The sequence below is a fragment of the Benincasa hispida genome, chromosome 12 (assembly GCF_027475165.1).
Source record: "Benincasa hispida cultivar pf3 chromosome 12, pf3_genome.v1.1, whole genome shotgun sequence".
NCBI lineage: Eukaryota > Viridiplantae > Streptophyta > Magnoliopsida > Cucurbitales > Cucurbitaceae > Benincasa > Benincasa hispida.
In genome coordinates, this window is record NC_143489.1 from 84,596,582 (window position 1) to 84,668,670 (window position 72,089).

At 33.9% G+C, this 72,089-nt stretch overlaps 4 protein-coding genes across 6 annotated transcripts; 2 read left to right on the forward strand and 2 right to left on the reverse strand.

The window, feature by feature from the left end:
• The first annotated feature begins 15,917 nt into the window (after positions 1 to 15,917).
• SIG2 (RNApolymerase sigma subunit 2) lies at positions 15,918 to 21,167 on the forward strand. 2 transcript variants are annotated; one of them, XM_039019652.2, is made up of 6 exons: positions 15,918 to 16,484; positions 18,314 to 19,083; positions 19,709 to 19,939; positions 20,045 to 20,185; positions 20,367 to 20,567; positions 20,657 to 21,167. In XM_039019652.2, the coding sequence occupies exons 1-6, from the start codon at positions 16,364 to 16,366 to the stop codon at positions 20,939 to 20,941; spliced, it is 1,749 nt and encodes a 582-aa protein (XP_038875580.1). In that variant the 5' UTR covers positions 15,918 to 16,363; the 3' UTR covers positions 20,942 to 21,167. The 2 variants fall into 2 exon arrangements, with proteins under 2 accessions (XP_038875580.1, XP_038875581.1); XM_039019653.2 differs by having other exon boundaries at positions 15,956 to 16,484; positions 20,367 to 20,563.
• Positions 21,168 to 25,671: 4,504 nt separating this feature from the next.
• Positions 25,672 to 39,145, forward strand: LOC120067068 (chromo domain protein LHP1). Of its 2 annotated transcripts, none has more exons than XM_039018450.2 (7): positions 25,672 to 26,364; positions 26,534 to 26,559; positions 26,652 to 26,738; positions 26,856 to 27,650; positions 37,996 to 38,056; positions 38,158 to 38,223; positions 38,364 to 39,145. In XM_039018450.2, the coding sequence occupies exons 1-6, from the start codon at positions 26,023 to 26,025 to the stop codon at positions 38,203 to 38,205; spliced, it is 1,359 nt and encodes a 452-aa protein (XP_038874378.1). In that variant the 5' UTR covers positions 25,672 to 26,022; the 3' UTR covers positions 38,206 to 38,223; positions 38,364 to 39,145. The 2 variants fall into 2 exon arrangements, with proteins under 2 accessions (XP_038874378.1, XP_038874379.1); XM_039018451.2 differs by having other exon boundaries at positions 38,647 to 39,145.
• A 2,020-nt stretch (positions 39,146 to 41,165) lies between these two features.
• On the reverse strand, positions 41,166 to 43,554 carry LOC120068504 (Ribosomal protein L3 family protein). The gene is made up of 2 exons (XM_039020294.2): positions 42,784 to 43,554; positions 41,166 to 41,600 (listed from the first exon to the last, which is right to left on the reverse strand). Exons 1-2 carry the CDS (start codon positions 43,382 to 43,384, stop codon positions 41,311 to 41,313), a joined length of 891 nt encoding a protein of 296 aa, XP_038876222.1. The 5' UTR covers positions 43,385 to 43,554; the 3' UTR covers positions 41,166 to 41,310.
• An 11,158-nt stretch (positions 43,555 to 54,712) lies between these two features.
• Positions 54,713 to 61,230, reverse strand: MLO1 (Seven transmembrane MLO family protein). The gene is made up of 13 exons (XM_039018993.2): positions 61,050 to 61,230; positions 60,586 to 60,854; positions 58,926 to 59,042; positions 58,774 to 58,834; positions 58,448 to 58,542; positions 57,727 to 57,801; positions 57,560 to 57,648; positions 57,367 to 57,416; positions 56,771 to 56,811; positions 56,154 to 56,363; positions 55,990 to 56,057; positions 55,836 to 55,896; positions 54,713 to 55,263 (listed from the first exon to the last, which is right to left on the reverse strand). Exons 1-13 carry the CDS (start codon positions 61,228 to 61,230, stop codon positions 55,030 to 55,032), a joined length of 1,551 nt encoding a protein of 516 aa, XP_038874921.1. The 3' UTR covers positions 54,713 to 55,029.
• Between the last annotated feature and the right edge of the window lie 10,859 nt (positions 61,231 to 72,089).

Consider the following 72,089-nt stretch of genomic DNA (forward strand, 5'->3'; position numbering starts at 1 on the left):
CAAATTCGGGTGAAATTATCAAAATATACTCGCGTGCGCAAGGAAAAGCATCCCGCTCTCGTTTTCTCACATGGCATCGCTCTTGCTCTCTCTCTCTTCTTTTTCTCGAGCACAAATCACTATTCTCTCTATATATCTCTTACTCTCTCTCAGTCTCAGTCACTCTCATTCTCTCTCGGTCTTTGCCTCTCTCATTCTCTCTCTTCCTTTCCTCACTCACAAAATCATTCTTCTCTCTCGCTCTTGCTCACTGGAGTTGGTCGCATCTGAACTGCTCGTGTGGACTCGTTGTGCCAAAGAAAAAGAATACGCGCAAAGGAAGAAAAAAAGACAGGGAGAGACAAGGAACATAACATTGGAGAAGAAGAGAAAAAGAAAAAATATCAAGAAATGAATGGCAATATCGTAACTTCATATGGTCATGACATTAGTAAATGGTCGTTTGACCTTTTTTTGAAAAATTGGATCATTTGCCATTTTGAACCTTTAAAATAGGTTTTTTGTGCAACTCTTCCCAAAAGAAAAAAAAACATATCTATGTACATAGGATTATTATGAACAAACTTCTATTAACCTACTTCAACTCAAGAGAAACCCAACTAAATTCTAAAATCCATAATAATAGTTTCATAATTCTTCAAATCTAGACTACAAAAGAAAGTGATTTTTAAAAGTAAAATTTAGACAGAAGCTCCCTTAGTTAATTATAGAATACTGATGAACAACAATATCTTAGTAAGAAACACCCTCTTTATTTAAATTAGAGAGTAAAACAAAAGAGTAAAGGTGAAGTCATAGGATTAGCCAAACACAAACATAAGAAAACATCATCAAGGATTTGGAAGACAGATTGAGAAAGAACAGTTAGAACAACTAAGCCAGTGCATGCACTAGAAGTTTAAGGTTAACTAGATTTCACAAAATGAGAGGTTAGCAATTTTCCAATCTCTAAGAATCCCACCTTCTCTCTTCCATCAAATATAGCCTTCAACTTTTCATCACAATTGATCTACCTCTTGTTAGTTGGGCTATGCACACTAAAATGTGTATGTATATATGTATCAATCAGCAAAATCTTCCAAACTCCCAAAAAAAAAGAAAAAAAGTAATATTGTAAACCCCTAAACTTTTTTGCTAGTTAATCATGTTTAAGTCCCCTTAATTACATGTTTAATTATTCTAATATGTGTTTTCCATCTTTGTAAGCATGTAGTTTAATGCTTGTAGAAGTTGAAACATTATGAAAGTTATGATGAGTATGCATGTGAGGTAGAAATGAGGAAAAAAAAAATTCTAAGTCTTGAAAAGGGGTACTATTGGGTAGTAAAGGGCAACCAACACTTAGACAAACTTTGAGAAAGCTAAGGCAGGTGAAGGTGGGTGTGATGCCAAGTTGAAAAGGAAGTAGGAATCTGCCTAAGTGCTTGAAGTTGTGCTCTTGGACAAGATAAGAGAGTTAACGCTTAGAAGAGAATCAGAACCGTAGAAATGAGGAACATGTGAGCATCTGTAGGCTATGCACTCGTAGGCTTAAAGAGCCTAAAGGTAGAAATTGGCTAAGTGTAACAGGAGGTATGCATCAAGGACTATATGGAGGTTAGTAAAGGCTTAAGGTGGATAACATGCGGGGAAATTGAGGTTGCCTAGGTGAACACATGGTAGACGCTGAGGCATATTAGAAGCTAAGGGAGGCGTTGGTGTGCAACAGGCCTAAGCACGGGTGACTAAGACACGTTGGCTAGCGATGCATTGAAAGAAGGGTGCGACGTTAGCGGAGTATGCGTTGGCCGAAAAGAAAGACAAGATGGAACGCAAACCTGTTGAGGAAGAACGTAAGTATTCAGCTTAACGTAGCATGTTTAGAAGCCATAATAATGGATGTGCCAACTGTCATTTTAAGAAAGCCCTATAAACATGCAACCTTAGTATAAAATGAGAGTTTGAATTGAGGTGCTTGGTTTGTGCATTCTATTTGAGCTAAGGAAGGAGAACTTCTGTCAATTTGAAACTTGAATGTTGAAAAAATTGAAACAGAGCTACTGGGAGAAGATTTCCATGAAATCAGGCTGAAAGTTGAAGAATTTCTTCAAGTGCTTAAGAATCTAAGGGCACATGGATGAGTTGTAAAGTTGGATAAATTCCAAGCTCGTAAGGAAGAATCAAAGGTTGGGATTCTAAGGTAAGTTAATTGAGATGTTTGGGAATAAGTTCTTATAAGGAAATTTCATGTGATTGATTCTGAAATTTAAGATATTCAAGTGGAGAGTGAAATTTGGAATTTTGTTCGGATGAATAAGCAGGCAACTGCAACCCATGCATAAGCAAGCAACTAACCAGTAGACGCTAAGTGCGGGAAAGCATTCGTCGCATAGGCGAAGCCATCACATTCTGATGTCTAAGAGTATCCTATGCGCGCTGCCCGCATCAGTTAGTCGTAAGGTAAAAATTTGGCTAAGTGTAGTAATGCGTTAAGTACTAATGTACTGAGGATGTATTGAGTAGAAATGTTTTAAGACAATGCGTCAAACTAGATTTTAGGCTTAGCATGTGTTACCTTAAATAATAAGTTAAGCTCGAGAGGAAGCTAAGGCATAAATCAAATACTCTTGTTATTTTTATAGGGCGGATGCATATAAGGGAAGCTTACAATCCTTTAAGGAATTAATCCAAAGACAGTGAGTAACTAGTTTTCTAAATATTTGCCAAGTGTTTTACTTATGAATTTCCAACGCATAGTTACTTTTACCTTGATGTTTCAACGCATGTTTTTAGTAATGGGAGTTGAGTATGAATGCATGATTGATGTTTTAAAGACAATTTTTACATGTAATTTTCATGTGTTCCACTTGAGTTTTATGTCATGACTTAGTGTTCAAAAGAGCTAATTATTGATTCCCATAAACTTAATAAGTATGTTGTTTTATGATGTTAACATGTATGTTTGATATGTAAAACTTACTCCTAAGCCTTGGTACTGAAGGTATGATAAGGTATCCAATTATATGACGATCCTGGCTACCGGAGGTATGGTAAGGTAAGCAAGATCCTACTCAGTTCTACGTGCACGTAAGATTTGTATTATTGACATTGATGACATCGAGCAAAAGGGCTCTCTCTCAACCAAGGTTATTAGGGATTGAACAAAAAGGCTCTCCCATATGTTCAAGCAAAGGAGTAGACAACATATGTTGGTGAGCTTTAAACCATGGTTTTCCTTGCTATGATTTTCTTATTTTCTAATCTTTATTTCTGAACCCTAGTTTGTGAATGTAAATGTTTTATTATAAACATATTTATACCATGAGTTTATGAAAGCATGTTTTCTTTAAAGAAGTCACTCACTGGGCATTTTTAGCTCACCTTTTTTAATGTTTTTCTCCCCAGGTAGCGGTCGATGTTCTGAGGCCTAGCAGTTCTGCCAGTCAGTTACTTCTCAAAAACTTCAAAGAATTTAAAGCTTAGGTGGCACATCATGTCTTGTTAAACTTGGATCTTATGTTCATGTCATGGGAGTCAGGATAGAATTTTTAATGGTTGTTGTAAATAAAGTATTCTACTATGTGGAAGTCTATATGCTAAATTGTATAGACCTTTTGATAACTATCTGTTGTGAGTTATTAAACTGCTTATCAGGTACTAGGAGTATAGGTTCATGGGAATAGGTTGGCAGTAGCTGTTATAAGAGGATTGGCAATTACTGTCTTCACACTTGTTCTCAGATTATGAGGGTAATTTGGGAAGAGGTATGACAAGTTGGTATCAGAGCATGAGATTCTAGGAAAGAAAGTCGTGCATTAGACTAAGGGCATGTGAATAATGTTATGAACCTAATAATGTATATGTTATATACCTCGAGATAAGTGGCGGACTGATTTTCAGCTCATATACAATGAAGATTAACACTTAATCTTTACAATTAACACCATTAATAGGATATGAGCATGACATACCCCATTAGATAAATTCTGACTGAATTGGTTTGGGTGTGGCAGACCTTCTGTATTTTCAAATGCAAAACTTTTTTTTTTTTTTTTTAGTGAGGAGGAAGATAACTCTCTTTCCATTAACTCACACTAACTCTCAAGTTGCAAAAGGGGTTAATTTTTAATTAAACCAAATCATATTTAATTTAATTGAGTTAAATAAATATTATGAGGGTTTTCAAAAATAGAAAAATAAGGGATACTATTTACACACAATAGCAAAATTTTATCTTCTTTGATAGAGATTAGTAGAAGTCTATCTGTGTTTATAGAAACTGATGGAATTTTATCATTGATATTGTGTGATAGAAGCTGATAGAAGTCTATCAATGTCTTTTTTTTTTTTTTTTTTTTTTTTGCTATTTGTGTAAGTAGTTTGATATTTTTCTATTTGTGAAAAATTCACTAAATATTAATTAATTAAGTATCATATATTCAACTAATGTTACATTTAAATAATATTCAAATGTATTTTTCTTTCAATATTATAGTTTTAATATGAATCTCATCCATATTAAATTAACATGTAGTTTTAATATGAATCTAATTAATATTAAATTTAACTTATAATAATAATATGAATCTCATTCATATTATTTAAGTTTTGAACTTTTTTTTTTAGAAATTTTAATATTTAAATATTTTCAAATACGATATCATATTATATAGTTTAATTTTGAATCTCATTCAAAATTAATTTTATAATATAAAGTATCTATATAAGATTTAGTGTTTAGGGTTTAGTAATATAATGTATCTATATACATTGTATTATATTAATCGTATCATATACAATTAACTTAAATTCCCTTATAATCTGAACAATTATTCTAAAACTAAATATTCTTTGTTTTATCTTTAGTGAGCTAGTACGGGAACCTAATGGACCCACAAATTAGAAGCTCCAATTGGAGATTAATTAGTTAAACTCTTTAATTAAATCAATCAATGTTCATTAACTGTGGGTCACTCCACTTAAGACCCACAACTGCATTATTCGCACCGTAGAATATTTTTGTGTTCATAAATATAACTAATCATCCATAAATCAACCTTTCATGAATTGCTTGTAGCTACAGCTGAGTCAAATTACCATTTTATCCCTGTAGTAACATCTTACTTCTTAAGTCACACTGCTCCTCTAATAATAAATATGTTTATGATCCTACCATAAACAAAACCCTTTCAAGTCAATGAGAGTGAGGGACCCCATTTTTCAAGACTCGAAGTCAACACTTAAGGGAGTATTCATCTACTCACCCTAAATACGGTAAGAAGTTAGTTCCATCTTGTGAAGCTATGTTTCCAGCTCCCTACTCGGACAAATTCTCAAAATGGTAGGTTTATCGAGTCAGCGAGTCAGGCCACTTTTACCCATACAAATCAAAGAACTGCCCTCGTAGATAGGAGTACATAACTCACTCAGGATTGAGGTCGAGGTACCCATGTTCATTAAATGAAATGTTAATATCTTTAGTCAACGGTGTTATAAAGGGAAATAAATCATTTCGCGGTTTGGTTTTATACAAACTCTTTGTATAGAATACCCTCACTTGCATGTCGCCATGTGAATGATTTGAATCAAATGAATACTTACAACTCTTGTAACATTTACAAAGGGGTTGTGTCCTTAGTGTCACTAGGATAAGATGCTCAATCTTATCCATATATTACAAAAACATTTAGATTATTACTTGAACATGAATCACATGTATGTCTACCACATACTGTTCAAGTTACATAAAATAACTTTTGATTTTTTCTTAATGGATAATTGTTTATATAAAATAATCAAACACTATTTCAAATAACTTATTAACTACGAGACTTTAGGGCATACATCCCAACATGAAGGTAGTGCCCGAAGGTTGGGGGTGATGTTTACTAGAGGCTGTAACTGGTGGTGTAGGAGTTTCTCATACAAATTAAGAAGAGATTATCCATTAAACACTTGAAAATCATTTTTATAGAAGTTGGTTTCAAGTGTTTATTCCTAAACCAACTTATTTTATAAACTCATTTTTCTAAAATGCATTTTGAAGTGTCGTCAAACACTTGATTTTTTTTTCTTTTCAAAATGACTTATTAAATTAATCACTTGAAAATGTATTCCAAACACACTCTAAATATGTTAATCAAATTATTAATTTATTAACTCTTTCCATTAACAAAATTTAATAGCTTTGTTGTAAAATCACCTAATTGATAAATTTTAATACAATTAAGTGTAAAATTTTCAAAACCCAAATTAGAAGAATAAGCCCAAATCAAAAGAAAACAACAAAACCCAAGTTAAAAGAATGCAACAACATTTCTTTAATCATAAAATTTTACTAGGAAGAAGAAATAAATTTGAATAACCAAATATGAACAGAAAAAAAAATCTATTCTGTTTAACTGATTAAAACATATGTGAACGAAAATACTTAAATTCTCAAATAAATAACAAATAAAAGGTTTGAAATGTACTTTCAATTTCTAAACTTGCCTAGAAGTAATAATTTAGTTTTTATACCTTCAAATTGGTAACAATTTAATCAATAAACTTGGATAAAGAACAATTTAATATTTATATTTTGAAATTTGTAACAATTTAGTCTCTATCATGAAAAATTAATTAAAATTAAGTATCAACTTGTATAATGTAACTACTTTGTCTTTATAATTTATTAAAAAATAATTAAATTTTCATTAGTTCATTGATCTATATGGTTGTTCATTGATCTTTATGTGTAATAAACTTTATAAATCTTAATAATATTTTTCATAATAAGAACTATTATATGAACTAAATTGATATTTATTAAAGTTTAATGATTAATTGTTATAAATTTGAAGATATAGGAATTGAATTATTATAAACTAAAATTCAAGAACTAAGTTGGATTTTTTAATAAATAATGTTATTTTAATAATATTAACAAAAATAGGGTTGGATTAAAACTATTTTCAAAAATAGGTTTTTAAATCGTGTATCAGGTATACGATTACCCTTAAATCGTATATCTGGTATACAACTTCCTTCAGAGCACGTGAAGTGGCAGTGACCTAGCACATGCAGACTACCACATGGACAGTTATACAGCGTTGACCAGGTAATCGTGGACCCCTCCACGATTACCCTAAGTCGTGTATTGGGTACACGACTTAATGGTCCCATAAATCCCACGACCCCTTCTCTTTCCTCTCATCCGAAGCTTTTGAAATTTTTTCCTCTCTCACAACCACAGATCGCCAACTCCGTCGTCATCCATCGATCAGTTGCCGCCGTCTTTGATCTTTTTGTTGCTGTCATCGTGAGCCGATCTACCACCCACCATCCTTCTTCTCGTCGATCTACCATCCACCTTAGGTAAAGTTTTTTTTTTTTTTTTTTTTCCAATATATGAGTTTGTTCATAAAAAATAGAGATTTCTTTCATATATGTACCATTTTGTTTTTATTTGGGCTAATTTAAGTGTATAGTTCATAGATCTATTATTTTGTTTTTTATTTGGATTGATTTAAATATTTACTCCATAGATCTCAGATTTGGGCTGATTACTTTTTTCTGTAGTTGAATATCATAACTTGGACTGTTGATTTTTTTAGATTTTTTGGGCTAATTTTTTTAAGGCTATTTTTTGGGTTGATTTTTGGGCTGATTTAAGAAAATATTTGGAATGTATGGATTGGTCATAAAAAAATATTTAGATTGTTTGGAATATTAATTTATTTGGATTTCCTAAAAAGAAGAAACAAACTTTTTGTCGTATTAACATTTTTTTTTTGTCAACTATAACAGTTGTAAAAATTTGAGTAAATATGTCGATGCGTTTTGAAGATTTAGTCATTCTTGAACCTAGAAATGATGGAGACAGTGATATTGATGTTGAACTTAATAAATTATTTGGAAATGATAAAAGTGGGGAACATGATCTTGAGTTGGTACCTTCAGATATGTTCACACAAACTGATTGAAAAATTACTAATTCAACATGTGAACGAAGGTCAACATGGGAAGAAATGGTAAATGTGTAGATAATTCTAGTTTAATACAAAAAGGAGTGCTATTTGATACTAAAGAAGCTTTACAACTTGCTGGAAAAAATTAAATGACAGAGCATTACGAGATTGTGGTAGTATAATCAAATCAAGATATTTGGTATATGAGATGCAAACAGTAGAAGGATGGTTGTGATTGAGGTTACAGGTATGTCGGCGTAAAACTCATGGGATGATTGAAATTACTAAACTTGGAAGGGGGGCACTCATGTTTGTATTCAGAATTGATTCACAACTTGATTCAAATTTTATGAGTAGTGAAATCCAAAATATGGTTAGAGCTGATCCTGGGGTACCTGTTGTATAATGTTAATTATAGTGGGTGTGGCAAGCCAAGAGAAAAACATTGATTGTTGTTGATAACTAGCAGAAATACCAGTTATTATAAGCCTTTTATTTAGAATCATGAGGGCCAATAAGTAGAAAATGCGGTGATAATACTTAGAATTTGTGAAAAAATGAGTTTTGTGTCAATTAGCACCTAAATCCTCACTGACCCCAATATTATGCGTTACTCCATGCCAAAATATCTATTTTTGTAGCTATTGCAGGAATCAAACGCATGCGTTTGAAATAAGCAATCACAGACAAATGCATGCGCAGAAGCCAGACGATCGCAAAGACAAACGCATGCGCCCATCGTATGGAAGTTGCGGTGATCGTATGCGTCCAACGCATGGAAGTTGCGGTAATCGTATGCGTCCAACACATGGAAGTTGCGATAATCGTATGGATCCATCACATGGAAGTTGCGATGATCAAGCGAATATGGTGATCAATTGGAAATTGCGGCCACGGAATGACGACCCTAATAGAAGGACGATCGCAAGATGGGTAGAACGTGTTGATGCTTCAACTGATTCCAGCTCGGACGCATATCTTGGGAATATCAACAAGATAAGGCGATGTGACATTGCCCATACCGTGACAAAAGTAGCAGTGAGCCATACCGTCATCATTATAGCTATCGACGTCCAAACTCTATAAATAGCCCTTGGGTCTTTCATTTTAAGACATTTGAATTTCTGCCTCAAGGCAGAAGTTTGTGATCACAGATGAAAGCTTGAAAGAGATTTTCAGTTAGAATTTTTCATCTCCACAACCCAGACCGAGTGATAATTGGAGCATTCGCTGGAGATAGAGCTCGAGAGAGACATCTCCACCATTCAACCATGGCACCACCGACAATCTTGATGCAGAGTCCTTCTTTTCTCTTCTAATCTCTGTGTTGTATTACATTTTAGCTTAAGTTATTAAAATATTTTGTGATCAATGTAAATCTTAAATCCTTCATTGTCGTCTTCTTCATCATCTTCATTTCTATCATAGTTTATCTTCAGCATTTATTTATTAAAGACAATCGCATGCTTAATCGTGTAGCCTAGAGATAGGACGCATGAAGCAACCCACAGAGAGGTGTGCGTTGTGCGAGTATAGTGAGTTAATCCTCTTTGCTTGGTGAAAGGCTGTAGCAACGCCTATCCATGGGATGTTGCATTGTTTGTCTATAAGTTAAATAGCCGCGTCTAACTGCCTGAGAAGGTAAGAGATAGAATGCACCAAAGCAAGGTTTGCATTATTCCTATCTTATGCTTGATGCAACCATGCACTATAGAGATATAGTCATGCGGCTGACCACTGAGAGGTGTGCGACGCGTTAGTGCAATGAGTTGGGATTACTCAAGCGATTTAAGATAATAAACATTACTATGCGTTAATGGTTGTTGCATCTCTACTTATTCTCATTGCAAGTCTTCTATTGCTCAATTTGTTTAGTTAGGAGTAGGAATAGTCTGTACATTTATTAAACTTCTTTTTATTTTTCTTTTCATCGCCTCAAATGCATTGCTTCACAAGAATTATTGAGTGACAAGTCCCTGTGTTCGACCTCGGATTACTCGAAAAACTTGCGTTTGCATTATACTTGGCGCGAGCGTAAGAAAACTTGTGATAGGAATGTGTGGTCATTGCATATTAGTTTAACGTATCTTCATTCTAACGCATGACCTCAGACGCATGGGTGCAAACGCATAAGCCATGCCTAACGCATGAATTCATGTACAGCCTCATTCGTCCTTGATAAATAAATAAAACAAAGTCGTTCCTTAAATTATCAACAAGTTTTTGGCGCCGTTGTTGGGGACTTGACAGCTAATGTTTTGTGAAGTTTTTGTGTTTTCGTAGGCACTCTTTCAATCTTAGGCGTATTGTAGATTGTGCGACCAAGTTGCAAACAATATTTGAAGTATAGGCGATGCGTCGAAAGGCAAATATTGACCCCGAGATAGAAAGGCTATCTGTCGCATGAGCTAAAAGCAGTCTTAGACGCATGTACCATTATGCGTCCAACAATTGTTGGAAGCTCCAATGGTCAGGGCGAGCCCCTTGACCCAAGAAGTTGAGAACCATCTCCTGCATGAGAGACTCCTTGCAGTGACAACACTTCAATTTCTCCTGGGACATCTTCTACTCTATCTTTTACATTGCTTTCTTAGTTTAGTTTACTATTTTTATTTACTGTTATTTTGGATTTGCGGCTGCTTCCTTGGTTGTAGTGCATTTTCTCCTTGTAGGTGCGATAATAACTCTCCTCGGTGCGCAGTTACAACGGAAAAATCCTTCACATTCTTCAACGCATGGCTTCAATGCATGAACTCCAACGCATTGTTGCATGCGTTCTTTTGTCTAAGTTTCTTTTCTTGTTATCTATGCATTATCCTTTTGAAATTCTCCTTGTCTGACTGCGGTTCTTTGCGATGTGTCTATAATGGTACAAATAATTAACCGCGTCCTCTAACTAGTATCGCAAGACACCCCTTACTTTTAATAGCTTCTTCAAAGTGTGAAAGTCTATAGTTTTATTGTGTACAAACCCTTACTCAAACATTTGTTATCACATTCCTATTGAGTTTGATTTTAGTTTGCAGTGATAATGCTGCCACCCTCTAAGTTTGGGAGGGGGGTGGCAGCGGTCTCGGAGAATTGCGTTCATCACATAACAATCATTTTCATAAAAAAAAAAAAAAAAAAACTTTTGAAAATAACAACTCCACTGCCAACGCAATGGGGAAACCCATGTTGACAAGAGTTGAGTTGTGAAAGGCATTTACCCGTAGTTGGATGTCCACATGACACCCGTGGAGGCAAGCCAAAACGAAGGTAATTTGCCAGGATCAACACATAAACGCAATTCCTCTGTCTGGCACAAGCCAAATTAAGCAAGACATGAGTTGAGTTGAATATGGACCGCAACCGAAGTTGGATGCCCGCATGACACACGTGGGAGTAAGCCAAAACGAAGAGTGTAACCAGATTCAACGTCGCGTTAGATTAAATAAACGTATAAGCTTGAATTGTTTTGAACGAACGCATTCTCATGAGCTGAATGCAAAGTTGTGGAGAATGAATAAAAAGTATTCGAGCAAAGGCTTGCCGAATTTAACTTAGAAAAATCTTTAACTTAGAAAAAATCTCTTTGAAGAAGCAGCCAAAGTAGAGAAGAGTATTGCAGCCATGGTTAGAGGTACGAGTTAATTATATTCTGAAGAAGCTGGTCATCACAAAAGAGACGTCGAAAGGTGAGTTAAAAATTTCTTGAGTATAATGCATGCTTGAGGACAAGCATGATTCTAAGTTTTGGGGGGAGGGGGGGTGATAACTGGCAGAAATACCAGCTATTATAAGCTTTTTATTTAGAATCATGAGGGCTAATAAGTAGAAAATGCGGTGATAATACTTAGAATTTGCGAAAAATTGAGTTTTGTGTCAATTAGCACCTAAATCCTCACTGACCCCAATATTATGTGTTACTCCATGCCCAAATATCTATTTTTGTAACTATCGCAGGAATCAAACGTATGCGTTTGAAATAAGCAATCACAGATAAACGCATGCGCAGAAGCCAGGCGATCGCAAAGACAAACGCATGCGCTGAAAGTTGGATCGTATGCGCCCATCGCATGGAAGTTGTGGTGATCGTATGCGTCCAATGCATGGAAGTTGCAGTGATCATATGCGTCCAATGCATGGAAGTTGCGGTAATCGTATGTGTCCATTGCATGGAAGTTGCGATGATCAAGCGAATACGGTGATCAATTGGAAATTGCGGCCACGGAGTGATGACCATAATAGAAGGACGATCGCAAGATGGGTAGAACGCGTTGATGCTTCAACTGATTCAAGCTCGGATGTATACCTTGGGAGTATCAACAAGATAAGGCGATGTGACATTGCCTATACCACGACAAAAGTAGCAGTGAGCCATATCGTCATCATTATAGTTGTCGGCATCCAAACTCTATAAATAGCCCTTGGGACCTTCATTTTAAGACATCCGAATTTTGTCTCAAGGCAAAAGTTTGTGATCACAGATGAGAGCTTAAAAGAGATTTTCAGTGAGAATTTTTCATCTCCAAAACCCAGACCGAGTGACGATCGGAGCATTCACCGGAGATAGAGCTCGAGAGAGACATCTCCACCATTCAACCACGGCACCACCGACAGCCTTGACTTAGAGTCCTTCGTTTCTCTTCTAATCTCTGTGTTGTATTACATTTTAGCTTAAGTTATTAAGATATTTTGTGATCAATGCAAATCTTAACTTCTTCATTATCGTCTTCTTCATTATCTTCATTTCTATCATAGTTTATCTTCAGCATTTATTTATCAAAGACAATCACATGCTTAATCGTGTAGCCTAGAGATAGGACGCATGAAGCAACCCACCGAGAGGTGTACGTTATACGAGTATAGTGAATTAATCCTCTTTGCTTGGTGAAAGGTTGTAGCAACGCCTGTCCATGGGATGTTGCATTGCTTGTCTATAAGCTAAATAGTCGCGTCTAACTGCCTGAAAAGATAAGAGATGGAACACACCAAAGCAAGGTTCGCATTGTTCCTAGAAATAGGCACAATCTTATGCTCGATGCAACCATGCACTATAGAGATATAGTCATGCGGCTGACCACCGAGAGGTATGCGACGCATTAGTGCAATGAGCTGGGATTACTCGAGCGATTTAAGATAATAAACATTACTATACGTTAATGGTTGTTGCAACTCTACTTATTATCATTGCAAGTCTTCTATTGCTTAATCTGTTTAGTTAGGAGTAGAAATAGTCTGTACATCTATTAAACTTCTTTTTATTTTTCTTTTCATCACCTAAAATGCATTGCTTCACAAGAATTATTGAGTGACAAGTCCCTATGTTCGACCTCGGATTACCCGAGAAACTTGCGTTTGCGTTATACTTGGCGCAAGCGTAAGAAAACTTATGATAAGAACGCATGGTCATTGCATATTAGTTTAACGTATCTTCATTCCGACGCATGACCTCAGACGCATGGGTGCAAACGCATAAGCCATGTCTAACGCATGAATTCATATACAACCCCATTCGTCCTTGATGAATAAATAAAAGAAAGTCGTTTCCTAAATTATCAACAGTTGTGTTTGGTGATTGGGAGAAATCATATTCAGAGCTTCCATATTGGTTGAGTGTTGTTGTTCATTACAATCCAGGAACACAATCAGATTGGTATTTCCTTTACATGTCAGGTACGACTATTTTTAGTCGAGTTTTCTGGTCCTTTGGTCCGCCTTATCTCTACGGAAACTATAAGGCAAAATAATTTATGGGTTTAATTTTTTTTAAATCTAATTCTTTTTTTAAATCTAATTCTTAGGAAATAGATTTTTTTATGTAATGTAATTTGAACTTCTAAGGTAATGGAGCTCGGTCCTTCTAATCCTATGCAACTATATCAATAAAATACCCATAGTTCACAATCGATATGGGATAGTTCTTGTACCGTAGTTTTGGATTGTCGGAGATGGGAGACATTTGCACAATATACTATCCCATTTGATCCATACATTACTCCTTACGTTGAACAGACTGGTTTTCTTGAGGTGCACAGATTGGATTTATCCAACTTGATTGGCACTTCTTTATTGTTTTAGTAGAGCGTTGGAGACCAAAAACCCACACATTTCACCTGCCTTATGGGGAATGTACAATTATGTTGCAGGATGTTGCTATTCAATTTGGGTTACGAATGGACGAAGAACCTTTGACAGGTTCATTACAATTTGATTGGAAAACTATTTATGGCGAGTTCTTGAGTATTTTACCAAATGATCTAAACGGCTCAAGATTAAGTATCCCGAGGTTAGCGTCCCAATTTTCAGAATTATCTCCCGATGTTGACGACATCAACATATGTAGGTATGCATGAGCATACATTATGCAGCTTATTGGAGGATTTTTGTCTACTGACAAGTCGAACACTTTGGTACATCTTATGTTTCTCTCTCTATTGTCTGATTTCGAGCATGTTGGTACATATTCGTGGGGTGGTGCCTGTCTTGCATGGCTTTATAGAGAACTTTGTTAAGATACTAATGCACAAGCGTTGAAAATGACAGGGCCACTGCTTATGATAGATTTAAAATTATAGCACCACAAGTCCAGTTACAGGCCCTGGGTCATTGTTCACTCAATGTCAGGTATTATTTCACTTATATATTTATTTTGTTATCATTTTATGTAAGAATATAAAATTAATTATATATTTTTTTTTATAATTTTAGATTAAGTGGTGTATTAGTTGCCTCTAAACAATCAACAAATATGTTACTAGTATAGCGACAAATATATGACAGATTGATGCACAATCAGATAACAAATGTATATATAAATGAATATTTAAAACTTTTTGGGTGTATACTTATCTTTTTTTTTTTTAAAGATTAATTGGATGCCATACACGCAAGATATTTGGTCATTTGATGGACAAGACATCTGGTTGATCGTTAGCCCTCTTATATGCTTCTATATAGTAGAGTGACATCATCCATATTGTGTGTTGAGATAATTTGGTATGTAACAAACAGTACCTTTGTTGTGCTATACACTCCCGGCACTACACCAGATTGATTTAAGAGGTAAGTACGGCCAAGACTGCCGTCAAATTCACGCATAATATATATCCTACTGGCGTACACGTCATGATCATCGTGCACATGGAGAAATAACCAATGGACCCATTGTATCATATGACCATTTTTTTGTACGATTCAATCACGAGGAGATTTATCACACCTGACTGCGTTTATTATTACTGGCAAAAGATTTATAATCTTACATTTCCCAAATATATAATATGAATATTATTTAATATTAATTTTTCATCGTATAGAATAATTTATCGAAGATGTACAACAATATTCAGTACAACACAACTTACCAGAATTGAGTTCAATGTGTGACCAAACATTGGTTAACGTAGAAAGTATTATTCAACAAATAAGATAACTCAATGTTGCTGACACTGATCAAAGACATATTCGTTGTGGACGACAATGACAACAAGGCGAAGCTAATTTAAAGGCACACGAAGACAACCCTTGTGGGGAAGCGCCAGAGGGGTCATCTTTAAACTTCATGTAAACTTCTATTTTTAAATTAAAGAACTAATTTCTCTTTTTTCTAAATAAGACTCTACCATATACATCAAATCTATATTTTATTTGTAGAGATGTACTACTTAGTCAAGTAAAAATTTATTTTTAATATGAGTGCAGACTAATTATGTTTTCATTGCAGATTAAATGTATAATTAAATTTAGTAACGAAGAAATTTGTTAGTTAAAAATTAAAAAAAGGTCAAAATCGCAAAAAAAAAAAAAAAAAAAAAAGCAAATCGTGTATCAGGTTCACAATTATTCTTCCTAAAAACTATCCTATTTTTTTTCAATACTTTCCATTCCCCCTATTTTTTAAAATTCTTTCCCATCTACACAATTTTTATCATTAGTTTGAAAAACTACTATATCGTTGAACTTTATCCACTAAGAAAAATAGTGAGAAAATGATTTTCATCGAGCAAAGATGGTGTAAAATTCCCTTTTTGAATAAGGAGAGTGAGTCTCTCTCTTCTCCTTTGGGTGTGATAAATAAGTTGGAGAGAGGCGGAGTGGCACTCTCTTTGAAAGTCTTATCCATTGTTCTATCAACAAAGCCTCCAAATGCCAATTTACCAACACAAGTTTTCCTCTCCACTCCTCTTCTCTCAACCCACTCTCCATCGCTCCTCCTCCTCCTCCTTCTTCTTCTTCACCAATCAGCTCAATTCCCCATCTCTGAAACCCTTCCTCAATCTTCATTTTTCAAGCTCCCAATGAAACCCTTTTCTTATGCACCACATTTCCCCCTCTTCCCCTTCTGGGCTTCCCACGAACTTCAATTTTGAATGCCTTCATTAATGTCCGCCATAGTTGCAGAGTAGCAGAAACCCAGTTGTAGAACGAAGAAGAAGAACATCAACAGGGCGATGTCGTGTTTACTTCCTCAATTCAAGTGCCATCCTGAAACATTCTCAATCCAATTCAAGACTGCGGCTAATTATGCTCCTCACCATCATACCTTTCTTCCCACTGCCAATTCCAGTTACAGTGAGTGTTTTCCTCTCTCATTCTCTCCTTTTTGACCTTTTGTCTTATGTTGTTCAAATGGGGTTTTGGTGTTTGGATCACTTAATCGTCAAGCTGGGTAAAATGGCTTGTGACTAGTTGCTAAGTTCAACCATATGTTTAAGTTTTTGAGTTTGATTGCTTGAATTGCTGTCCTGAGATTCTTTGTTTTTGGTGGCGTAAGAATTTACAAATGTGGTTGTTAGGCATCTAAGTTATGGTTTGCAGTGAAGCATTGCCCAAATGGGGCTGATATCGAGGTTGTTATTGTGTTTGATGATGATTGAAACTTAAATTTCCCTTTTCAAATAATATTGCGTAAGTCTTAAGTGGCAGAATGTTCTTCTTGCTATTGAAATACTAGGTTGTGTTATGGTGCCCAATGGAATGATTGGGAAATATGTCCAATCCAATTTTCAGAGAAAAGAATTATAGTAAATAATAACAATAATACTATAATAACCCTAAGGCAATATAATGATGGAAGTAGTTTATTAAACCATTAACCAGTCATTCAATTATTTTATACTTTACCCAAGTTATCATTGGTTTTGAGTTCAACAACACGTGGGGTGGAGTGGTGAGATTTAAACATTTGATCTCTTGGTCGAAAGTATATGTCTTAACCAGTTCAATATAACACCCTAATTATCATTTATGATTTATATAACAGTAGTTGAACAGAATTGTTAGAAAGGTGTAGCTCTGTCAGTGACAGATCAAATATAGTCACACACAAGGTATCCAACAATGCATAACAAAAGGGGATCCAGACCAACTTTGGAACTCCTGAAGACCAATCATAGGCCTCCTTTCTTCTCTTTAAAAATTTAGGCCCTCTTTGATACCATTTCGTTTTTTGTTTTTGGTTTTTGAAAATGAAGCCTATTTCCTCCTTGCATCTTTCCTAAGTACAACAGTTGAATTCTTAACTAAATTCCAAAAACAAAAATAAGTTTTTAAAAGCTATTTTTTTTTTAGTTTTCAAAATTTGGCTTGTTTTTTAAACCAATGGTAAAAAGTAGATAACAAAGGAAGAATTTTGGTGGTGGAAGTAGTGTCTATATGCTTAATTTTAAAAAACAAAAAACCAAAAACCAAATGGTTAACAAATGGGGCCTTAGTTTCTTGTTTCTACATTAGTCTTGAGTTGGTATATATATTATTTTTAGATGACATAATATTAAATTTGCATTCATCCATAAGCTTAAGCTTTTGGGTCAATTGGTGATTTAAGATGGTATGGTGGTCCAAGGAGGTCCTGTATTCAAACTCTTGCAATGTTATTTCCTCCCTAGTTGATAATGATTTCCACTTGTTGGACCTTCTTCATATTTCAAGTCCACAAGTGAGGGAGAGTGTTAAGATGATACAATATTAAATTTGCCTTCATCTATAAACTTAATCTTTTGGGTTAATTGGTAATTTAACAATTATCTACCGTGGTAAGTAGAATGGAGAAGGAAAATCTCAAGTATATGAAATTTGGAACTATTTTTTTGCTCCAGATGGTGACAGAGCAAGAAGCGAAGTTTTCTGTGTCAATTTCTAATTTTATGCGAAACACTCTTGAAACAACTGATTTCTCATTGGGGTTTTTTGTCTGTATGGTTAATTTTCTAGTGGATGGAAGTATATTGACGATTCATTATTACCAAGGACTGTTTGGATTGTCTTTTTAGTGCTTAAAAACCCTTTTTTAATCACTTGGAAGGCAATCGAAACAGGCCCAAATGTATAACAAGACAGGGTGAATATTGCCCATAATTTTTTATTGAAAATTTTTTCTTATAAAATTTTGAATCATGCAGCTAAAGTGAGAGATCCTCATAGTTTAAGGACACAATGTATCTTGTCTGCGGCATCACCACCAACATCGACTGGAACAGCTACAACACTCAATGTGGATCGACTTATGTTACCTCCTTTTGATACTAACACCGACTCAGTCTCTGTGGAAAGACTAAGATCATATTTAGGTGCAGTTGAATCGAGTCTAGCCTCAACACTTCTTACCAGTGAGGAGGCTACAATAGCAGCTGCCGCAGCTGAAGCTGTTGCTCTTGCAAAAGCAGCTGTTAAGGTTGCAAGGGATGCAGCTCTTCTGGCTAACAATAGCAACTCTTCCAGAGCAGGAGAAAAATCTCGATCTTCTCCCAGACCTGATGCTTTACATTTCAAATGGGCTCAATTTATGGAATCAGAAAGGGCTGATATAATAGGAGAACCAGTTGGAGTTAATAATCGCCCCATGGAAACCGATGCTTTGCAACCCAGCACAACAAAATCTGATGATATGGAGCCAACATCCGAAGAACTTGAACTTTTACAGGACGAACTCTCCGAGAGTATAACTGTAAGGTCAAAGCGTCAAACGGAAAGGAAAGCCAGAAGAACTAGAGCAGCAGAGAAAACTGCTACTAGTGTAGTGTCATTGAAGTCCGGTTCTAGCAGCCGGAAGAAGCGTAATTCTTTACAAGAAGTGGACTACTCTGACCCATTGCGTTATTTAAGAGCAACTACTAGCACTTCTAGACTTCTTACTGCAGCTGAAGAACTTGAACTGTCAGAAGGAATTCAGGTTCGATTTTCAGTCATTTAACTATTTCCTACAATCATGTCTTTTTCTAACAGGATCAAAGACCACATTGCACTTAGAAAGTTAACATTAACATTGAACTCAATTGTGCAGTTGATACTAAATCTGGATTTGTTTGTTTGTAACCAAGAAACATCATTTCAAATAACTTCCATAATCCATCTCAATTGGATAAAATTTTCAAGATAAATTGGGAATAGAAAAGGTGAAGCAAGTAAAGTGGATATACTCAATCCGTAGAAAATGAATTTAGCTTTGCCCTATTTTCTGTAAAACCTAGCAGTTCTCTTCAATTTCGAGGAAGATATGCAGACAAACCTGAGTGAAAAGGCCCGGCTGTGGCAGTAATAGTTTAAGGTTACTGATCGTACTTTTATGTTCGTTAAAACTTCAAATAAATTGTCTGATCCAGATCCAGCTTCTAAATAGAATCTAATTGTAGTTTCCTTTCTTGAATTTAATTCTCTAATGGATTGCATAAAATTGATCAACGTCAATGGCGCTTTAGATGGCCATTTTGGGTTAATTTTAATATCCTGATTTATTCCTTATATTCCATGTTTTTCGTTTGATTACTGACATTTGTTCCAACTATTTCCTAATCCAGGACTTACTGAAACTGGAACGGCTCCAGGAGGAGCTTGCAGACCGGTATGGGAATGAGCCAACCTTTGCACAATGGGCAGCTGCTGCTGGAGTCAATCAGAGGACACTGAGGAAGCGTCTAAATTATGGTACTCTTTGTAAAGACAAAATGATAAAAAGCAATATTCGTCTTGTCATATCGATTGCGAAAAATTATCAGGGAGCTGGAATGAATCTCCAAGATCTAGTTCAGGTACTTTTGCATTGTTGCTCGCCAGCCAAAATACTTATGAATGGAAACTGAAATTATGTCTAGTTTTAATTTTGAATTACTCATTGCTTGTGTTGTAATGTGCAGGAAGGGTGTCGAGGTCTTGTACGGGGTGCAGAGAAGTTTGATGCTTCAAAAGGCTTCAAGTTTTCAACCTATGCTCATTGGTGGATAAAGCAGGCGGTTCGGAAGTCTCTTTCTGATCAGTCCAGGACTATTCGCTTGCCTGTATGTTTCTTTTTGCCAGCATTTTTTTAGTAAAAGGCAATAAAATGCTTTGTCAAATTCATTATAGAACAACACAAAAGAGAGAGAGAAATATAACCTATGGAAAGTACCAATGAACTTGCTAATTGAAGAGATTTCATTACTCACACTTCTCCAATAATCAACGTTGATGGATGGGCAGTTTCACATGGTGGAAGCAACTTATAGGGTGAAGGAGGCTAGAAAGCAATTATATAGTGAAAATGGAAGACATCCTGATGACGAAGAAATCGCTGAAGCAGCCGGGCTGTCGATGAAGAGGCTTGCTGCAGTACTAATGACTCCAAAAGCACCCAGATCCTTGGAGCAGAAAATTGGAATTAACCAAAATCTCAAACCGTCGGTTTGTCTTATTGCTACTCAGTTTCTTTTCCCGTTTCTCACTGCAATATCACCATCTTTGACCTATTTGATTCTGATGCTCTTTTCCAGGAAGTCATTTCCGACCCCGAAGCGGAAACTGCTGAAGATATGTTGATAAAACAATTCATGAAGCAGGATCTCGAAAAGGTACTCGACTCCCTTAACCCGAGAGAGAGACAAGTAATTAGATGGAGATTTGGGATGGAAGATGGAAGGATGAAAACATTGCAAGAAATAGGAGAAATAATGGGTGTAAGTAGGGAAAGAATTAGACAAATTGAATCATGTGCATTCAGAAAACTCAAAAACAAGAAGAGAACTAAACATTTGCAGCAGTATCTGATATCAGGATGAGTCTCCTTCAGATCCAAGAGTTAGATTCTTCCAAGAATATTTATTATCTGATATGAGGCTTAAAGAAGGCTTGTTCTTTCTTTCTTTTCTTTTCCTTTTTTCTGTAACATATATTATTATGCATCTTTCTCATTTCAGGATAGAGTAGTATCTCATTGTTTACAGAATAATAGGTACTTCTGTTCATACATATTCAATTTTAAATCAAGAAATTTATCTTAATTAATGATTCTGGCCTGTGACATATATTGTTAGTGCTGTGTTAAAATTTCTAGATTCTGTTGCCCAATTCTTGAATCCTCATTACTGGAAATCTGAAACTTATTCAAATAATTGGGTGTTTATGTGTGTATTTGCAAAGGCAGCTTTGCACTCCCTTTCTTTGGCTAAATTATCAATTAGTATTTGGTTCCATTTGATAATCATTTAGTAAAAATATTTAGCTTATAAACATTATTTCCAACAAAGTTTATTTGTTTTTTATATCTATTTTCAAGGATGTGTTTAAAACAAAAATGGAGTTTTGAAAAAAAAAAAAAAGTAATTTTAAAAAACTTATTTGTGTTGTTGAAATTTGGCAACAAATTTAAATGGTTTTTTAAGAAATATGAAAACTATTCAAAAGAAATTTAGATAAAATACACAATTTTTAAAATTAAATGATTATTGAATGGAACATTTGTACTTTCTTTGAACTTTAGATTATGATTTTGTTTAGGTCAATCCACTAAGATTATCTATAAGACATTGTTGTAGCGAGTTCATTCCTCTCCCTCTCTAATAATAATAATAATAATAATCATCATCATATATGGAGTTGATCTTCGAAAATATAATTGCCAAAGTAAGCTTATTCTATGATAATTAACATTGACCTTTCACTTTAAAAGTTAAAGGTTCGATCTCTTATCCTCACAATTTTTGTACTAAAAAAATCGAAAACATAATTGAAACCTTTAAAGTCAAAAGCAAATATATAACTACAAATACATAATAAATATTTATAGATTTCACGTCTAATTTAGTTGAATTTTGGGACTATTATAATCTGCTTCTTGAATTATTGTAAACCAACCAATTGGATTCATATTTTACCCGATCTTCACTTTTTAACCTGAAACCAATAATCGAGAGAACCTTTAATACTACAAATAGGATAGTAAGTAAAAAATAAAATTTACAATTTAACCCAAGCTTCAAACAGTTTATCACAAAAGTTTAATTCAAGTCTCATTTTGGATAATTTTATTTCTCAGGCCAATATAAAAAGCAAAATATCAATAAAATGTTGAGATGAATGGACATTCTTAAAAGGAATAATAAATAAAACAAAAAACTATTAATTTTATGAGCAGTTATAATATACAAGAGCATAAAAAAAATTACATGATTTGGTTAGGCAAATGCAAAAATCACATGACACATTGTGATTGCTCACACAATCCCTACAATATCATCAACAACTTGTGCTTGTGCATGCATGTCTATATATATATATATATTAGTTCAACAATATGTTAGCACGAGAGTTAAAATCTCTAACTTTTTAAACAAAAATATAGGTCGGTTGAAATATGCTAATTATGTTACATCAAGTTTATATTACTCTCAATTCATTAAATAATACAGCGATCACATAATCAAGTATATAAGATATGGTTGTGTTTTTTTTGTTATTCTTATATGTGGTTTTCCCCCCTTAAATTTGGTCCTTTGATACGTGTATATAAATCATATATATAAGTGATGATTTGGCATACAACTTTCAACTATAATTTTCTTACTATAATCTACTTTTAAGTACACAAAGTTACCTTTTAATAACTTCGAGATTTTATATTGTTCTCTTAAAGGTTTACAAGTTAAAACTCTTGATTTGAATAAATCTTTTTTTCAAAAAATCGGATATATCTTTTAAACTTTCAATGTCACAATCATCTAGTCTTTGTACTTCAAGAAGTTTTTAATAGGTCCCTCATACTTCAAGAAATCGTTCAAAAAAATTATGTTACAATCTAACTTTGGATGGGTTAGATTAATGATAGAAACATATTAAATATAGTATTGAAAGTTTAAAAATCTATTAGAAATTAAAATATCACAAATAAATAGACGCGTTGAAATATTTTTTTAATAAAAAAAATAAAAGAATAGTGATTCGAGATGATAGACATATTGAGAATGAAGACTATAGGTATAAAAACGAGTGAGAGAGAAGATTATATATAGGTCTCTAATATGTTCAAATTCGCCACAATCTTAAAAACTTGTATTATAAAAAAAATTAGTTAAACTATTACCATCGAGTGCTTGAACCATCCATCTTTATTGAAAATTGATGTCTTTTTTCCAATTACATAACAAAACTCTTTGTTTTTTAAAAATAAAATAAACAAATAAACAAAAACACTCGATTTGGGGTAATGGAATATATATCAAACACAAATAGGCCGTTTGGTTGGAGGGAAAAGAAGGTGGGAATAGGAATGGGTTTACAAAGCCCATGTTTGGTTGGTGGGATTTATTTATTTATCTTGGAAAAGGCAATTCCTAGGCATCTTTTATCCACACAAATAAAAGAATTGTATACCCATTGAGAAGTGTGAGTTTTCATTTCTTCTTCCACTTCCTACTACGATTTTCCTTCCTTCCTTCCAGTCATGAAATCGTATAGCATTTTGTTACTCAGCGATCGTGTAGCATTTGGTAAGCCATCGTATAGCATTTGATAGGCAATCGTATAACATTTGGTAGGCGATCGTATAGCATTTTGTTACTCAGCGATCGTGTAGCATTTGGCAAGCGATCGTATAGCATTGGGTAGGTAATTATATAATATTTTGTTACTTAGTAATCGTGTAGCAGAGCTAAGCGATCGTGTAGCCGAGTTCAGCGATCGTGTAGCATTTGGTAAGCGATCATATAGCATTTGGTAGGCGATCGTATAGCATTGGGTAGACGATCGTATAGCATTTTGTTACTCAACGATCGTGTAGCATTTGGTAAACGATCGTGTAGCATTTGGTAAGCGATCGTATAACATTGGGTAGGTGATCGTATAGCATTGGGTAGACGATCGTATAGTATTTTGTTACTCAGCAATCATGTAGTAGAGCTAAGCGATCGTGTAGCCGACTCAGCGATCGTGTAGCATTTGGTAAGCGATCGTATAGCATTTGGTAGGCTATCGTATAGCATTTGGTAGGTGATCACATAGCATTTTGTTACTCAGCGATCGTGTAGATAATTTAAGCAATCGTATAGTATTTTGTAAACGATCGTGTAGTGGAGCTCAACGATCGTATAGATATACAAAATAAAAAAACCACATACACACATAAAAAAGGGAACGTAAAGATAGAGAAGATCGACACACCGATATACGTGGTTCACTAACAGTGTGTTAGCTACGTCCACCGGCAAAGGGAGAACAGTATTATTAGAGAGAATGTTTTCAGAAAATTACATCATAACGACAGTGCACTACCCTAAACGCTAGTGTCATAATCGAAAAATAACTACAAATAAATAAATATACTGAATACGAATCCCGTACTTGGTTGTTCGAAGCGCCAACAAACAGATTCAAGGCATTTCAACAAATGTTTGATAGGGACAAGATCCTCAAACTATCTTTGGTATGATATTGTCCATTTTGGGCATAAACCCTCATGGACTTGTTTTCGCAATCTCAATTTTTTTTTTTTTTTTTTTTTTTAATTTCCACATACTATTCCCACACAAACTATTCCCAAACATTGTTTTCTCATGCACAACCAAACATAGTCATCCTTGATTACCAATAATTTTATTCCCAGACATATAATTCCCAGACATCCTTAATTCCTGGGCATTGAGAAAACCTCAATCCAAACAACCACAAAGTTCATTTGGAAAATAGTAAGAACTATTCTCCTCAAGTTTTTTTATCTTTCAAAATTAGCATATTTTTCAAAATTTTATTATGATACTTTTTCTTGGTTCATTTCACCCGACATCGATTACCAAGATTTACATAAAAAATTATTATTTTTTTCTAAGTTATCGATTATTTTGGTGAAATCTCGGGTAGTTAACACTAAAATTCTATCAATTTTTCTAAATATTTTGTAATCTTTTCAAAATTTATATCAAATTTTCAACCCAAACATAAAAAATTTGTGAGATATAAATAAACTCAGTGTATCTCGTGCAAAATTAACATAAGATTCCGTATATTTGGGTTTTTCCAGTGAAATTTTGGACAAATTAACACCAAGATTTTTTATATTTTCCAAAACCTTATTTTTCTATTTGCAAAATTTGATCTAACCTTATTTTTTTATTTACAAAATTTAAAAGCACAATGCAGTTCATATCTATTTGAAAAATCATAATTGATAAATCCATTTGAAAATTTGGAAATTCGTATAAACTGTGGAACAAAATTTAAGGTAAAGATCTGAAAATTTTGATATAAATTTGGTAAAAATAATTGAATTTGAAAAAAATTTAAAAAGATATAAGATTTGAAAATATCATATAATATTTGAAAAAATTGAAAAGAATGCTAGTATTAATACTATCCAAATTTCACCGAGAGTTAAAAAAAAATGTGTTAGTTTTGAAAAGTTGATAATGTTATTTGTGACCTTTCTCAGTCATTTACTTGAAAAGTATCAAACCAATTCTCCCATTTTCACCTCATTTTCATCTAAGGAGAGAACATTCCAAAAGAAGAATCATTTGGAAAAAAAAAGAAAAGTAATTTCCCTTTTCAATTCTCACGCTATATCATCTAGAATTTGCTCCACCAAGAACATCAAACAAAAAGGATATCACGCCTTCAATCCCAAGAAGGAAAGACCGGAAATTTTGAAAGAAAGAAAGAAACCCATATTTGATTTTGGCAGAAAAATATGGAAAATCAACATATGATTCATGTAGAAAAGGGTAAAGTTTAATAAAAGCGGCAGCTCAGTCTCTTCAGTCTCTCAGTCTCAGTTCCCTTTTGTAGTGACATTTGTCTTCGTTTTGGAAAAGAAATTCCGAGAGTATGTGTACAGAGAGAGAGAGAAGAAATATAGAAAGAGGGTTTTAGGATGAAAATCAAAGGTGGAGGGAGGAAGAAAAGTGCGAGCGCTTCAATGGAGGTTGTAGTTGGTTCAGCTCAGGACGCCATGGATGGTGGTGAAGTTCATGGAGGCGACTCGGATTACGCTAATGTCAATACCAACAACAACCCCATTAATGTCTCTGAGCCTTCGACTTCCCATTTGTTAGAGACCGATCAAGACCAAAACCTAGAAGAGCCTGACGATGATGGCGAAGGGGATGAAGAAGATGAACAGGATGGAGATGACGCTGCTTTTGCTGCTCAGAGAACCAATCTCGATGATGGGTTCTATGAAATTGAAGCTATTCGTCGAAGAAGGGTTCGCAAGGTATTCAATTTTCCTTCTGCTTTGGTCTTCTGCTTTCTTTGTTTATAGTTTAGCTTTTTTACACTTTGGATTATGAGAATGATAGGGTTATGAATGCTTGTACATTTACTGATTTTGGGAATTTTTTATTGTGTTGCTTTGCTATGGGAATAATTGATTGGAAAAACAGGGTCAGCTTCAGTACTTGATCAAATGGTAAGTGTCTTCCTCTGTTGTTTGTTTACCTTGGTTTATTAGAGCTTGACTGTGATAACTCAGATTACTAACCAAACCGAGATTTTATGAAGGCGTGGCTGGCCGGAGACGGCTAATACTTGGGAGCCCTTGGAGAATCTCCATACGTGCTCCGATTTCATCGAGGCATTTGAACAGAGGTATTCTCTTCTATTTACTTCAGCATTAGTTTGTTGGTGGCTAGAGGAAGCATTCTTTGGCATGTTATGCTGATAAGTCTGATATAATGCTGTTGAACTTTGGTTTCCTTTTTGAAGTTTAATGATGGGAAAGCAACGGAAGCGGAAGCGAAAACATGGGGTTGTTCATACTCAAACCAAGAAGAGGCAGCACCAGCAGCGAGCCAGCTTTTCAACTTACAATGTCACAGATGTTGAAATCAGTGTTGTTGATCAACGTCTGCCATCTGCTCCTTTAAACATGTCTAGCTTGACTAATCCTTATGCTCATTCACAATCCCTTGTTTATAATCACGAAGGAGAAAAGAATGGAGATGTAACTACTATTGAAAGAGGCAAGCAAGCCGATATTGATAATATTGGCAGGAATGCTACTCAACGATCTGAATGGAAGAAAGATGAACATGAGTATGATCCCAAACTCAGTGAGCTTAAGACAACAGTATTAACGAACATAGCCATTGGCGATAAGCTTGCAATCAATTTTCAAGATGCCAGAACAACAGAGAACAACGGCTCTGCAGCTGGTCTTTATAAAGGTGGCTCTGTGGAACCAGTTACTGATAATCGGTGCACTGGGGCTAGGAGAAGGAAGTCTGGTTCGGTTAAAAGGTTTAGACAAGATTCAACATTATCTGATATGCCTATGTCTCAAAATGCAGAATTGACATTAGCTGTTGTAGAATCTGGTGTGAGAGTGGAACCAATAGGGGTTGAGAATTCTGGATATCATGGAGAAAGTTTAAGTCGCAATAACAGGACTGATGATGCCAGAAACGAAACAAGTATCATCAAGATTATTAAACCATTAGGCTATTCAGCATCTGTGTCAAACAACATTCAGGATGTGTTGGTAACTTTTGTGGCCATGAGGTATATCGGCTTTGTCTTACCTCTTCATTTATGTTAAATCTACTTCTCTGCATTTTTTCTAAGTGTGAATGTATGAGCCTATGAGGTTTAGGATGAACATAAGACTTCAGTCTTCATTTCATGCATTGCCAAGCATCTAGAACCTCATTTATTAAATAAATAAAATCGAATTGAGAAGTTTTGTTCTCCTTCAAAAGCAAAGGATAAGGGTCACAAGCATTTTGTTTTTGGCTAAACCCAACACATTGATTTGAGAAAATTTAAAGACCAATTCTGAAACTGATACTAAAAAAATCAAACCAAGGTCATCTTAGCATTTGTGTTTCCCCTTGAATTCGTGTAGTTTAAAATGGACATCCTCAAATTAAGAACACAGTTTTTTTCAATTCTGAGGGGTGTTTGGAATTGATTTAAAACAATTCAAAAGAATATTGTGATTCAGAATAGTGCTGCACCTGCAGGTGAATGCAGAGATTGGTTTCTGCTTTTGTATTTCTTGGAAAAAAAAGGATTCTTGGTTCCAGCCACCTAACTAGGCTATTAAAGCCACCAACCATTAGTTTCTTCTGCGACAAGGTTGAGTCCAAGTGTCCCCACCCACCCCCCCCCCCCTCAAATTCCTACTTCTTTATCACTGGTTTTAAGGTTTCTTGCATGTTATATATTTAAGTTTTGGACATGTTTCTGAAGTCATGCATGACCTCTTAACCAGAAGATATACTTTCTTGTGTCTTGTTTCCTATATGTGGTGTGTGGATATTTGACTGGAAACTTAGTGTGGAAGTTGTACATTTTCAGATTTTACTAAAATGTTTTTCTTTGGGTAAACTAGAGGTTTTGGGATGGCTCATGCCAATGCGCACCTTGAATAATCTCATCGGACAAACCACCTAAACCTACAAAATAGGTGTTAGGAAACTAAGGGGATGTTTGGCCCACCAACATGAGTTGAGTTGGTAAAATATATCAACTAAATGGTTAGCCCACCAACTTTAAATGTTGGTGGAGTTGAGTTGGTATATTTTACCAACTCACCCCAATTCTCCCTTCTTCCAATCTTCTCAACGGCTCCATTCATCGACCATCGTCGGCGACTACCATTGCCATACTCTAGAAACCAACTCCGACGACCAACTCAAGACTCCGACAACCATCTCCGATGACAATTCTGGTGATCAATTCCGACAACCACCTTCAGCAACCAACTTTGACGACCAATTCCGAGCTCCTATAACCACCTTCGACAACAAACTTCGGCGACCAACTCCGATGACCACCTTCCTACGACCAACACCAAGCTTCGACGACCACCTTCGCGCGACCAACTTTGACGACCAACTCCAATACCACCTTCATGCAACCAACTTGGGACTCCAACAATCGCCTCCGACTACAAACTCTGGCGAAAATCACTTTCGATAATCAACTTCAACAACCACCTTCGATTATTATAAGATTGATTGCTTCTTAACAATTCTACCACTATATAAGTAGAGGTATTGTTTGTGTCTACTTGGTAGGATTGACTAGCTTAACTATTTTAATTAACAATATTTTTTGTATGCATGAAATTGGCTCATTGTTGCCATGATTATCTATAGACACAAACAATACTCTACTTAAAAGTAAGGGGAGAAGTGTTGAATCGAAGTGTGGTGGTGTTTATTGATTGTGGTGCTACTCATAACTTCTTGGCTCAACATTTGGTAGAAGATTTGTAGTTAAAAGTCGATGATACGACACGTTATGGTGTGATTCTGGGATCGGGAATTGCAGTGAAAGGGGAAGGAGTTTGTAAGGGAGTCCAGTTGAAGTTAGTAGGGTTGACGATTGTTGATGAATTCTTGCCTTTGGAGCCAGGGGGATTGGACATGATATTGGGGATGCAGTGGCTTCATTCCTTAGGAGTGACAGAGATAGTTTGGAGAACTTTAACCATGAAGTTTGTACAAGATGATAAGAAGTTGTTCTGAAGGGTGATCCGAGCCTGGAAAAAATGCATGTTAGTTTGAGACGGATGATGAAAACCTAGGATGAAGGAAATCAGGGGTTTCCGGTAGAGTGTCGAGCACTAGAGAAGACAGAAACTCTAGAAGCCTTTTACGAAATTGATGACATTTTTAAATTGACTGATGCATTAACTGAAGTTATTTTGAAATACGACGATGTTTTTCAGGGGACTGCAGATTTACCTCTGCGAAGAGGGGTTGACCATCATATACATTTGAACCCTGGAGGTATTTCTGTGAATGTGAGGTTATATCGCTATGCACATCACCAGAAGGGTGAAATGGAAAAGTTGGTGGAAGAAATGTTAGCTTTAGGTGTTATTCAACCAAGTTCAAGTCTTTTTTCGAGCCCGATACACTTAGTGAAAAAGAAGGACGGGAGATGGAGATTTTGTGTTGATTACAAAGCTCTAAATAACGTGACTATTCCTGATAAGTTTCCCATACTTGTTATCGATCGACGAGTTGAATGGGGTTGTATGGTTTTCTAAGATAGAACCGAAGTCCGAATATCATCAAATTCGGATGAATCCAGCTGATGTGGAGAAAACTGCATTTCGTACACATGATGGGCATTATGAATTTTTGGTCCTGCTATTTGGTTTGACTAATGCGTCATCAACTTTCCAGGCATTGATGAATTAGGTATTTAAGCCTTATTTGAGGAAGTTTGTGTTGGATTTTTTTTTTTAAATGATAGTTTGATGTATATTAAAGACTTGGAGGAACATGGGAAGTATCTGGATTGTGTTCTAGCAATCTTGCGAGATAATGAGTTGTATGCTAACCGAAACAAATGTTAGTTTATGAGAGGAAAGATTGAGTACCTTCGGCATTTAATATCAGGCAAGGGAGTGGAAGCGGATCCGAGAAAAGTCCGAGCAATGCTTGAATGGCTAACGCCTACTTGTATTTGTGAGGTGAGAGGATTCTTGGGTTTAGCTGGATATTATAGGAGATTTTTGAAGAATTATGGAAGTGTAGCTGCTCCATTAACTCAATTGTTGAAAAAGAGTGCTTATGAGTGGTCCGCAACTGTTCAAGAAGCTTTTGACAAGCTCAAAAGTGCTATGATAACACTCCCTGTGCTTTCTTTACTAGATTTTAGCAAGCCTTTTGAGATAGAAACCGATGCTTCTAGTTTAGGTCTCGGAGTCAAAGCAATGTTAATGCAACAAAGAAGGCCTATTGCTTATTTTAGTCATACTTTTGTCCACCAAAGATCGAAGCAAGTCGGTTTATGAAAGAGAGTTGATGGTCGTTGTTATGGTGGTACAACAATGGAGACCATACTTGTTGGGACAGAAGTTTGTGGTTATAACTGATCAAACGCTCTTAAGTATTTGTTAGAGCAAAGAGTAGTACAACCACAACATCAGAAATTGCTGTCCAAGTTGCTTGGTTATGATTTTGGAGTGGTCTACCGGCCGAGAGTGGAAAACAAAGCTGCTGATGCTTTGTCTCAAAGACCAGAGGGTGTGGAGTTGGCCAATTTGTCCGTTCCTACACTGTTGGATGTGGAGGTGATCAAGGAGGAAGTGCGCAACGATTCAAATTTACAAGCTGCGGTGCAAAAGTTGTTCTCTGATAAGGCCAGTGTTACTAATTTCTCTTTACAACAAGGGATGTTGCAATTCAAGGGGAGGTTAGTGCTTTAAAAAACGTCTACGTTGTTGCCTACCATTTTGCATACATAGCATGATTCTGACTTTGGAGGGCATTCTGGTTTCCAGCGAACTTATAGAAGATTGACAGGGGAGTTATACTGGGAAGGGATGAAGAATGATGTGAAGAAGCATGTTGAGGAATGTCTTGTTTGTCAGAGGAATAAGGCATTGGCTGTATCTCCAGTTGGGTTGTTGTTGCCATTGGGTATTCTGGATGCCATTTGGGAAGATATATCCATGGACTTCATTGAGGTACTCCCTAAGTTATCGGGGTTTGATGTTATTTTTGTAGTGGTTGATTGTTTTTCTAAATACAACCATTTTATTTGGTTGAAGCACCCATATTCGGCTAAGGCAGTAGTAGACGTGTTTGTTAAGGAGGTTGTGCGGTTACATGGTTATCCCCAGTCTATTGTTTCTGGTCGGGATAAGGTCTTCCTGAGTAATTTTTGGCAAGAGTTGTTTTGGGCATCTGGAACTCAATTGAATCGAAGTTACAGCCTATCATCCACAATCGGATGGACTAACGAAGGTTGAAAATAAAAGTGTGGAGACCTACTTGCGCTACTTTTGTGGTGACTGTCCTAAGCAATGGTATTCTTGGTTGCATTGGGCTGAGTACTGGTACAATACCACGTTTCACATTTCCATTGGAGTTACTCCATTTCTATGGTCGACAACTTCCAACACACTATTATGGTGATCAGTCTACTTCCAATTCCAATTTGGATAAAAAACTGCGAGAAAGGGATGAGATGTTGTGGGTGCATGTTCAAGTCTCTTACAATATCGTTTAATTCTCGAAAAGGACTACAAAACAAAAGAAAATTTGTAAACACCGAACTACTTCTATTACTGCTGAAACGTAGTAACAATGGTAAGTGCAGGGTCGAACCACAGAGAAGCGAAGAATTAATTTCTTTTGAATTAAACTTGACTGTGGAAAAATAGTAAAAACGAGATTTTGGTTTTTGGTTGAAATTGAAACATGCAAGAAAAATAGATTGCAAGGGATAGATGAAACGGTAATTGGTTTATCTAGTTCTTGAATCAAGTGGCGATTCAATGTAATTTAAATCATCGTTTTTTGCCAATGAATCATGTCACTGAATTATGCACGCATAGCTACCCAATTGATGCGAATTAACTAATCTCTACAAAGGTTGATAATCAATTAATTCGAAACCAATCAAGCGTCTTAATTAATAATTAAGGCTGGAAAGATGGGCACCTACATGCTCCTAGATTCAATTGGGTCCTTAGCGGCCATAAAGAACTAGAAACACATGCATTAAGATTTAGGATTCAACTATGTTGATTAACGGTTAGGAAAAGCCATATTCAATTAACCAAATATTCTTCAAACCTAAATTAAACATGCAATTCAAAGATTCAAGGTTAGCCTATAAACCTAAACATACACGTTCAACATCCAAAATCAAAACTAAAAGCTATCCTAATGATACTGAAAATAAAGAGGGAAAGGAAGAAAATAAGGCCTCTCCTCGGCCTCCATCGAAATTCAACATACTCCCATTAATTTTCGGCATCTTCGTAACCTAAATCGGTAGAATTATATTTATAGAAAAAGGGACGGCGTTGCAACGCCTATGCAGAGCGTTGCAACGCTGTTGCGGCTGGTCTCGAGTGTTAGCACAGAAGTTCAATGCTAAGCTGACGCTCACTTGCGCGCGCGCGACACTGAGGGTGAGCATTGCAACGCTACCCATTCTGTCCTACAGCGTTGGACGAACGTCAGGCTAATGCAAATCATGAGCGTTGCGATGCTGAAGTAGGGGCATTTTGGTCTTTTTGACTCCTTTGAAGTCTAGATGTTCAAATCACCTCCCAAGTTGTGTTACCTAAAGGCAATCGAAGATTCCTAGTGGTCGACTCTTTTATGGCTTCTTCACCTTGAGCTCTATAAATATCGAAGGCCACCATCGATAAAGGAGTTCGCCATACATAGAAGATAGTTCATATACAAATAGATAGCCGTTATTGCTTCAAATGAACCTTGTTCAACTCCAAATTGCCAATTCTACCTCATGGTTGCTCGGTATCTACAAAAATAGGAAAATAAACACATAAAATTCAATAACTAGAAAGAATTAAGCTAGGAATAATAGCTCTTTTTGAGAGTTATCAGTGCTGAAGGAACATTTGTTTGTGGCTCAACCGTATGAAGAAATTTTCCAATAGGAAACGGCGAGAAGTAGAATTTTTTGTTGGTGATTTGGTTTACTTGAAGCTTCGTCTTTATCATCAAACTTCTGTGGCATTGCGTAGGAATGAAAAATTGTCCCCCAAGTACTTTGGGCCTTATTGCATTGAAGCGCGTAGGGACTGTGGCATATTGGTTGAAGTTGCCTGCTGGGGCAACTATTCATCCTGTGTTTCATGTTTCTCAATTGAAGAAAACATTAGGTCCTTAGCGGCCATAAAGAATTAGAAACACATGCATTAAGATTTAGGATTCAACTATGTCGATTAACTGTCAGGAAAAGCCATATTCAATTAACCAAATATTCTTCAAACTTAAATTAAACATGCAATGCAAAGATTCAAGGTTAGCCTATAAACCTAAACATACACATTCAACATCCAAAATCAAAACTAAAAACTTATCCTAATGATACTGAAAATAAAGAGGGAAAGGAAGAAAATAAGGCCTCTCCTCGGCCTCCATCGAAATTCAACATGCTCCCATTAATTTTCGGTAACTTCCTAACCTAAATCGGAAGAATTATATTTATAGAAAAAGGGACGGCGTTGCAACGCCTATGCAGAGCGTTGCAACGCTGTTGCGGCTGGTCTCGAGTGTTAGCACAGAAGTTCAATGCTAAGCTGACGCTCACTTGCGCGCGCGCGACACTGAGGGTGAGCATTGCAACGCTACCCATTCTGTCCTACAGCGTTGGACGAACGTCAGGCTAATGCAAATCATGAGCGTTGCGATGCTGAAGTAGGGGCATTTTGGTCTTTTTGACTCCTTTGAAGTCTAGATGTTCAAATCACCTCCCAAGTTGTGTTACCTAAAGGCAATCGAAGATTCCTAGTGGTCGACTCTTTTATGGCTTCTTCACCTTGAGCTCTATAAATATCGAAGGCCACCATCGATAAAGGAGTTCGCCATACATAGAAGATAGTTCATATACAAATAGATAGCCGTTATTGCTTCAAATGAACCTTGTTCAACTCCAAATTGCCAATTCTACCTCATGGTTGCTCGGTATCTACAAAAATAGGAAAATAAACATATAAAATTCAATAACTAGAAAGAATTAAGCTAGGAATAATAGCTCTTTTTGAGAGTTATCAGTGCTGAAGGAACATTTGTTTGTGGCTCAACCGTATGAAGAAATTTTCCAATAGGAAACGGCGAGAAGTAGAATTTTTTGTTGGTGATTTGGTTTACTTGAAGCTTCGTCTTTATCATCAAACTTCTGTGGCATTGCGTAGGAATGAAAAATTGTCCCCCAAGTACTTTGGGCCTTATTGCATTGAAGCGCGTAGGGACTGTGGCATATTGGTTGAAGTTGCCTGCTGGGGCAACTATTCATCCTGTGTTTCATGTTTCTCAATTGAAGAAAACATTAGGTCCTTAGCGGCCATAAAGAATTAGAAACACATGCATTAAGATTTAGGATTCAACTATGTCGATTAACTGTCAGGAAAAGCCATATTCAATTAACCAAATATTCTTCAAACTTAAATTAAACATGCAATGCAAAGATTCAAGGTTAGCCTATAAACCTAAACATACACATTCAACATCCAAAATCAAAACTAAAAACTTATCCTAATGATACTGAAAATAAAGAGGGAAAGGAAGAAAATAAGGCCTCTCCTCGGCCTCCATCGAAATTCAACATGCTCCCATTAATTTTCGGTAACTTCCTAACCTAAATCGGAAGAATTATATTTATAGAAAAAGGGACGGCGTTGCAACGCCTATGCAGAGCGTTGCAACGCTGTTGCGGCTGGTCTCGAGTGTTAGCACAGAAGTTCAATGCTAAGCTGACGCTCACTTGCGCGCGCGCGACACTGAGGGTGAGCATTGCAACGCTACCCATTCTGTCCTACAGCGTTGGACGAACGTCAGGCTAATGCAAATCATGAGCGTTGCGATGCTGAAGTAGGGGCATTTTGGTCTTTTTGACTCCTTTGAAGTCTAGATGTTCAAATCACCTCCCAAGTTGTGTTACCTAAAGGCAATCGAAGATTCCTAGTGGTCGACTCTTTTATGGCTTCTTCACCTTGAGCTCTATAAATATCGAAGGCCACCATCGATAAAGGAGTTCGCCATACATAGAAGATAGTTCATATACAAATAGATAGCCGTTATTGCTTCAAATGAACCTTGTTCAACTCCAAATTGCCAATTCTACCTCATGGTTGCTCGGTATCTACAAAAATAGGAAAATAAACATATAAAATTCAATAACTAGAAAGAATTAAGCTAGGAATAATAGCTCTTTTTGAGAGTTATCAGTGCTGAAGGAACATTTGTTTGTGGCTCAACCGTATGAAGAAATTTTCCAATAGGAAACGGCGAGAAGTAGAATTTTTTGTTGGTGATTTGGTTTACTTGAAGCTTCGTCTTTATCATCAAACTTCTGTGGCATTGCGTAGGAATGAAAAATTGTCCCCCAAGTACTTTGGGCCTTATTGCATTGAAGCGCGTAGGGACTGTGGCATATTGGTTGAAGTTGCCTGCTGGGGCAACTATTCATCCTGTGTTTCATGTTTCTCAATTGAAGAAAACATTAGGTCCTTAGCGGCCATAAAGAATTAGAAACACATGCATTAAGATTTAGGATTCAACTATGTCGATTAACTGTCAGGAAAAGCCATATTCAATTAACCAAATATTCTTCAAACTTAAATTAAACATGCAATGCAAAGATTCAAGGTTAGCCTATAAACCTAAACATACACATTCAACATCCAAAATCAAAACTAAAAACTTATCCTAATGATACTGAAAATAAAGAGGGAAAGGAAGAAAATAAGGCCTCTCCTCGGCCTCCATCGAAATTCAACATGCTCCCATTAATTTTCGGTAACTTCCTAACCTAAATCGGAAGAATTATATTTATAGAAAAAGGGACGGCGTTGCAACGCCTATGCAGAGCGTTGCAACGCTGTTGCGGCTGGTCTCGAGTGTCAGACACAGAAGTTCTACGCTAAGCTGACGTTCAATTGCGCGCGCGCGACACTAAGGGTGAGCATTGCAACACTACCCATTCTGTCCTACAGAGTTGGAGGAACGTCAAGCCAATGCAAATCATGAGCGTTGCGATGCTGAAGTAGGGGCATTTTGGTCTTTTTGACTCCTTTGAAGTCCAGATGTTCAAATCACCTCCAAATTGCTTCAAATGAACCTTGTTCAACTCCAAATTGCCAATTCTACCTCATGGTTGCTCGGTATCTACAAAAATAGGAAAATAAACACATAAAATTCAATAACTAGCAAGAATTAAGCTAGGAATAATAGCTCTTTTTGAGAGTTATCAGTGCTGAAGGAACATTTGTCTGTGGCTCAAAACCGTATGAAGAAATTTTCCAATAGGAAACAGCGGGAAGTAGAATTTTTTGTTGGTGATTTGGTTTACTTGAAGCTTCGTCCTTAACATCAAACTTCTGTGGCATTGCGTAGGAATGAAAAATTGTCCCCCGAGTACTTTGGGCCTTATTGCATTGAAGCGCGTAGGGACTGGCATATTGGTTGAAGTTGCCTGCTGGGGCAACTATTCATCCTGTGTTTCATGTTTCTCAATTGAAGAAAACATTAGGATTCCAGGAGGTACAACCCGATATTCCAAAGTTTTCAGATCGGATGGAGTGGATTACACAGCCAAAGGAGGTCTTTGCGTATCGCAAGAACCCTTTTACTGGGAGCTGGGAAGTCTGATTGGATGGGAAGGCCTGCCTCTGATTGAAGCTACATGGGAGATAATTGATGACTTTAAACAGCAATTCCCGGATTTTCACCTTGAGAACAAGGTGGTTTTAGAGGCGGGGAGTAATGTTAGGCGTATACTTATGTGAGGAAGAATAAGAAAGGGGAACGGAGTTGTGGGGACCAAGGGTTAGAATAGTTGAGGGGAGAATTAGTTGAAGGTGGGGGACCACGGGGTGGAGGGAATAGTTGATAGGTTTATATTGGTTGTTTAGCTTGAGGGGAGGGGAGTGGGAGTTTTAGTAAGAACCTGCTCGAGGGAGAGAGGTAGAGAAGGAACCAATCGCCTGTGGTCGAGTTCGAGAGTTCTGTCGTATATTGTACTTTTCTTTGAATAATAAGAATCGATACCTTTATAAGAATCGATACCTTTTAGATAAATCATGTGTTTTCTTTGAAGAAATAAAAACAAACATTTTTAAAATAAATTTTGAACTAAATGTTCATGCTAGTGTATATTCTAGACTCCGGTATGTGAAAATTGAAATGCATTTATCTGTGTCCGGAAACTGATTTGTGATACAATGGAAACTAAAAACATGAAAGTATCATTCCGTAGAAACATATGCACTCAAGATTGTTGTAGAGACAAGCCTGCCAGCTACCGGAGCCCTGTGTTTCTGACGTTTATGGATGAAAACGAATCTCGTGCCAGGCTCTTTGCATTCCGAAATGACATTCTTTCTTGGTTTTTTTTTTTTTAGGTCTGATGGAACAGAAGTGGTGGTTGATAACAAGTTCCTCAAGGCTAACAATCCCCTACTGGTAATTGGTTTTGTTCCTCGCTGTATTATGCTTTTGAGCTGCCTTAGACAATGCGCAATTGTTTTTCCTTCGATTCTAACTGTAGTGTTAACTAATATCAGTTGATCAACTTCTACGAGCAACATCTCCGCTATACTACCAGATCATAAACTGCATATCTATGAATGGTATGACTTATTGGGATCCCTGTTTTGTTAATTATTTACGTTTTTTAGTGCATTTGTACTGCCTCTTGGTGCTCAAGATCGAGCAGTAAGGAGTAGTTAAGCAAGGTCTGCTAATATTTAGCCGTCTTGTTCTACCTCAGGCTGTGCAGAACAGAGATTAGAAGTTAGAGGCTTAGAATTATGAAATTAATGTTTTGTAAGTAGCTGTCTCGGTCTAAGTTTTGTACATATTACATATTACCTCTCTGTGTTAATCTCCTTGCAATCAATCCACTTGTTTAGCAATGAATAGCATTGATTATAACCTTTGGAGGGTTCTCAGGAAGTCGATGCAATATATAGTATTTTTTTTTCTTCTGAAGTTTGAGAACAATATGATCGTATGTTTTCTTGAGGGTTCTCCATTCATTTTGGTGCTTCAAGGACATCAAATCGATTGCCATCTTCACTTGCGATGAAACTGTGCAACCATGGTGAATGTTAGGTTCAGGCTAGTATGGCATTTTCGATCTTCAATATTATGTCCTGCTTAGCGGTTTCTTCTTTCTTATCTGCCTCTCGACTCAGGCGCGGCAGTTTGAACTTTATGTTTGCAATCACCCATGTATGAAGCAACTGGCTGTTGCCATCCCTATTGAAGTCTTTTGCAATGTTTGTTTCTTTTTCTCACCCATATCTTGGATTACTTTTCTGGTTTGGTTTTTATTTAAAAACCAAGGACTAGTCAAGTGAATGTTCATTGTGGGGTTAAACTACATTGGCAAATGTAAGGCCAAAATGGTTGGTTTATAGAACAAAACATAGTTCAGAGCTATATGTTGTAGGGCTTTTTAAGCGTAAATTTGGAAGATGAGGATTAATGTCTATACATATGAGATGTTTGTTTTCAGAGTAAACGGAATGAAATTACAATTCCAGTGAAGCATACTATTATAGCTCTTCTAATGTTTACTTTGATATATATGTCTCATCTTCAGTTTTTGTCATCAATATCAAAGGTTGATGTGATGCTACATTGAATAATTTTTTAATAGAAGAATATAGTTAATGTTTGGATTGACTAGAGAAAAATGTTTTTCAAAAAAGTTCCTATTTAAACTCTTTTTCTAAATATTTCTAAAGCTATTTTGAATAGTTGTTAAATACTTCAATTTTTTTTTTCAAAATGATTTTTTTTAAAAAAAATTAAACACTTGAAAAGTTAAACGAAAACAAACTTTTTTCTTCAAAATTAAATTACAAGTTTTGTCCTCAAACTTTTATAAATTTTTCTCTATTTAATAACTATCTGAAGTTTCAATTTTGTATTTAATTGTTTAACCCTTCGAAAGGCTGTTATTTTTTGCTTTTCATCTGTTTCAAAGAGAATGTTGTCTTTTGAAATAACTCTTTTCATGGTTTGGTTGTGAGTTATAAAGTTCTATTTTAAAAAATGTGTCTAATACCTTAAATTATGTAAACAATAAAGTTTAATAGGTATTTGATATTTTTTTTAAAAAAAAAAATTACATATCTATTAGACACAAGTGCAAGTTTAAGAGCTTAATTCATGATAATTGATATGTATTCTTTCTTTTGAGATTTGAGATCTAATAATCTTTCATCCCCATAATTGTTGTATTAAAGAATGAATTTTATTTCTAATTAGTCAAATTTTGAACAATGTTCTATTTTGGTCCCTAAACTTTTTGAAATGTTTGTTTTAGTTTCTAAACTTTGAATATTGTTATATTTTGGTTCTTAAACTTTTAAAATTGTTTGTTTTACTCCATGAATTTTTTAGAAGTGTTTATTTTGGTTCCTACTATATATAATTTCTTTGACTCTTTAACAAAATGACGAAGTGATTTGTATTTTTTTTTATGACTAGACTATCAAATAAGTTAACTACATTGAAAATCTAGATTTTCAATTTTTGAATAAGGTGGCAAAGTAGGAGAATTTAAGACATTGTTAGTTCAAAATTTTGGTCCTTCAGTATTTTGGCATGTTGGTTGTTTGCATTTTATTTCATTTTCACCTTGCTCAATATATCTAGAACATAGTCATCCAAAAATACAAATTCTCTCACATTTCTATTGAAGAGTTAATATAATTTTAATAGTAGGGATAGAGTAAATACTTTTTAAAAGTGCAGGGATTAAATCTAACGTTTTTTAAAATTTAAAAATAAAAATAGAACAAGATTCAAGATTTCGAAATTAAAATAGGATTTAAACCATCAATTTTTAAAAATTTCAAAAATATCGATGACCTTTTAAACCTAAAATTAAAGTTCAAAGTTTGAAACCAAATAGATATATGGACCTTTAAGACACTTTTAAAAGTTAAAAGGATTAAATAAATTTAAACTCGAAAGTTGAATATTAAACTTGGAATTTCAGATATAATAATATTAACATTTTGGTGGAACAGTGTGATAGATTTTGATGTAGGAACACAAACAACCAATTTTTCTAGTCTTTTAACTTCAAACGATTTTGTATCAAAATAATATTTTTATTAAAAAAACGTTTGATATTATCTCATTGCTCCACAAAGTTAGTTAAATTATTTCTTCCTGAGAATTTTGTGAAAAAATGTCTCCTAAAAACATGATTTTGAGTAAATTGTTATCTCTTACATTAAATATCCAAATAGTTGACTTAAGATAGTATTTATCCCATTACTACCAAAAAATGCATCATTGAAAGATGTAAAACAATCCATGGAATCAAATCTAAGAAAGCTTCGCTATTTCTATGAATTCCACCTGGTTTAATGTCTTCTTCCAAGAAAATTCCAACTGGCCAACATAGAAAAAAATTATGCTAAGGATAATCCTACAAAGCAAAGCTACTTCAGAATACAACACTTTGGTGGTGTACACACACAAACCTTAATAAGAACATCATCTTAATTTATCAACAGATGAATGCAGCCAATTACTTGTAATCACCAACTGATGAAAAAATTTGGAATGGATCAAACATTTTCTGAAGAACTCAACTGTTAACTAATCATAATACAAATAACCAGTTGAAGAGATACAACAGCTTAAGAAACAAAAAAGAATCGATAAACACAATTCCAACAGATAAGCTAAAGCTAATTCTTAGGAATGTTCTTTCCTACGATCTTTGCAGGAGCTATACGAAGAAGGTTTCCTGGCTTACCTGGGACGGCGCCTTTGATCATTACAACATTAAGGTCCTCATCAATCTTTACAATCTTGAGTTTTCTAATCTTTCTCTTGGTTCCTCCCATCCTTCCAGGCATCTTCTTCCCCTTGTAAACACGCCCCGGTGTAGTTCCTGCACCGATCGATCCAAGTGCTCTGTGGCTCTTGGAACCGTGGGTCATTGGACCCCTTTTGAAGTTGTGCCTCTTGATTCCACCTAGAGAAGGATTAGAGGGAGAATAGTACAAGAAACCAGTTAGAGAGTAATGTTGAATGGAGGTGGAGAACACGTAAAATAGTTAAAATTTAGGTTAAATTACAAAGAACACCTGGACTTCGCCATTTGTTTCAAAAATACTATTTTTCTGTCAGAAGATGCAATATTATCCTTGATTTTTTTGTAAACGTTTCAAAACTACCCTTGGAGTAGAAATGAATTTATAATAGAAATTGAGACCAAGAACAGTATGATAGTGACTTAAAATGGAAATTTAGATTGTCACACCATTCTAAGTCATTGTAACATTCCATGTCACAATTTTGTCCAAAATTCTGCAGGTTTTATACTCCAAGAGAACTTTTAAAACGTTTATGAAAGGTCAAGCGCAATATCGTAATTTTTGAAAGAATATGGGTATCATTGAAACAGATGACAACAGTCGGGGGTAATTTTTGTAGTTTTGCCTAAAATTTACTGTGTATATATTAGTTCTCTTCTAACTTTACATTAATGGTCCACATGTTGGGTCTTGTAAATCAGATTAATATCTAAGTTTACACATGAGAGGTGTTGAGAACATATTAAATGATCAAAACCAACAATAAAGTTTCAACTTAAGCTCTCATGTCTAATGGAGATTTAATAGGGTATAAGATGTAAGCACAATCTTATGGAGTCTACCATGACGAGGGATGACAATGGATGTGTTTTGGAATGACAGCTTGCCAAGAGCCACATCCTTATCCACACACAAAACTAGTAAATATTTGCACACATAAACTACCATATCCTGACATTCAATACTTGAGGATTAGAAATTCTAAACAGCTTCTTTCATGGAATACTGGTTCAGGCTTGAGAATAGTATATCATCGTGTATTCAAACAGCAAAAATATCAGTGAAAATTCATGTTTAATCCTTCCTGAGCAAGCCTAAAATCAACTCTTAACATTATTCAAGCACAGAACAAAATCAAGAAGACTTGTTCAGGCTTTGTCATTGGGAATTCAAACAGCAAAAATATCAATGAAATTTCATGTTATGCCTAGATTCAACTCCAACATTATGCAGACACGGAACGAAAACCATAAGCTCCAAGGAAAACAGAACACCAAGGCAATTTCGTAGCTAATGAATTAAACACAGACTTCAAATAGAATAAGCAAGAAACATAAAAACCTTGAAATCCCTTTCCAATTGTAGTGCCAGAGACATCAACCAGGTCGCCCTCCTTGAAAAGTTCATTGAAAACCAGGCTCTGATTGGACTCAAATCCACCAACAGACTCGAGACGAAACTCCTGCAAATGACGCATTGGAATCGCTCCAGCTTTCTGGAGATGCCCCAATTCCGGTTTCGTCAATTTCCGATCCCTAACCCTACGATACCCAACCTGAACGGCACTGTAGCCGTCGGTCGCCTCCGTCTTAACCTGGGTGACGATGTTGCCTTCCTTGAAACCGACCACCGTGACAGGGACGACCTTGCCGTCGGGTTCGAAGAAGCTCATCATACCGAGCTTGGTGGCCATAACGCCAATGCCGGCTTCCATGCTCATACAGACAGAGAGGGCATTGTTAGGACGTCTAGTGGTTCTTCGTGTTGGAAATTGGAGACGAAGGTTGTTTTTGTGGTGGGGATTCATAGGAAGGGCGAGGAAAGAAGTTCTGAGTGTGAGAGATGAAGAAGTGGATGAAAATGAAGAAGAAGAAGAAGCATTGTTAGCGAAAATTGGATGTCTGGCTGAGGTTGAAGCTGATGAAAATGATATGATGGACATTTCTTCTTCTCTGGTTTCAGTGATTCAGAAGAAGAAGAAGAAGAAGAAGAAGAAGAATCTGGGATTGGGAAGACTGTCCCCTTTTCTTATCCGCTTATATTTTCCCTCCATAATTAAAAATAAAAAGATAAATGGTGAAAAAGAAAAAAAAAAAAAAAAAAAAAAAGTGTCACTTTTAAGAATTTATCTATATATATATTGCTAAATTAGTTTTCACATCTTGGACTAAACACTCAAATTCTAGGTCACATTTTAAAAATAATAGACAAATTATTAAACCAATATCGTTTCTGAGAGAATTTTTTGAGTGGAGAACTTTGATAATCAACTGTGGGTTCTGATTCAATAACAAGATTTCGATGATCCAGATTGAGAGCCATGGTTATACCTTGATTAAGAGTTGCGAACTCCACATTTGAGGCGTTTTGATGAGAGCCCAAAGTATTACCAAAAATAGCAACAATATTACCTTAATAATCCTAATAATAGTTGTTTAAATTAAATATTACATGCTTTTTTTAAATTATAAATTAATAAAAATTAAATTTATTATATTAGATTTTTAAAATTAAAAAAGAAAAAAAAAAACCGAAACATACTCTTTCAGTAATATTTGTTATTATTATTATTATTTGTAGTAGTAGTAGTATATATATATATATATTAACAATTAAAAAAATGGGGGTAGGGACGAAGATCGGGTTGGGAGTCGGAGACGGGTCAGGAATCCTCCCCAATTTAAATCCTCAGTTTGATCCTGTCCCCAGTCAAACTGGGGATTCCTCGCCCCGATCAGGTTGGGAACCCGTGGGGGCCTGACCCCGCGAGGAATTTTGTCATCCCTATACCACAGTGGTAGCAGAAGTCTGTTAGCCGCTCGTATTTAATTTGGATATAATCTTCAGAGATGAAGTTTCAAAGCTAAATTTGAGCCCACGTATGTAGGGTTTTATGATGTCAATGGCTATTTTGACATAGAGACTTGGCTTCCAACAGTTGTTGTCATTAATTTGCTGAAACAAACAATGGGTAAACCAATTAAATGAACCCAAAATGAGACTAGTTTAAACTCAAGATGTGAAAGTTTTTTAGAAGGAGAGGGGTTTTCCAGAATTATAAGGTTTTTATTGAAAGATCAGGGTCCAATTTTAAAGATGTGATTTTTATCAATAAAGCTCAGAAATTTGAAAAGATAGGTGTTCTTCCCAAGATTGTAGATTTGAAGCTTGTGGTCTGAATTCCAGAATTTGGAGAAAGCAGTTTAAAGGATTTCACAAGGAGTTGTTCGAATGTAGAGACGTTTTCCGACAAAACATTTGACCAATTCATGATTTGAATCTTGGATGGAAGAATTTTCAATTCTGAAATTTGTGGAGTTTTCTTCAGAGGAGAGAGAGAAGGATTTCCCGTCATTTAAGTCTTCGTAGTCCATGGCTCAACGAAGAAACAGGGGAAGGAGGAAAGAAGGAGAAGAAGAGATAAGAGCTCTGAAAGAAATAGGGGAAAGAGAAAAATCAAATAGTTGAAACAATGGGAAATTTGTACGGATGACCCATTTTTTGGGTCCAAAATGTCAAATGACCAATTTTTAAAAAATAATGTCAATTGACCCTCTGCTGACATCATCGCTATACCAAATTACGTAAATCGCCCTTACCTTTTCGTCGTCTTACCTTTTTATTGAAAACCAACCAAAACTAAAAACTCTTCATTCAAATTTCCCAAGGCTAATGGCTTCGTATCGCTCATAAACTAAAAACTCTTTAGCATCCATCATTTTGGCTTGCAAACGATTCCACTACCGCCAACAAATCGAATCTGATCGGTAAATCTTTCAATCTGCACCTGAAAATGTCTTAAACTGATCAGTAATGGGGCTTTGTGGGTCGTTCTGGGTTTAGAAATACTGTGAATCTATGGTTTTTTTTTGTTTTCGATGTGTTTTGTGGTTGAAGACGAGTAAAAAGAGTTTGTGAGCGAGATAAGTGAGAGTGAAATCGGTAGAACGATACTAGAGAGAGCGATACCAGAAAGGGTGGGTCATTCTGGGGTTTAGAAATACTGTGAACCTATGGTTTTTTTATTTATTTTTCTGGTTTTCGATGTGTTCTGTGGTTGAAGACGAGTAAAAAGAGAGAATGTGAGCGAGATAAGTGAGATTTACTAGAGAGAGCGACATAATAGAGAGTGATACCGGAGAGAGCGACACCAAAGAGAGCGATATCAGCGATAGCGATGCCAGCGAGATTTAAACATAATGTTTTTTTACAATTTTTTTCTGAAGGAGTTTACTGATTGAATCTTTATTTCATGCAGGAGTGATTTAAGATGGCAACACATTTCAGAAATGAAGAGGACATGTTTACCCCAAGGCAGTTAGACATGTTTAAGAGAACAGTTTTTGAGCGATTTATAGACGTTGACATGGTGTTTAACAGCCCAATTATCCATCATATGTTGCTGGGAGAAATGAAGAGGACGAGATTTGACTCAATGTCATTCTCTGTTTGTGGAAAGGTCGTCACTTTTTCGAAGGATGATTTTTTGTTGATGACTGGTTTATGGCGTTCCCAAACACGAGTTGATCAGAATGAGTAGTCCTTGTATGAACTTGCATTCAAGTATTTTGGTAATCGAGTGACGAAGGACACCTTACATGTCCGTCTACTTGAAGAAAAATACAAGGAGTTGGAGTTTGAAAATGATGAGGATGTTGTGAAGATCACAGTAGTCTACTACTGAGGTTGCAATGATGGAAAAGAACAACCAGAAAAATGCAATGGACCTCAAACGTTTTAAGGACGTTCAAAACATAGAGTACTACAACAGTCTTGATTGGGGTACTATTATTTGGGAGAGGACACTCGATGCCCTAAAAACTGCGTTGAATGATAAGAGTAGTCTATACAAGACGAAGGTGAAAGGAAATAAAAATTACGTTGTGAAATACTCTTTGCGTGAATTTCCACAAGCGTTCCAGGTAAATTTGCTTAACATAATAATCGTGTTGTTTGATTTAACATTACTATTGTTCTTAATATATGTTAAATTTTGTTTAGGTATGGACGTACCAGATCCTAGCTGTATCGATAGCTGGAACATTGCGAAGCGAAGGAGGAAGGTGGCTTTGCCTCACGTATTACGATGGTCATGCTCCCACTCAGTCTCCTTCAAAGTACTCGAGAGAGAGATATTCAAGTCTAACAATGTACGTTTACTCTATGCATAATATGTTTATTTCGTTGCTAAATTGACACTAACCAGTTTATTGGGTTGTTAATGCAGATAAAGATTAAAGAGGGTATTGTCATGACAGACGCTGAGAGGGAGTTTTGGGATACCCCAATGGACAGACGACCTATATTTGATCTAGGTGTCGATAATGATAGTGCTGAAAGTAGCAATAGGTCAAGTAGTGGGGGTAGTTCTGAAAGCAAAAGTGAAATTGATGATCATCGTGGAGATGACAATGATGAATGTGGAAGAGTGGAGGGAGAGGATGAACATGAGCATTCTGAGCATGAGAATGCTGAATGTGGAAGGGTGGAAGGAGGGACATACACACCTAGTGATGATATGTTCCATGATGTGGTGGGGGATGTATGCGATGAGGACGAGTCGAACCCACCTAATGTCCATCTTGTGGACTCCCATAGAGAGCGATCTATGGATGAGGAGTGTCCTGAGTGTGCTGCCCACAGGGAGGGAGTCAATCCCGACGATTCTATTTATTCGTACCTACGGACCATTGACAGCTCACTATCGAGGTTGGATGGTCGTATATCGAGTTTAGATAGTCGTGTATCCAATATGGAGGAAAACATGACAGACATGAAAGGACAATTGTCGACCATCCTGTCACTGTTGCAGTCTATGTGCAAGGTTTACATTTACTATCATTTTATGTCTTTACATGTTTAGTTTTTACATGTTCGTGAACTCATCATTTTACTTTACTAATTGAAAGGTTCCACGGTGAATAAGGAGATGACAAGGTCACCCATCTCATCTCGGGATCCCGATACCACTAATGCGATTGCCTCTAATACTCCCATCCCCCTTGCAGAGCCTCAAAATACCACCACTTCACCTACTCCCAACCCCCCCTCTAGAGCCCGATACCACCACAACATCACCAACTAACGTCGAACCTATAAAGGTTGACGTCCCACAAACAGAGGCCAACATGTCTGCCTTACACACCATGCCACATACAAAGGCCGACATGTCTGACATCCCAGAGGCCGACACTTCTGGTATTGTTACGACCACAGAAGGAGTTACACTAGTGAGTAATTTATTGATCAATAATCTTTTTTTATATTTATATATTTCTTGATGAGTAACTTTTTGTTATATGTTTATGTAGGAATCTTGAAGAACTGCTCGTAAGAGGAAAGTTGTTGATAAATATACACCTCCAGCTCAAGTAAAAAAGAAAAGTATGGTTAAGCATCCTCTCCAAGGTGTAGCTACGTCACTATCCAGAGCGATTGTCGCATACAACGTAGCACATAACGTTCCACACAATATCTTTACAAAAATGATGGGCTGGATCTCATACGAGAATACCGACAATAAGGTTCGAGAGAATTCCTTTAAACCACTTGCCAAGCAATTCTTCAAGGAATTGATTTCCCCGAGTTCGTGGGTTGAGTGCGATGTAAGTTTTCTAGTCTTGACTTTTTTACAGTTGGATATCTTGTACTTTTATTGACATAGTAATTTTTTGTGTAGACCATAAATACTTTATTTCATTTTATGAAAGAAAAATTTTATACCCGGCCTAACATGTGCATGCACAAGTTCACCATCTTGTCAATTGGTGTAACGGTAAATTTTGATATATTTTGTTGTGCAGATTCATTTTACTATGATATATTTTGTTACTTAACGTCTCACTTTATTTGGCAGAGTCACCTTAATACTCGTGGCAGGGTATTTAAACGAATAAAGAATAAGACACTTCTGGAGGCTGCCCTAGCATGGGAGGATGAAGACGCGTACAAGGACCACGTCACTGGTAAATTAGACGTCAAATGGGCATATGTGGATTTCGTTTATATGGAAATGAATATCAGTGAGCACTGGATGGTCCTTGCAATGGACATGAACATAGGCCACATATTCGTGTTCGATTCACTTCCATCATACACACCAATGAAAAAGTTGGTGAATTGAATGGAGTCATTGATTGTCACAGTACCATCCCTACTTCACTACTGTGACGTGGATCGTTCAAAGCCAGACCTATCCACATTCCATTGGAAAATCTCGCGACCTATGAACGTCAACATACAGCACGGGTCGCTTGATTGTGGCATTTTTGCAATAAAATTACTAGAACACCTAGTGACGTGTGCTAATCTGTCTATAATCACTCAGGAGAAAATGAGTGAATATAGGATGCAGTTAGCGTGACAATTGTGGGCGAACATTCATATTTTTTATGTGTATAAAACATGTATTTTTTGTGTATGTAAAAACATGTATTTTTTATGTATGTAAAACATGTATAAAATAATTTTATCAAAGTTCAAAGTTCAATATTATACATTTTATCAAAACATGTATAATTGAGCTACTGCTCTTTTCATTATATCAATGGGATATAAAACATTATATCAAAGTTCAAGGTTCAAAGTTCAAACATTGAGAGAGCGAGATTGAGAAGCAAGACTTTGAAAAAATAGAAAGTATGTTACAACATGAAGATTGCTATTATAGAAATACTTTAACTTGTTATTGTTTTTTATTTACAAGATGAAAGTATGAAGTATGAAGTATGTTACAAGTATGAAAAACTAGAAAGTATGTCATAAAATGAAGTATGTTACAAGTATGACGTATGAGAAACATATCAATGGTATTTATAACACATATCAACAGACTGTTACAAGATAATATGAGAGTATGTTACAAGATGGCGTATGTTACAAGTTAGTTATAAACTAAACTACATGAGAGGTGTTTGTGTCACGGTTTCAGCATGTCGCATGGTTGTGAGTGGTTCGTTACAATTTTGGCTGTTATGCCCATAATTTCCACACCGACCACATTCTATTTGTCAATGAAATTCTCCTCTAGATGGTATTCTTCTCACTCTCCTTCGCCTGACTTGTGCCATAAACTTTGGAGGAAGGATAGTCTTTTCTACATATCCAGGAGGTCTCTTCCATTCAGATATGTGGCCAAGTGGATTTATAGGCTCCGCATACGCAGTCATTAAAGAAAATCAACTGCAAAGATTATGGATGGGTATATTTCGTTCCTTAGCAGTAACAATTACATGCGAACACGGGATACCAAGTGAGTCGAATTCCTTACACGTGCATTCCTTTGTGTGAAGATAGACAATACCGTCCAATCGATTATCTCGCACGTGGACTCGATACAATCAATAGGCTCAACCTGATATCGTCTGCCCTTATGACCTCACTTGCCAATAGGGTTTCACAGTATTCAGAGTGCAATGTCATTCGAGATTCCCAGTAATTCCTCCGTTCGTAGAACCACGGCTGGAGTATTCCTCTAACATGTTCAATCAAGCATACTATGGGCAATAGTCGATACTATTTAGTTAGAGAATTGAAACACTTTGCACTGTTGGATGTCATGTTATCATATCTTCGTTCTATTTGGTAAACCTATGCCCACCTTTGAAGACCGATATCTTCCAGATATTTCGTGACAACACCGTCTCGAAAACTACGGAGTTCGTCCCATTTGTCTGGAACTCTGTCATGTGAAATGTCTTTACTGCATCTCTAAATATCCCAACAATCATGCTATCCTTAAAATTTGTAACAAAATTTTGTTCTATGTGCCATGTGCACAATCTATGAAATGTCGTGGGAAAAATGCATGAATAGCATTGCTGATAGATACCATTCGATTAGACACAAACGCCAGATTATGGGGTTCTCCGATACTGCATTTCAAGTTTAACATAAACCATTTCCATGATTGATCGATTTCATTGTCCACTATTGCATATGCTAGTGGGTATAATTGATTGTTCCCGTCCATAGAAACCGTAACCAACATGGTGCTTTTGTATTTTCCTTTCAAGTGCAACCCATCAACAATTATCACAGGCCGATAGCTTGCGAAACCTCTAATATAAGGCCCTAATGCCATAAACATATACTTAAAATGCACCTCATCTTCAAGTTCGATCTCAAAGATTGTACCCGGATTCTCTATTTTTAACGCTTTTCCATAAGCATGTAGTATGAAGCATGAGTATTCTGGAGTACCTCTAATGAGATCATACACGGTTTCTTTTGCACGCTACGCTTTATCATAACTTATGTTCACGCCATAATCTCTCCTCATATCCTCAATGATATGACAAGGTATAAATAAGTCCTATTCCCGTGAACTTATCTTTAATCAACTGACCAACAACCGTAGGAGTTGCTTGTCTATGGTCGTGATTCAGAATTCCAATGGAACGTGTGCGAACTGCAATACTTTGTGATCTTAAATATATAAGACTCTTCCATTTTCACTGCACGAAGGCTCCACTTACAAGTCTCCCCAATACATTTGACATTAAACAGAGGTTTGGTTGACTTTCTGACCCTAAATTCAAAATTTTTGTTGATGGACAAAATAGATCATCTCATTTTCAAGTCCTTTTTGCTAAAAAATATTCAACGTCCTCTATCCTAGATGAAGAGGTACCAAGCATAATCAACTCTGCCCTATGACTTGAAGACATAGATGGTGAAACCACTAAAGCTGTTGTAGAACAACGCACATTTCCATGATCACGATCCATTTCATTCAATCCTGTTAGTTGCTCATTAACATCCACTGAAGAACCACAACTTTGCTCTAGATGACCACAATCCATATAATCGAATCTAGATAATCTCTCATTACCAATAACTGAAGTACCGCCCAATTCTGAATTCAATCTTGTTGGATTAGTGCGGTCGTTGTCTAGTGATAATGTTGATGGTACAGTGTTGGTAGACAATAGAATATCATCCTCTTCCTGATGAAACTGATATGATTCCTCGTATTTTCTGTCCACAGTCGTATCACCATAACTCACATTTCCAAACCTCATTCTAATATTTTCGTCTTGATTCGATTTTAGCGTTACAGATAACTGAAGTCTACTAAGATCTTCTCGGAAAAGAAGGAAGCGAACATCATCATCATTCCTTATGTATTGTGGAGAGGCTTCATATTCAAGCTTATATTTAACTCTCGGTATAAGATCAAACTCTGAAGAACTGACATTTGTAACCCTGTAAATGTGAGATTTAAGTTCTTCATACTTCAATAAAACAGGCACAATGATTCTTGTAAACTGTCTCCCAATATACAAACTTTCGTTCTCATCCCAATCACCTCCATATCGAATAAGTAGACACTTTTCTGTCATCCTAGAAAGCAAGAGAACAATTGTTATTAAGTTGTACAAGCAATTGAAGTGTACTCTCGCTCTCTCTTAATCTCGCTCTCTCTAAATCTCGCTCTCTCTTAATCTTGTTCTCTCTCTTACTCTTGCTCTTTCTCACTCTCGTTCTATCTCTCGCTCTTTCTCTCCCAATACAGAATTTTGTAATGCTACCTTTCCAGAAATAACACAGTAAAAATAATTAAACTGCCTCAAAATAATGAATCTTTCTAAAAAAGTCTCGTCTTGGAATTCCTTGTTCAAAAAATCTCCGTTCAACAAAACATCATCGAAAATCAGAGAAATAATCGCCGTTGAAATAGAGTTTAGAGTTTAAAGAAATCATCATTGTATTGTATTTAGGTATTATTGATTTGAGGCTTTCGTCGTGAAAATTATCAAATCATTCGTACACTGACGAGCAATCATATCAAACCAAGGAATTTCAAGCAAGAGCGAGAGTGTTTAATCAGACGAGAGTGAGACTTACCTCGTGAAGCACTTGTGAGGGCAATTTATGTAATTTGGTATGGCGATGATGCCAGCAGATGGTCAATTGACATTAGTTTTTTAAAAATTGGTCACTTGACATTTTGGACCCAAAAAATAGGCATCCGTACAAATTTTCCTGAAACAATGTCTAAAATTTCAAAACTGTATCCATTTTGTTGTACTTTAAATAGTTCTTCAACTTTTAAATTTTATTATATTATTTTAGTATTACTTGGTTTCATAGACATTTAGTGGTGGAAGAATTAAGACTACGTTTATTGATTTGTAATTAAAATTGGTGTAATCATAATGGATACCATTAATAGATCAATCGTAATGAGCCACATGCAAACATAATTGATTTTTTTTTTTCACATTTACTTAGAATTATGATTGTTAAATTTACTATTACTATTACCGTTTTGGGTCAAACGGTAGTAATAAATGTGACAAATTCATAATTTTCGTTTTGTAACAACAATAATAATGATAATTGTAACTGTAACAGTAACGATAACGATAAGGATATTGGCATAATTTTCAGATATAATTGGATTGAGTGCCCTCCACTTGTTAATCCATTTGTGTTTTTATTACATATCTGGAAGTAGACCCTAGGTATCAGTATGGGTAGAGAACACAAGTAAACAACATCAGACATAATCAATGGGGCTTACTCTAAACCGATAAAGTTGGCAATAATTTTTTTTGAAAAAAAAAAAACTCTAAATTATATTTGAAATAAACACACCTTTGACATTTTAGGCCCTTTTTTTTATAACCATTTATTTTTAGTTTTTTTTTTTAAAAAAACCAAGTCAAATTTTCTATGCTAAAAAATAGTTCTTTAAATTCTGATTTTGTTTTAAAGTTTGGCTACAAATTAATATTAAAAATTGGCTAAGAATAACACGTTTTTAAAAAATATGAACAAATACTCGCCGACGCCTACGACTACATAGCAAGAGCTCCTTATTATAAATATCATAATATGGGTGTAATATAGATACTCATACGTAGTGTCATTCTCTCATCACCTCATGTATCTTTCTACTTGTTGTCTATGTGTTTTATAATTACACACTCGTGTCCATGTAATGTCACATCCTAATTCCCATATTATAGTGGTATCTGGTGGATTTTGGTGAGATACATTGGTGAGAAATGAAAGAAATTTGGAGTGGATTTCAAAGAGAAAAAGAAAATTAGAAATTTCTATATTTTGTTATTTTGTTAATTTATTTAATTAATTTATTTTGATACTATATTTTTTTCAATATTCATGTTCCCGTTGCATCTCGTTTTGATTATCAATTTTACAACACTCCTAATATTTTGGGTTGAGTAAAAAATGTTTGTAAAATCTGCTTAGCAGCTAAAGCAATAAAATGGACAAATAAAAACCATCCATATTAGAAAGTTAGTAGGAGTTCCTACTGGCCGATGTGTAGGTATGTATTTTTTATATGAAATGTCTAGGGCATCCAATTTTTATTAATGTTTTGTTTAATAATTTTAATATAATTTTAGTATTTTTCAATTTTATTCTTTTTTTATGACATATTAATTTAGATTGTACAAAATAATCTCTTAATTTCGTATTTGGGAATGATAATTTTCTTTCGTATTGATACGGAGATTCATCACCAACCTTTTACAATTTTTTATCCCGGATTACATATTTGAACATTCATATAAAGATTGATCAAGTTACTTGTGGAGTGTTTGAACCTTGAATCAAAAGACTAGTTCTCTTTATCTCTTGGACTTCGATAAACAATAATCCAATTTTAATTCTTTCCTTTAGATTGATGTCAATGATTTGAGGATTTTAGAATTTATTGTTAGAGATTCAACAAAAACGATTCCTAATTTTCTTATTGGTTCATAAGTTTGATCTTAATATCGTGGTCAAGATTTTAATCATCTATCAAAGTTCTTGAAGATAGTTTAGGTTAAATTACCATTTGTTCCTCAATTTTAGGACTTGTTCATACTTTCAAATATCTAAATTTTGATCTATATTTCTAATAAATCTTAAAATTATCCTACTATGAGTTTACAGCTAATTTTTCTAAAAGATTTAATAATTTCTGTCCACCTTTCATCTGTAAATTTTGAAAACAAATTGGTATTATGTTGCTCTTAATGATCTTTTTATAACCTGGAGTCGGATCTTCTGTTCTCTTACACTCGGCACCCATGCATGCTCCAAGGTCCAAACCTAGGAGACATCAAGGGCTTTTGGTAATGAGCTCACCCAAAGTAACAATATTTGAATGTATAAGAATTAAATTTAAACATTTGAAAGTATAGAGTCAAATAAAATGAACACAAGAGTATTTGAATCAAATAGTTTAACCAGTCGCTCCCACAAAACAACCCCTAAATAACGAACCAATAAAAATAGAACATATCAATGAGCAAACATCACATGAAGCTTTATAGACCAAAAGTAGACAACATGAATATGATACAATTTTTAACTCTTGCAAGGTGAACCTAGAGAAAAACAAAGCCTAGGATAGATCATCAATGAGACGATACAACTCATGTATAATAAGATCATTCCAGAGTTCAAAATTTTACAGTATAACTATAACAAAACGCTTCGACGTTTCTCCTACCGAACGGGGTAAGCATAGCGGTTACTGTATAATACAACTCTACAAATGGAGAGAGAAGAGAGGGCTACCTTAGCCCAATGAGTTGATTTGGAATTTGGGAGTCATGCGTACTAAGGCAGATCATTTGATTTGGAGTCATCAGGCTTAATTTCTTGAGGTGCAGAAGCCTTGCGCATAATATTTCCCAGTTGAACCCCAGCATTAGAACCACCTTCCTTGCCTCCTTGGGTGGAGCCATCAGCAGCTGCTTTAAGTCCCTTTCTTTTCTTTACCTTCTGAGCCCAACCAACTAGGCCTACTTGTACATGTTCATCAAATATTGCTTTCTTGAAAGAACTTCCCATCTTCATTTCATTGTATTGGCAAACAATTAGTCTAGGTTGATGAGATATTGGGAAACTAAGAACACATTTGGTAATAGCTTCTTGTTTCTTGTTTTTTGATTTTAACATAACTCTTTTTTCTGTTGTCTGAAGATTTTAAATTTAAAATCTAAAAATTTTAGATGAAAGTAAAGTTTTAACACTAAATGTCAAGAAAATTATGTTTTATATATATATATATATATATAATTATTAGGTTGTTCTCAAATATTGAAAATGAACCAAAATATTTATAAATAATAGCAAAATATCTCAATCTATTTGTGATAGATTGCAATAGACTACTATCTGTATTAGACACAAGAAACTTGATTTTGTTGTTTTCAATGTTTATGAGAAATGAGACAAAAAAGGGGAATCCTCATTTCCATTTATCAAAAACTAAACAAGAAACATGAATATTATCAAATGGACTTTAACGACTCGACATTCCCATCCCGTTTTGCTATTAGAACAGAACTCAAAACAATCCATTGAATATATTAAAGAATTTGACAATGATATGCTCTCATAATTATAACCCCTTGACTCACCTGAGTGACAATGGCATAGAGCGGTAGGGTGCTGTAACTGCAAAGACCCTGAACGAACACCCTGATCCAAACAATAGATTTAACTGGAAATTAGTGACCATTGTCACAAGTAATTATTTTTCAGGAAAACCAAAATATAGAGTTTTTGTTTCACCCAATGATGAGCCTTGGAATGATATAGCGGACTTGTCCCATGATGCACGAGTCAAAGCCATATTGAACCTAGAGACATAACCAAGCAAGTATGACTTTGGGTCACAATTAAACAAAAAATCACCATAATCAGCAGCAGATACATTTAGTTGATTGCTTTCTTACCCATATCCAGAAGAAAAATCCAATCTCAAAAGCATTTTGGAAAAGTATAAAGTGAATCAAGAAGAGAACAAAACGGGGTCGCTGAAACCAAAAATGATCATCGGACGGTTGGACTACTAGATCACCTTCGATTGCTACGTGCTTCTCTGCAACCTCATGAGCCAGTTGGGTTATCACATGTTCAAGCTTTGTTCCCACAGCAAGCAGAAGCTGGAAAAAGAGGAATAATGATCATCTCAAATGAAATGGAGAAGAAATCAATTGTAGAAGTATAACAGAGCTTCATACAGAAAATGTAAAGTTAAATGGAGCTCCTAGGGTAGCTCATGATGAATAAGTTCCTCTAATTACTAGGTGTGTATTTATTTTCATTCTCTCTCTGTGAGTCGTCAATATAATCTCTATTTTCAATTCTCTGGTTCCTACCAGAGAGATTTTCACTCGCAAACCACTACTTAAACTTCCCATTGCCATCTACGAACTTCCATGATCTTATAAAGAATGGTAAATTTCAGCCAAGTTCAAGTATATAAGCCTACACAGCTATATTAGTAACGAGATGCAAACTCACACATTTTTCATTCAGCAGATTTGTGAGGGATGATAAAACTACTTACAACGAAAGGAATGAATGCTATCCAGAAATATGTATGCCAACCTGCATGAGTAAATAGAAAATGATTATCTGATTAACATTTTTTTATGGATAACAACGTGGAAACTCATCCTAATATATAAATCATGCATTGAACTCCCACGGCAACTATTCAAAAAGGTTTTTATCAGAACAGTGAAGGACACAGTTTTATATTTGAGATACTGACAGGCATCTCCAGTTGGGTGGGCAATAGTGGTATCGATTTATAATATTTGGATATATCCCCCAAAGTTTTGGGTTTGAGGGTTGTGAGGGACCAATGGTTAGGATGTTTTGAGATATTCTCCAAAGTCTTGAGTTTGATGGTGGTAAGGGATTAGGATGTTTGGAGATACCATCCAGGGTTTAAGATTCAAGTTGGGGGTAGAAAACTAATTTGAAACCCTTGTCCTCCGAAGTTGGTGAACATGAGCACAATGTAAGGAGAGAGGCTATTGATATTCTGAGAATTAATAAAATGATTACAGCAACATATTTGAAGACAATTTTGTGGGCATTATTTGATATTAAATTTAAGGAAATGACGAATATTAGTGAATCAAGGAAGTCCCATACCACTAACATTAAGGAACAAGAAGACAACCACGAATATCCAGAGATACCAACTGCAACAAAAATTGTAAAAATGAGAGAACTGGGGGTAAAAAAAAATGACAGCTTAAAATGTATCATGATCGGCACAAGTACAAAATTGAGAAATCCGGCAGCTAAAAATAAAAGGGTACTTCCAGTTTCAGATATTACTTGCCTGATACCAACAACATGCTTGAAGTCATCTTCAAGCGCACGTATCATGTACTTGTGAAAATTAAACTTCGGGTTTCCCCTGCAGTGCGTCTACAGCAGTGAAAGTTTTATTGAACAGTGAGAATGAAAATCAAATAAATATACAGCACTAAATTGTAGATAGCTTACCATAATGAAACCAAGCCGTAACGTTGCATAATCTGATTTTGTTACAGAAGCATAAAATTGCTTGAGGAAAGAATGCTGAAGGAAAACCCAAGAAAGAGTGTTAAAACGACAAGCAACAACTCTTAACATCACAAGTTCTGATTCCAAAAGAAGCGTTCAAACTTTAAAATGTGGGCCTATAGAAAGCATGATAAATATAGAAGTACCCTGAGAAAAATATGTTACAGAACTTAACAGTCGGTATTTGATTATCATTCATTTCCCAAACAGGTATGTGTTGTCCATTTTGCATGAGATTCTACATGCATTTCTTTTCCTTTGATTGATACACGCCAAAATTCACAATCATCGCCTCAATAGTTTCTCAATTTTTTCTCAATGTACAATTATGTTATCAAACTTTTTGGAAACCACGCATCGCATCATAAACATGAAACACTTTCAGTGCATCTTCTAACTTCAAGGCAAGCAAGAAATTCATTGCTTTGCCTCGGAATGCACCTTGCAATTTGAACACATGTCCATGGTATTAAAATTAGCAAAGAACATGATTGCAATTAAACAAAATATTTTATATCGATTATGAAGAATAGTCGTGACATGAAACTTGTAGGAATCAGGATGTGAAGAAGAAAAACTTAGAGAAGTGGCATCCAACATCAAGCAAAACAAGATTGAAGGCAGAATGATACATTTTTGTTAAGAAAATGATTAGACCTACCAACCAACCAAGAAGAGCTGAATCTTTACCAAAGCCCAAAAAGTGGTCCTTGATAAAAGCATGTTGATGGACATGGGTGACTTTTGGTTTTAGAACTGCAAAAGAATCTGGATTAGAATAAGACCAAAAAAACTGTATGAAAAACACATTAGGTGGCCCAACAGAGCTTTTGAGTGCAAAACTTAGTGTTTGTTTATAATCTATTCACACAGCTTTTCCAATCTCAAATTTTTTTATGGCATTTCATTGTTTGTACGGGGATACATGAAGAATTTAAGGATGATATCATCCAAAATGACCAAAAAATATAAATGTTAAATGGCTACCTTGTTCGGTATCATAATTCTCTTTTGCAATAGAATCCTCCCAATGCTTCCACTGACGAATCTATATCATTGTACAGAATTAAAACTGAGATCAAACAGTCAAGTTATCCTGTAATGATAGTTATCAGAAAATAAGCTGACTAGTTGCTTACCTTCAATCCTCCAAAAACTACAGTGAGAACGCAAAATGTCACATGGACAATAGCTAGGATGAAGATAAAAATATGTAGATGATGCAATGCTTCAAGTGATAGCAACGGCACCTTATTCTGGCGAGGAGAAACATATAAAGGAGAGAGGCCAAATTAAAAACAATTTATTAACACTAAGATATGTGCAAAGGCAGAGTAATGAGGCCAAGATAATGTGACACCAGCAGGATAAATGTGAGAATTGTGGATACAACCTCAATTCCCACGATAAAAGGCCTTATTTTTAGAGAAAGCTTCAGTATCAATTCGATATCTTTTCTTCTGTTTCTTGTTCTTTGCATATTTTGAAAAAACAAAAACTATATAAGATTGGTAAATAATTTGAACTCCATATTTTTCAAAAGTTAATTATGAAAAAAGGGGAGGAAAGGAAAAGAAATAAAAGAGAGCTGATAACTGGCTCAATTTGAACCTATGATTCTCACAGTATGGAAGTGATACTCTTAAGTGAAACAAAAATAAATAAATCGACATGGAAAATTAAAAACAATAATAAAATTTCTAATATTGTTGTCCACTAAAACTATTTCGCACTTGGAATAAAAAATATTCATATTACAATTTATTTTATTTACTAATACTTGAAATAGAAATCATTTTAAATTAACTATGAGGCCTAATCAAAGAGTGAGGAATACAAAAATATTTACAAATTTATCAACCGAAATAGGATTAGGCAAGGGTTTGATATTGTCCACGGTAAACCTATTTTAGAACTCGATTTAACACATATATATGAGAATGAGGTCCATATGAGAACCAGATTTAAAGTATACTAGAACATTTTTTTTTTTTTTTTATTACTGATACGTGGAATGAAACTCGGTTTCAATCAAATATGAGATCCATCACAAAAATAAAGATAGAAGGCAATAATTATTATTTATATTATATTAAAAAAATAAAGGCATGAGTATAAATGTATAAATCAAAGTAAGAATCTTAAGCTTTTTTTAAGAGAATCTCATTCCCCCAAATTCATGAATTTGATCTCTAATTTGGTGGGACACACAAGTAAGGTATTGTATAACAAGGGGACACATACAGACCATGCATAATACTTTCTTCCACCGCCCAAAATATGTGTATATAAATATAAGAATGAGGTAGAATAATTCTCATTCCTTCATTGACAAGTAAACACAAACTCGAAGTTTACTTCCTTCAAATTGGCAAGTATTCTATTCTAGCAAGTCTACCTAGTGTGGGGTTGGGCTACAGTGATATCATAATTATTTTCACCTAACCCTTAAATGATAGCCCAATGTGTTTTCTATCCCTAAAACCTTGAAGCAGAGGGAAATAAATATTTTATTTATTTACCAACAATTTGGAAGAAAATAAAATATCGATAAAATTTATGTCATATTTCAGATCTCTACGCTGTTACCAAGCAAACATCATATTTCCTCCTAAATTTTCCACAAAGATCAAGGAATATCAAACTTTTAAAATACCATCAAATGCACAAAACAGTAGCCAATGAACAGTATTAAACAACGCCAGTACTATATTCAGCTAAACACTCATTCAATACACCATCCAAGCATAAATGAGCATCAATGGCCGGCATAATTGAAATGGTTAGGTTAATTTTCACCTTCTTGGCACAATAACCAGTCTGTAAAGCCGATCCCTCAGATAGAAGACGCCTGGCCGTACCAGAAATACTCGAAACAAAGAATGTTTGAAAATGCTTCGTCGATGACGAACCAGTTTCATCGGAGGGAGAACCATGTTCAGCTTTAGCTTTATCCTTCAGATCACACGGAAGTAAATGCTCAGTCAAACTCTCAGGAACACATAATTTAGAGATGGCGCCTTGAAATACAGTGAGCAGAAGTGAAATAAACCCCAAAAGCATCAATTCTGCAGCATCCAGATACCAAAACAAGAACAAAAGAATCAACAATCGAAACAGTAACACAGAGAAAAATACAGAAAGAGAAAAGGCAAAAATAAAATAAATAACACACACACACACACACAAGAATGAACAGGAGAAAGAGGAAAGGAAAAGAAAATCAAACGGAATATGGATTCGGATTCAGAATCAAATCGAACCTTCTTTAACTTTCTGAAGAGCTTCATTGAGCGGCTTCTGATTCTTCCTTTTGAGGTATTTGCCGAGAAAGTGAAGGAGGCGCTCTAAGGCGAGGGAAATGGCGACGATGACGGTACAGACGGCGGCTACAACCCACGTCGGAGTAAATTCCAGCGTCGTTCCTTCACCTCCGCCGCCCATTCCTTCACCTCCGCCGCCCATTTCGGCTCTGTGTTCTTCTCTGATTTCACTTCACTCGGTTCGGCGGAGGCGGATTATCAAAACAAAGCAAAAGGAGAAAATGCCTCCGAGTCTCTCTCTAGTCTTAAAGCTCAGCGTTGTTCGTTACAAATTTTTTCTCTTATAATTTATAGATCATTTTATATTATATTAATCCATGCCGGATTTCATTTTAATTCTTTTAGTTCTCCACGTCGCTTGTTTCTTTATCATTTTATTTTATTAATTCTTACATTGTTTCAGATATTAGATCACATTGTACGCGCTTGTTAACTATTGTTTTTTCCTTTTCCTTTTTGTTTTTCTTTTTATTTAGGTTGAGATTCAAACATCCAATATATATCAATTATCGTTAAAATATTTTAATAATATAATAAATTACCTTTAAGTTTATTTTATTTTTATGTTGAAGTGTTTGAGCCAATTTATATATAGTTGCATAGACGACCTCAAATTTAATTGTCAGCTAAACTCGTAGAATTTTAAATCTTAAGTAAATGACTATCCATTTGAATTTTGATATTAATATTTGAAAGTTCTTAGTTAGAATTAGAAATTTTTGTAGCTAAATTGTAATTTTGACTTGTTAATATATTAGTAACTTCTTTTATAAAATTAGAGGGGTAAAAAAAAATTGTTTGTTTGAATGGGAATAGGCTCCTAAACCTATCAAATGTATTTATTAGACTTTTAACTTTGAAAGGATTTTAATATGCTTTAAAACTTCATTGTGCGTAATAAGTTCATTACGCGAATAATATTTGTTTAATGTACTTACTCTATTAATCTCTAAATTTACTCAAAAATTTGTCACTTAAGTATTAAATAATATAATTACCATTCTTTGTAAGCGTTAAGCCAATGAAGTTAATGAATAGAACTTATTGTACACAAATCCAAAGTTGATCATCAATTATTAATGATTTAAAGTATAGAAATTAAAAATAGCCACAATTATAAAATTGTATGTCATATTTGATAACCCTTTAGTATTTTGAAAATGTGTTACTTTATCGATTTATTCATAAAAGCGGGTGCCCTCTCTTCCGAGTTCCTTCAAGATGAATTTCAACGCATTTGTTGGAAGCTGTGACATGACTCAAGGAGTTGTGATGCGTGATTCGATCAATAGCAATGCTTTGATGGTTTTGGATAAGATCCAATTTTTCATCGGATACGTTGAGGCATTGACACTATATAAATCATCTCTAGAAACCCCGAGGTTGCCATTCAACCTCCTTGGGGTGAGACCGGTTCCCTCCTTCTCTGAACTTTATGAATGGATCTTTAAATTATTGAACCACAAACTTCTTGGTTGCAAACAAATTTGGATGTCAATTGAATTATGTTCGCTTTCGTGCGTGTTTCACATTGTTTGTGGTATGATCCAATACTTCTTTTTAGTTAAGTGCAATTGCAATTTTTGTTACGCACAAGCTTGCCTCACACACTTGCAAACATCGAAAGACATTGATTTGGCTTGAAGAACATTCACCATGAGTTGACTCCCTCATAAACGTTGATTTTTGCTTTTTCTAATTTGTTTCTTTAACTGTCTTACTCAATATATATATATATATATATATATATTAATAATTTTCATATTTTTCTAATAAAAAATTTGAATCCATAGCAAAAATCCATAACACAAAAATAATTTTTTTTTAAATTATATATTTTATTATTTTCAAAACATATACAATCCAATGTTGTGGATGGAGGGTATGGTTTGAAAACTAATTTTTTTACAAACAAAAAATAATGGTCATCAAATAAAGTCTAATTAATCTACTTATTTGTATTTTGTTTCATACTAAAATCCATTTTTATTTTTTAAAAAAGGGTTTTTTTAATGATTTTTTTAGGCTTTCTTTAAATGAGTATTGTTTAAATTGTATTTTAAATGTTTTAATTTAATTTATAAATAACTCCAAAAGTCATAACGTAAATAAGGTAACTGAGGCATGCACAAATACTATCCATAGCAGGAAAAGATACCATTTCCTTTTTCTTTTTTGTTCAAATGCCAAATAAAAAGGTTTCTTTAAAAAATGCCAAATAGAAAGGCAATTTTTTTTAGTGGATTGGTTTAAATCTTATTTTAACTTAATTTTATAATTAACAATTTTCAATGGATATTTTTCACAATAGTCTTTTTTTTAAAAAAAAAAAAAAAAAAAAAAAAAAAAAATTACCAAGATTTCATCTTATATTTTATTAAAAATTGAAATTTATACTAGTTTTACTGTATAACCAACTATATTAGATATTTTTAACATAGATCTACACAATATTTAACATCTCCATGTGTTTGTTTATGGGTTAAAATTTAAATGTAACCTATTTTTTTATACTCTCTATTAATATGAACATATTAAATAAATTTCAATTGGAGTACATATTTTATTAAAATCAAAATGTATATACTAATTTACTATATAACTACCTATATTAAATATTTTTATATTTTAAAATAGATCTATAATTTTTAACATGAGTCGGTTTATTAGTTAAATTTATATATAGTCTATCTTTTTCATACTCTTTGTTAATATGAACACATTGAGGTGTGCGTAAGCTGGTTCGAACATTTAGAAGAATAATAAATAAACGTCAACACGTTTACCGAAGAACATAATCAATCATAGAACTCTTCAAAACTATACCTACCAAATTCCAACCAAATTTATGGAAACTAAGGTAACATATGTACTCAAATTACAATTCTTAAACCTATTCAAAGTCATTTTACCCATAAAAAATAAATGAAATATAAAAATACTTTACAAAAAAATTCATTGAATAACTTTTAGATGTAGATGTTTATCCAAACAAATTAATTCTTAAACGAAGACTCCACATAATAATTAGTAATTATTTGATTTTTTATTTTCATTTTTTTAAAATTAGGTCTAAAAGCACTTCTTTCATGTTGATTTTTTTTGTTTTATTTTACTTTTTACCGATATTTTCTTATAATGAAGCCATGTTCTGAAAAAAAAAATATTTATTTTAAGAATTTGGTTAAGAATCCAACTCTTTAATTTAATAAAAATGAAAATCATGGTAAAAAAATGAAGAAAAAACAAGTTTAATCTTCTAAAACCAAAAACTAAATTGTTACTAAAGGAACCTTAATTGATTGGTTAATAAATCATATTATTCCTAATCTCTTAAGTAATTCTTTATTTGGTCTCGACCTTATAAATAAACTTTTATTTTTATCCTCGATGTATTGAAAATTTAAGTTGAATAAATACATTGACTAAACACTTAAAAGAACAAATTAATATGCTTAATTGGTGGGATTTAATCAAACTTTCAAGTTGGATGATAGTTCTTTTTATTTATTTATTTTTTATTTTTTGAAAAAAAAATACACTAGACAAATACCAAACAAATTACAAAAAAGAAACAAAAAAAAAAAAAAACAAATATTTGGATGATGGAAACTTAAATAATTATACTTCTTAAATCTATTTAAAGGCTTTTGTTTATACGAAAACGAAAAAGAAATACAAAAATACTTTATGTAGTGTTGATCGATGAGATTTCACGAACTAAATATTTTATTGAAGCAAATCAAACTCTTATCAACAAATTAAAAATAATAATGATAATAATAAAGCTAAATATACCATATAGCCACCAATATTATTCAAGTAATTCTCAAAATGGTCCTTAATGTTTTAAAATAATTAAATATTTTATCACATATTAAAAATTATTAATTAAGATTTCATTTTTATTTGATTTTTTGTTTTTTAAAAACTGTATGCAACACTGCTCATAAATTTCTCTGTCTTGTCATATATCAACTATATTTTACCATTGTTTTTAATATTCAAGCCAAAATTTGAACCTGTTGTTTTTATTTAAAAAATTAATTAAGATTTTAAATATGGAGAATAAACTTAAATTTTAAATTCTAGAATACAAATATAATTATTATCAAATAAGCCTAAGTAACTATTTCGTAAAAATAAATTGCCAATGAAAAAAATTGTATATTATTACATATTTGGACATTAACCTATTCTTAGTTCAATAGTACATAATGCCTTAAATCAATCTAAGCAAAAGATGCCAACATTAAGAGCTCAACTCAATTAGAATTAAATTGTTATATTTAATTAAAGTACATCAAGATATTATCGATAAATTTTCACATTAAAAACTTATTTTTTTTAAAAAAATTAAAAACTAAATTGAGAATTATATTCATCAATGTGAATATAATTTAGTTGACTAAGATATTAAAATATCAACCAAAACATTGAAATTCAAAATATACATTTTCACGTGTCGTTGAACTAAAAATCTTTTCTTATGCAAAATATTTAATATCTAAAAAAATGTTTGATCAACTCAAAGTCTTTTAAAAGGAGAAAAATTAGATATACAAAAATACTTAACACAATATCCATTGAAGAGAATTCATGAAGTCGACGTTTTATTGAAGACAACTCTTAGCAATAAATAAATAATTAGTTAATTAAATCTTAGTACCACTGATTTTTTTTTTCTTTTTTTTTTTTTTTTAAGTATTTCTTGTCTAGTTGTTGGCCTTATCAAAACTTTAATGTTTACCCCTGTTAAAGTTTCTCAATTAAATTATTTCATTGACTAGGTTATCTCGAAAAATTTAGAAAAAACTATTAATACAAAATTATGTATTTATAACTATTTTGAATGAGTAGTATTTTCAAGGTTTTCGGTTCATCATTCACTCTTACTTTACATGTGAAACTAACATATCTTTAAGCAAAATTGATAAGTTTAGGAACAAAATTCAAATTGTCCTGTGACACATCAACTTTTTAAATCCTACTGATTATTAACAATTATATTTGTCAATTAAACAATGTTAAATTCGTCAAGACATTATAATCTCAACTAAATAGTTTAAAATTCAAAATCTCTATCCTCACATGTCGTTGAATTAAAAATATATATATATTCAACAGTATGTAGATGGTGGACATCGTAAATTTAAAGTCTTTAACTTTATTCTTTCGAGGTTGTAATTCTAAACGAGTATTTTATGGTACAACAACTACGAAGTGAGAAATTGAATCTTTTCAACTTTTTTGGACGAGAATCATGCTAATACTACTAAGTTAAATTCACTTTTGATGTAAATGAGTTAGATGACCGTCGGGTTAGAAAAAGAAATTTGATAATTATATTTGAAATATATAGCCTATATTAATTTAAATTCAAGAATGATTATATAAGAAAATAAAAAATTTGGAATTATTAGCTAAAAACGTGTTTTCCGTTACAACCAGCTTACCAAAAAGAAAGAAAAAACAACGAATAAGCCGTGTTTGAAAAAAGGTTGTCGTGGTCCATCCCCACCCCACGTTGTCGCTTCTCGTCGACCAATCCGCCGTCGATTTCGATGATCAAAATATTTTTAATTTAAAAAAATTAAAGCCTTTTAAATATTCCACCGGAAAACACACTAATGACTAAGATACAAACAAAGACTTATTGGAAATTTTCATTTTCCTTTAAAAAAAAAAAAAAAAAAACAATCAAAGACTTATTGGAAAAGTCTTTTTTTCTTTTTTTAAGAGACAAAACACCACTAGCATGTGGGAAAAAAAATGGAATTTTGCGATAAGACCTTTATGTGGAGAATTCCCTTTACTACATTTTTCATACTCCATTTATCAACTAACATGCTTTTTTTAAAAATAGAGTGGAATTTAGTGATATTTATAAATAAAATTTTATAATGTAAATAAAAGGAGTATGATAGTATAGGAGTATTAGAAATTTTGAATTTTTGTGTATGACCTTTTCGCTGACACATTTATGATTAACGATCCACCACAAATGTATGAAATCTAACATTATGTTTACATCATAGCGCACTATCACGTTTTAAATCGTATTGTGTTAATAGTGGTCATGTCTATCGTAGCCCTTAACGTGAGAGTCATTTCTATCGCGAACTTTATTTTTCTCATATTTCTACATGATCATCTCTAACGCAATACAATATAAAACGTGGTAGTGTTGTGTGAGAAAATTCAAGATTATAATAGAGATGATCATCGCATTAGAATTACAAGACATATAATCCTTCCTAACGTGATATATTATAAAATTTGATAGTGTGCTTTGACACAAACATGAAGTTCAATTTCATATGTTTATGAAGGACGGATCATTAATCATTTAAAGAATTGAGAAAGGATGTTCATACAAAAATCTCATGAATTTTCTTGATCTCACACTTCATTTGACATTAAAATTTAGAGTTACAGAGATATTTTCTTTTATGTTTATATGGATTAATTTGACACCATCTTTTCCAAAATTTTATGAGTTCAATCTATAATTTATTTAGAAGTAGACTTAAAAATGATAAAAACGTGAAGAGTGGGGGGAAGTGGAAAAATAAAAGTAAATTTAGAAAACATGAATATTATTTTATTTTTATAATTATTATAGATAGATATTGATAGACTTTTATAAGTCTCTAACAAAAAAAAAATTAAAATTTGTTATTTTGTGTAAATAGTTTCCCTTATTTTTTTCTATTTTTAAAAATCTCTATATTTTTAAATAGATTAAAGATTTTTAAAAATAATAATCATGCTAGATGTTCTCGTTTCATCTTTTCTAAAGTGTTAATATGTTTTTAATTTATTTTTTTTGTCAAAAAGGTCATGTACTTTAAAATGTTTATAAAGTTCAATTTTGTGTTTAATAGATTTTTCTATCTTCATTTTTTAAAAGTAATCCATATATTACATATATAATTGTATTTTATTTATATCTCATAGAATTTTAAACTTTCAATTCAGTCTCTAATAAGTTTGAGAATTTTAAAAAATATTGAATGATCTATTAAACACAAAATTGAAATTTCAAGGATTTATTGAGTATAATATTGAAAATTTTTAATAATCTAATACAAAACTATCAACGTTTGTAAACTAAATAAACACAAATACTTGAAAGTCATTGAGCGTGACTCTTTAAATCATTTTAAAAGTTTAGGGACTAATGATTATATAAATCTAAGAGATTTTTTTAAATATAAAAAAATATTTAAAATTATTTACATTTTATAACAAAAAGTTCCAAAAGTACAAAACATTTTTTTAAACTTTTTGTTATAAAGTGTAAATATTTTTTGAATTGATTTAGTATTTTTCTTTTTGGGCAATATCTAAAAGTAGAAAAATTGAATCTCGACTTTGAGATTGATAATACGAAATTTAGGTTTAATTAAACTATATTAATCTTTTAACACAAAAATATATTTTAAAAAAATTAAAAAAAAATTAAAGTCTGGTTTTAAATTCTTAAAGCAAAAGGTGGAAATATAATTATTTCAAGCATAAATTAAAGAATGATAAACATCAAGATTTTTTTTTATTTTTATATATATATATATATATATATATATATATATATATTTGAAATTTGACTGGTAGAAGTACGACTTCAAGTGATTGATGTTATAGTTAACCGGAAGGGACATACAACAACAACGCTGATGATTAAACTCTTCAAAAAGAGGGAGAGAGGACATTGATGAAAGGAAACACATTGGGTGGGACCGAAAGAAAAATTATACAATGTGACTGTCTCTTAACAACTGTAACATATATATATATACGGTAGTATAATTGGGATATAAAAATTTGAATCACAAATTTTGTATTCTCTAATATACTCGTTGTTAGATGATATAATATTAAATTTGTCTTCACCCATCAACTTAAACTTATGGATCAATCGATGATTTAATATGGTATCAGAGCAAGTGATCCAAGGAAAGATTTTCACTTGTTGGGTATTTTTTATATTTTAAGCCTGCAAATGAGGAGAGTGTTAGATAATATGACATTAAATTTGTCTTTACCTATCAGTTTAAGCTTTTAGGTCAATGGTGATTACTCATATGTCAATTGAATTATGCTCGATTTGGCTAAGATATAGTGGTGTAAAATTGTCAACCACAACCACAATGTGACGATCCTTTAATAATTTATTGAAAACAAGAGAATGGAATAGGAAAATTTCCTCAACTTTCCATATTTCAAAATTAGTATGCTTTTTGAAAGGTTGTTAAACTAGTTTTTCTGAGTGGATCTCGCGATCATTTAGTTAAAAAATTTACTTTTTCTAACTTATTTTATTGATTGTTTTGGGCATTATTTTGGCTCTTTTGAGCCTTTTTTGTTACACCTCGCAAAGATTAAATGAGATTTTAGTAACTTTTCCAAATATTAGATAGTCTATCTAAATCTTATACCAAATTTTATATATTTTCAAATTTTCTCCAAATTCAGTTATAATATTATATTCAATTCTGATGTAATTTTTGTTTCATAATTATATGAATTTCTAAATTTCCAAATGAATTTACTCATTAGATTTTTTTTTTCCAGATGGATGATTGCATTTTGGTAAAGATTAAATTTTGCAAAAAAAAAAAAAAAGTAAAATATGGAAAATATATAAAATCTCGGTATTAATCTGTCAAGATTCACCGATCTTGGTGTTAATTTGCCGAGATTCATACCGAGATTTTATATATTTTCTATATTTTACCTTTTTTTTCTTAAAAAAAAAACAATCTTTCCAAAAGTCTAAAAATCAAAATCAATCACTTGAAATCCATCTAAAAAATTCATTTGGATAATTGGTAAATTGAATTGGAAATTAGAAATTTGACTAAAGATTTAAAAAATTACATAAGATTTTGATGAAATATTTGGTAAATATAATCAAATTTGGAGAAAATTTGAAAATATATAAGATTTGGTATAAGATTTAGGAAAGATCACATAATATTTTGGAAAAATCACTAAAATCTCGGTGTATTCTTTCCGATCGAGAAAGGCCCATTAAGCCAAAATAATCTATAAGTTAGAAAAGCTAATTTTTTAAAACTAATTTTCGATGGTCAATCTCGCCCGAGATAGACCGAAAAAAAGCTATTTGGTTGAGTTTTGAAAAATTGTACTAATTTTGTAGAGTGAGAACTTAAATATGTTATTTATGACAATTTCTCACCGAAATAAAGAGGAATGAAGAATTTGTGCATGTGCTTCTCGGTTGCTTCTCCTACGTATTTTAAAGTAAATTTGAAAACAATATACTGTAATTGGCAACTAAACACAAATTTAAGAGTAGCTTAAGAACTAGGGAGTAAAATTTCATTAGAACTTTAAAAACATATTAATCTATTTTGTTTAAGATTAACTAAAACTAGGGATATAAAATGAAAGCATATTTTTTAAGTTCAACAACTACGGGAGTGAAGGACTGAACCATTGATCATTAAAGAGTGATAATGATAGTGATAGACGATTAGAAATATGATACTGTTGAAAAGAAACGAATCGACAAAAAAAAAGAGAATAGAATGAGATATAGTACTTCTCACGCGTCTTCATTATTTTTCAAATTAGATTTAAAGGGAAAAAAGACAATGTTGTCAAATAAACATGAACTTTTTTAAAGAAAAAGAAAACTAATAACATAACACTTGTAAAATGTGAATCTTAAGAAAAATCTTTTCATTTTGGGTTAAAAGAATTTAACCAAAAATAATTTTTTTACCAGATTTGAGTCAGAAAAATATCTAGTACTACAATGATATAAAAATTTAAATGTATATAATATTTTCACATATATTTTTTACATATGGAAGTTTTCAAAATGTGAACGTTACCATATTTACTCAAGTTAAAAAGGTAAAAATGGGTTATAATTTAGAATGTCGGACACTTGGTGTAATAATTTTACTACTTGAGTTATTCATATTCTCTTTGTTGGAAAAGACATTGAATTTTCGATTGCTCCTAAAACTTAAGAAGTATTTTCTTTCTTTCTTTTTTAAATAAAAAAGGGGTAAAAATGATCACCTTATAAAAATTATATATATAATAAGTTAATTTTGAGCGTAGATAAATTGGATAAAAAGATAAATAATAGTTTTTTAAAAAATTATAGAAATAATAAAGAACATGGTGGCCTCAATTGGCTGCCTCTCTCATAATCGACACCCACGAATTGATGTTTTTGGAGTCCCACAACACATCAAACAAACTGCCCCAACAATGCTTCATCCTTCAACTTCAAAACTTTAATTTATTTTTTAAAATAATAATAATAATAATAAAAGATTTGGATATATATTATCTCAATTTCCTTTTCTTTTCCTTGTCATTTTTCTTCCATTTAATGATAAGTTTTGTCAAATCTAGAGTCCCACAATTTTGCATGATAGTAGTCTAACAACTTTATTTTCATTCTTTTCAAATAGTGTTGATTCTATTTTTTATTTAAAAAATGAAAGCACTCAAAATAGAATTAGCTTCGGATTGAAATACATTTTCGTGTGTTTAATTTAAAAAACAAGTCATTTTGAGAAAAATTGAAGTATTTGACAACCACTCAAAATAGATTTTGAAGCATATTTTAAACGCTTTCTATCAAAAATTTAAATAAAAATGAGTTTTTTAAAAAGTTTTTTTTTTCAAGTTAATCCAAACAAACCCTTATTGCAAGAGAGTAATTTGTTTTAGTCAAGAAAAAAAAAATAACCCATTGTATTTTTGGCTGAATGATTTAAGAGAAACAAACAATTTGTATGGAATTAATTTAGTTGGTTTTGGTTTGTGCACGTGTGCACCTTGGAAAGTTGAATGTTGTAAAAAATATACAAGTTTAAATCTCATTTTGGTATATTTTTTTTAATTATCACGTGGAAATAGGGAGTCAATCCTCTAATTTCGACGTTGATAATATATACTTTATGCCAGTTGAACTATATTCATTATAGT

What these genes read in the sequence shown, in the direction of transcription:
- LOC120067068 (XM_039018450.2), top strand. Translation starts at nt 26,023, where the DNA reads ATGAAAATCAAAGGTGGAGGGAGGAAGAAAAGTGCGAGCGCTTCAATG. An exon ending in GTAACTTTTGTGGCCATGAG is followed by an intron (nt 27,651 to 37,995) that starts GTATATCGGCTT and finishes TTTTTTTTTTAG; the next exon opens with GTCTGATGGAACAGAAGTGG. An exon ending in AGGCTAACAATCCCCTACTG is followed by an intron (nt 38,057 to 38,157) that starts GTAATTGGTTTT and finishes AACTAATATCAG; the next exon opens with TTGATCAACTTCTACGAGCA.
- SIG2 (XM_039019652.2), top strand. Translation starts at nt 16,364, where the DNA reads ATGTCGTGTTTACTTCCTCAATTCAAGTGCCATCCTGAAACATTCTCA. An exon ending in CACTGCCAATTCCAGTTACA is followed by an intron (nt 16,485 to 18,313) that starts GTGAGTGTTTTC and finishes TGAATCATGCAG; the next exon opens with CTAAAGTGAGAGATCCTCAT. An exon ending in AACTGTCAGAAGGAATTCAG is followed by an intron (nt 19,084 to 19,708) that starts GTTCGATTTTCA and finishes TTCCTAATCCAG; the next exon opens with GACTTACTGAAACTGGAACG.
- LOC120068504 (XM_039020294.2), bottom strand. Translation starts at nt 43,384, where the DNA reads ATGTCCATCATATCATTTTCATCAGCTTCAACCTCAGCCAGACATCCA. An exon ending in AATTGGAAAGGGATTTCAAG is followed by an intron (nt 41,601 to 42,783) that starts GTTTTTATGTTT and finishes ATCCTTCTCTAG; the next exon opens with GTGGAATCAAGAGGCACAAC.
- MLO1 (XM_039018993.2), bottom strand. Translation starts at nt 61,230, where the DNA reads ATGGGCGGCGGAGGTGAAGGAACGACGCTGGAATTTACTCCGACGTGG. An exon ending in TACGGCTTGGTTTCATTATG is followed by an intron (nt 57,649 to 57,726) that starts GTAAGCTATCTA and finishes TCACTGCTGTAG; the next exon opens with ACGCACTGCAGGGGAAACCC. An exon ending in CTTGTTCCTTAATGTTAGTG is followed by an intron (nt 56,812 to 57,366) that starts GTATGGGACTTC and finishes TTACTCATGCAG; the next exon opens with GTTGGCATACATATTTCTGG.